We start from the raw sequence: 72,089 nt of genomic DNA on the forward strand, positions 1-72,089 counted from the left end.
TGCTAAAGCATCCCCAATTTCCAACTCATTGTAGCTGATAACATGTGAAGGATCCAACACGTACCTCCTCAACATGGATACGTAAAACACATCATGGACCCTTGAAAGTGCTGGAGGTAATGCAATTCTGTAGGCTACTGGACCCACTCACTCAAGTACCTCGAATGATCCGATATACCTCGGGCTCAACTTGCCTTTCCTCCCAAATATCATCACCCCTTTCATCGGAGCGATACACATAAATACCTTACCCCCCACTTCGAACTCTAACTTATGGCGGCAAACATCTGCATAACTCTTCTGCCGACTCTAAGCTGATCTAATCCTCTCCTGGATCAAACCCACCTTCTCGGATGCCTGCTGCACAAGTTCAGGTCCTAACACCTGACGTTCACCAACCTCATTCCAACACAAAGGAGATCGACACCTCTGACCATACAAAGCTTTGAACGGTGCCATCTCGATACTAGAATGGAAGCTGTTATTATAAGCCGAACTCCACAAGTGACATAAACTGTATCCAACTACCACCGAAGTCTAACACACAAGCTCGCAACATATCTTCCAATTTCTATATCGTCCTCTCCGACTGTCCATCAGTCTGGGAATGGAACGCTGTACTGAAAGTAAGCTTCGTTCCTAGTGCCTCCTGTAAACTCGTCCAGAATCGAGAAGTAAACCTCAGATCTCGATCTAACACAATGGACACTGGCACCCCGTGCATTCTCACAATCTCATGCACATACAACTCCGCCAGCCTACTTAAAGGATAGCTAATTTTCATCGGTATGAAATGAGCAGATTTCGTCAATTTATCCATGATCACCCATATAGCATTCTACCCGTGAAGCGTTGGTGGCAATCTGGTCACAAAATCTATGAAAATATGCTCCTATTTCCACACCAGAATAGGCAAAAGCTGCAATGACCCTGCTGACCTTTGATGTTCAGCTTTCACTTGCTGACACATCAGACACTACCCCACAAACTGAGCAATCTGTCTCTTCATACCAGATCACCAGAAGGTCTCGCGCAAGTCCCAATAAATCTTCGTACTACCAGGATGTACCGTATACATAGAATGATGCGCTTCCTCTAAAATAATCCTCCTAATCTCATCATCGTTCGAAACACATATCCTGGTCCCAAACCTCAGCACACCTCCATCAGAGATGTTAAACTCTATAGCCAATTCCTGCTGTACCTTTTCCCTAACCTCTACCAACTCTGCATCACTAGCCTGCGCGGCCTTTATACGCTCAAACAAGGTCGATTGGACCACCAAACTAGCAAGATAAGCCTGATGATCACCACCCACCAACTCTATACCTGAGCTCTCCAAATCCCGTTTAATGTGACACTGAGTTACAATCGCAGATACAGCCGTAGGTCCTAACTTCCGACTTAACGCATCAGCCATGACATTAGCCTTCCCCGGGTGATAACTGATCGTGCAATCGTAGTCCTTAATCAACTCAAGCCACCGCCTCTGCCTCATGTTCAACTCCTTCTATGTAAAGAAATACCTGAGGCTCTTATGGTCAGTGAAGATCTCATACTGCACCCCGTACAGATAGTGTCGCCAGATCTTCAGTGCATATACCACAACAGCCAATTCCAAATCATACGCAGGGTAATTCTTCTCGTACTCTTTCAATTGCCGAGACGCATATGCCACTACCTTACCTCGCTGTATAAGCACACATCCCAGGCCCTTTAGAGACGCGTCGCTATAAATCACAAACCCACCATCCCCCGAAGAAATGGTTAACACTGGAGTAGTAACTAGTCGGTGCTTCAACTCCTGAAAGCACTGCTCACAATCACTGGTTCACTCAAACTGGACTCCCTTCCTGGTCAATCGAGTCAGAGGTCCAGACAATTTAGAGAAACCCTCTACAAACCGACGATAGTAACCCGCCAGTCCCAGAAAACTCCGAACCTCCTGCACATTCTTCGGCCTTACCCAGTCGACCACAACTTCAATCTTACTAGGATCAACTGATATACCATCCCCAGTAACCACATGGCCTAAGAATGCAATCTGACTCAACTAGAACTCACACTTCTTCAGCTTAGCATACAACTTCTTCTCCTACAGAATTTGTAACACTAACCTCAAATGTTCCACGTGCTCTTCCGTACTCCTCGAGTATACCAGAATGTTGTTAATGAATACCACCACGAATTGATCTAGGTACTCATGAAAAACCCTGTTCATCATATCCATGAACACCACTGGAGCATTTGTCAATCCAAACGGCATGACTAAGAACTCGTAGTGGCTATATCTGGTTCGGAAAGCAGTCTTCGCTACATCCTCCGCTCTAACCCTCACCTGATGATATCCTGACCGCAAATCGATCTTTGAAAATAATCGCGTGCCCTGTAACTAGTCAAAGAGATCATCTATACGAGGTAAAGGATAGCAATTCTTCACAGTCACCTTGTTAATCTCATGGTAATCAATGCACATCCGCATCGACTCGTCCTTCTTCTTCACAAACAATATTAGAGCTCCCCAGGGTGAAACACTAGGTCGAATGAATCCGCTGTCCAATAATTCTTGTAGCTACTCCTTCAACTCTCGAAGTTCTGTTGGAGCCATCTAGTACGGAGCTTTAGAGATTGGTGCCTTACCAGGCAGCAACTCTATCGCAAACTCCACCTCACGATCTAGAGGTAAACCAGGTAGGTCATCTGGAAACACATCCGAGAACTCGCTGACTACCCGAATATCCTCGAGTCTCAACTCATCCCATGGCGGTTCCTTCATACAAGCTAGGTACCCCTAACATCCATCCAAGAGTAGCCTCCTCGCCTGTAGTACCGACAGAATCTGTGGCGTTAGACGCACACACGATCCCACGAATTTGTACTCTTGCTCCTCAGGAGATTTGAAAACTACCACCTTCCTACGACAGTCGATCAAAACATAACTGGAGAACAACCAATCCATCCCCAAAATGATATCGAACCCCGACATGTCGTATACCATATTCGCCGGTAGCAGCTTCTCCTGAATTTCCACTGGACAGTTTACCAACATTTTCCTACAGAAAAATACACTCCCAAATGGCGTAGTAACAGATAACACCTCATTCATATCTCAGGTCTCAACCCCACACTATCCCACAAAATTCACAGACACAAAGGAATGGGTTGCACCCGAATCAAACAAGATAGAAGCTTTATTCGAAAGCAATAATAAGGTACCTGTCACCATGTTACCTGCATGCATAACGTCCGCTGGAGTAAGAGAGTATACTCTGGCCGGAGCTGTATTCGCCTGAGCCGTTCCCCGAGGTATCTGATTGCTCCCTCGGTTCCCACTGAATGTAGGCACATCTCGCCTCGGTGCTCGACAATAACGAGCCATGTGACCTAGTTGGCCACAGTTGTAGCAGTTACCCTCAAATAACCGACACTCACCCTCGTGCCGCCTGTGGCACCTGGTACAACGTCCACTAGTTTGACTCCCCTGAGAATCCTGGCGCTCGGTATTCTGACAGTAGCCCGAGCCCTTGTTCCTTTTCTTCCACAATCCCTGACGAGATCCTGTCTGAGAACCAGAAGGTACCGTCCTCTTCCTCGATTCTTGATCCACCTCATCCTCTCGAATACCGGTCTCAATCACCATGACTTTATCCACCAACACTGAGAACTCACGGATCTCAAGCATACCCACCAGTCTGTGGATATCCTTCCTCAAACTCTTCTCAAACCTCTGAGTCTTCTTATAATCGCTCGAGATCATACATGGTGCAAAGCGGGATAGCTCTATGTACTGAGCCGTATACCCCTGCACCATCATACTCCCCTGAGTCAATGCAGAAAACTCATCTGCCTTCGCATCACGTACAGAAGTCGAAAAGTAGTTGTCGAAGAATACTTCCTTGAAACGGCTCCACATCATTTCCTCTAAACCGGCTTTCTGCTTTCCAGCAAACTCACTGCAGTCCACCATCGACCCGCCTCCCCAGATAGCTGGAAAGTAGCATAGAGGACTCGCTGCCTATCCGTGCAGTGCAAAACTTCCAGAATCCTCTTAGTCTTCTCCATCCAGTCCTCTACTGTCGTCGGGTCAGGTCCTCCAGAGAACGTCGGAGGATGCATGCGTGTGAACCTCTCAATTGTGCACCTCGCAACAGTAGAAGAGCGCTCGCGTCTCCTTACACTCCACTCGATATCCCGTAACACCTGCCTCGCAAACCTCGAGGCACAAAAGGAGACTCATTGCTCGCAGTCTCCTCGGAGTCACTTCCCAGGTTATTATCCTTGAGCTTCATTCTGCACACAATAGAAATCTATCAGTATCCCTATACTACATACAGTTAACACAATGATCTACACTAATCGTGTTAACTACTCCCTGCCAGGTCTAGGTCTGTCCTATCACACCGACACGAAAGTCATCAATGATCTACCCTGCTTTTACTGGAATTGTCATCCTAGGAAAAACACGAAATACCGTTGACAAATCCCGGTCTAGCAACCGAACAACCCTCAACCCACTCTACTCATATCCACATCCTATACTCTAGTATGTACTCATAGCTAAGCCTAACCAAGTCTACAAGATCTAGTAACTTGGTTAGCTCTGATACCAAGCTGTCATGCCCCGAACCCCGAAATGGGACTTAGGGGTGAAAATGTAACCTAACTTGTCCATGTATCATACAAATCATCACAGATACAGTACAAAGGATGAGGGTCCGACCCCGTGGGGTTCCTAGGCACCCTAAACACATCCAAACACAATCATATACGCAGCAGAAAACCATACATACATATGCAGTACCATACAAGAGTCTATACAAGAGCAGACACAATGCTCTATCAAAATGTACAAACGGGTGCCCATCACATCCCAAAATGGCAACCCACCAAAATTACATTCCTAGCACTTACCTAGCGCTAAACGCTAGTTCCGGTTACCCGAAGGACCTATAAAAATGTACGTACAGCAGAGGTGAGACACCTCTCAGTAAGGAAGAACACATGTTATATGGGTGTGTGACATTTGAGTGTTATCATGATACAACATACACGCGGTTGAATGCAATCCAGTACTAATTTACACAGTGCATACACGCACACACAACACATGATCAGCAATCCCGATGTCATCACACCCTTCAGCCCGAAACCGATCCACGACAATCTGGCGTTGGCCTGGCCAACCCACGAAGCATGGCGCCACCGACACATGGCTAGTCCCCGACTCCTATGACATCGTACCGGCGCTAATTGGTGGATCCACACCCTTCGGCCTGATCTGCCGGTATAGGCTCACGCTTTCTGATATAGAGCCGGACACTCTTGCCTATGTGGCAGGCGATAACCACACGCCCTCGGATATAGAGCTGGACACTCTTAGTACCTGGAACAATTCGGAACCCCGTTCCTACTAGCATTTCAACATATCACACACGCATACATGCTCATATAACCAAACAAACCACACCCATTTGGTAATCTAAATCATGGTTTTCCAAACAAATACAATTTAAACAAAGTCAAGGCATGACCATCCCAATAACAAAGTATAAATCAACATATACATAGGTTTTCATCAAAACCAGGGATTCAGCCCGTCGCCCCCTTTTTCCCAAAACTGTAATAATGAAAAACCTATAGTTTTCCTCATTAGATCCCCTTAAATGAGTAGCCAAAACACACACAGGACCGTGAACCACAATTTCACCAAGTCCGATTTAAAAAATAACCAATATAAATATAGTTTCCCTTACCTTTTCCCCGAATACCAAACCCTGAACTCCAAGGCTCCTAAACAATGAACCGAGTTCCAAAACCTACAAATCACAGTACAGAATATACTCACAAAACAGTTTCCTACAAAACTACCAGATCAGAATTGAAAATCGAGCCTTACCTCAATTTTTCGCCAAAACCCAAAAATCTCCGAAATGAGATTTTGATCTGTAGAAACTATAGAGAATCCTTCCACAATCCTCATGGTAACTTTAGATTTTCGATTCCATCAACGATCGATAAAGAAATCTAGAGAGAGAGAGAGAGTAGGGAGAGGTTTAGAGAGAGAGAGAGAGATATATCTTTGAAGTTTCTTAGGTTGGAAGTAAAGAATATTCTATTTATAGCCCTTATGACTCGAGCAATTTCGTCGACGAAATGGTACTTTTGTCAACGAATCTTTCACTAATTTCGTCGACAAATTGGTGGCCTTATCGACGAATCTGGGATCTCTGGTTTTTCCAAGACTCCTCGGTTTCTCCTCGTCGACAAGTCTAAATTTTGTCGATGAGAAATTCATGGCCTTCGTCGACGAAATCTGGTTTCGTTGATGAAATTTGCCAAATTCCCAATTTGTCCCTCTCTTATTTATTTAACCCATTTATCACGATTCGGGTTCTTACACGGACAGATTGGAAAATCGCCTGGTTCAGCCAACTGAACCTTGACTCGGGCACCCGAACTTTGAAAATCACCTTTTTCCGTTGAGTCTGTTCGGGCAACCAAACCATGGTTTAGCCACCTGAAACTCTCGGGTTGACAAATTTTTAACCAAGGTAATTTGGGGTTAAATGGGCTTAATTTTATTAAGCCTAATTAAAATAAAATTTAAAATTACCCTTGAGTCCCCAACTGTCATAATTTGCCACTTCTCTATATATATGCCTTCATTTGCACAAATTAGTGAAAATTACCCAATAGGATTAAGCCAAAACTCTTTCAAATTTTCAAATCCTATTTTGTTCATACTACTCTCATACACCTATTTCTTTGATCATCCAAGCCTTGTGAGAGTGCCTTGAGTATTTATACTCCACCTCATTTTGCTTAATACTTTCATTTGTATTGTTTGTTGATTGATTTTGATATTGAGAGTTAAGCATAAGTTTTCTCACTGATTTAATTTAATAAATCTTGTGTAGGGAAAACTTTGAGACTTGTGGTATAACACCCCAACCCCGAAGGGTCTGGGATATTTACTTTTTACTATTGATTTACAGTGGAAGTAAATAAACTCAATTATTATTAAACCAGAGCGCTAATTATTTATATTAAAATCATTTATTTCAAAAGAAGAAAAATTACACAAACATAAATATCTAAAATCATACTAATATTTCTAATCAATCTTTATTTTTCTAATCCCTACCCGCATGCTTGCTAAGCCTGATTTCCGACATGACCTTCAGAGTTATCTGAAATAAAAATATGATTCGAGTGAGACGATGCTCAGTAAGCAAATAAGATTATTATTAGTGTGTGGCCAAAATGAGCTTTAAAAAAATTTTGTAAAAAACTTCAAAACTGCTTTTAGAATAAATATAAATTTAAAAAATTTTACTACATTAAACTTTTACCATCAATTACAACAGTAAAATTTTATAATCATATACTATAATTGTTAAATTAAACTTTTAACTTTAAAACTGTAAAAGTATTTAATGATAAACATACATATACTTTTCTTTATACGTTTTCCTCAGATCGTCATTTAAGCACCACAATGATCATTTTCATGTAAACTTACACTTTTCCTTCAATTCATCAGTAACTTTGTACACGTAATTAAATATGTATAAACATATATTGTAAAAACCATCCTTAGGCCTATTTGCCGTAAGTCATGTTTACCCCCATGACTAGGTTGTGTGGTCCGAAGACTGGACTTAATTGGCTGGCCGACCAAACTAAATCAACGTATGTAAACTTTAAGTAAGATTTTCCTTATTAAATCCTGGTCTGGAACCAGGTGTGCACTCAGGAGAAATCCACTAACATAAATAACCACTCTGTAAATAGTGTGGGTGCACTTTGATCCGTTTAAACTTTAAACTCCGGTACCGAGCATCTGTAACCTTGAACTTACTTTGCCATAAGGGGTTTTAAACCATCTTATTATAATTTATGCAATTTAAAATAATCTCGTGAAAATCTCATCTTTACTCATATTTTCATGAATAATGCAACGTAGAAATAAACTCATGCCACACAATTTTTGTGTTAAAAATATATATAATTTTTTTTTAAATAGAAAGAAATGCTGAAAATTTACCCGAGGGGATTAGAACATTTCTTAACCTAAAAATAAATGCAAGTATATTAAAGATAGAACTGGTATAATTAAATATACGTAAAAATAAACTCATGTAAATTTTATGGAACTAAGTAACATAATTGAAATTTACTTACAAAATAAACTCAGGTATGAATTTTAAATAAAAAAGAAACTAACATAATCAAATTTACTTACAAATAAACTCGGGTATAAATCTTAAATGAAAATCTAACATAATCTAATTTACTTACTTTATTCTTTTACCTTGTGCTACGAACATAATAACTATCTCTAAGAAAGAGTCGGTGAGTGAGAACTTACTCAAAAATTCTCTCTCCACCACAAATTCTTTCACTCACTAATCCTTCTCTTATTTAGAAAATTGTTGTGAAAAATGAATGTTGAGAGCTCCCTATTTATAGGAAAATTTTGGGGAAGAAATGAAATTTGTAAAAGTGTGGGGAGAGGGGTGAAATTATAATTTTTTTTTAAATTAAAGAGTGGGCGAGGGATGGGATAGGGATGGAGGCCATGTGGGAGTGCTTGCCACCATTCCCATTAAATAAATTTTTAATTAATTACTTACCTAATTAATTAATCAATTAGTTAATTAATTATTTTATCATTTTATTATTTTTCTTAATCATTATTATCATTATTATTATCATTGTTATTACTTTTAAACTATTTTTAGTATTTATTTATTTTATTATTTATTTTTGAATAAGAATTAAATTTGAATTTTGAAAACTCATGTAGGCCCTGCACAATTTCGAGACTCAAATGGATCCTATGTAACTCCAATAATCCTCATACGATTTTATGAGCCCTACACAGCTTCGAGACTCGTGTAAACCTCCACACGACTTCGGGACTCACATGGGCCCCACACAGTCTTGTGGGCCCCGCATAGGATATCTATATTATTATTATTATTATTATTATTATTATTATTATTATTATTATTATTATTTTATCATATATTTCTGTAAATTATGTCAATCAAAACATTATTTTATGTACTTATTTACGTGTACAAATAGTGTCTATCCTGTTTATCTTATAAAATTTCATTTTGACCAGGCCGACCTCCAGGAAGTGACTGAGCCGCAATGGTCTCTGAGTACTCGCTAAGACAAGGTCTTTCTTAGGTATCAAATATGGAATCAAGGATCCTACAGAAAAACACTTCTGTATTGATATTAACTTAATGACCATTTTTATTATTTTATTATTATTATGCTTTAATCGTATATATATTTTTGGGTCATCACATGTGGGGTTTTGCATTCATATTACAAGACACATAAGGCTTTTATTTTGTGGTGCAAAAATATTTTTTTCAAACATCTCTTGTGCTAAGTATTTTGAGAAAATATTTTTGAGATTGTTTGATTACTCTTGCTAACATCTTTGAAACCCTAAGTTGATATTGAGATATATTATTTATACAAAGTTTCAAAGAAAAGCTTGTTGATACACTTTTGTGCATGATTGAATATAGAAATTATATTAAGTGTAGATTGCACATATACACCACTGAACTTATCGTTTTTACATGTTTGGTGTGCATTGATTTGTGATTGTGCTTAGTGGTACATATCAGCTTGGGTAAGAAGCATTTCAGTGTACGCAAAATTTTATATTTGTTGTATTCCAGGTGTGTGACTGAAAAGGGAGACTAGTTTAGTGGAATAGTCCCGGATTGGCTTAGACCCGGTTAGGAAAGTTAGGTGTACCATCCTGGTAAGGTGTGGTTAGGTTGAGGTCAGCCCTTCTAATTGACCTGGTTGTAACTAGTGCCGCTTCACTCGTTAAGTGAGCTTATAGTGGAATCCTTGTACTGGTAAGCCAAAGCGGGGATGTAGGCAGCATTGGCCGAACCCCAATAACATATCGTGTGTGCGATTTATATTTTCGCAATTTATTTACCGCATGGGTATATTTTATTGTGAATGATTGAGTTTATGATTGCATAGACAAACCCTAGGTAGTGTAATACTGTTACTAGTTGATCGACTTAGGAGATCAATTTTTAAATATCCAATTCACCCCCCTTTTGGGAATATACCAAAGCTTAAAAATATCTCATAACCGTCAACAACTACTCTAAAATGATGTTTTTATATAAATTAATTGTTTTTTTAATTAATTTCATATATTAATATAAAAATATATTATTTTCTAAAAAATTAATAGTTTTTATTAATTTCATATATTTATATAAAAATACATTATTTTTAAAATTATTTGTGTATTATTTTATTTTATTACATTATATTTATAGATAATAAACAATTATTACTCAAAAGTTGCGGAGTATGCGCATCTTGCTTGTACGCGGCTAATGTTATAACTAAAAAAATAATTATGAGACTTGGGATATTTTGGAATAATGAGGAAAAGTGTAAATAAAAGTTATATATCTCTTCTTCCCTAAATTAACAATAAATAAGAAATATCTTAAAAAAAAAAGAATATAAAACCATACAAATTGTCTCATATTACATCTATGTAGTGTTTGGACTCATGAATTTTAGAAATTGAATTTTGATTTATATAGTGTTGACCTTTTGAGTCTAATCCCTATTTTGATACTAACAAAGTACTTGTATCTTATGTGTGTATTTAGTGAATGAGCAGATTTATATTTTAGTATACACATAAGATTAAGGGGAAAGAGAAGCCAAGAGGAACTTGAAGCTCATACATACTTGGCGTATTCCATGGAAAAGTGAAGAGCTTTGGAAAAGAAGACATATGCTTTTACTTATAATGCATTCAATTTAGATTTTAATTTGTAATAATGCATATCTTGCATGATGTGGACGAATGCTCACAATATTGACCATAGACTGACCTTAGGGAACCTCAAATTTTCATGGAAAACCCTCTACTCATGTTGACCCTATGGGTTATTCCCAGTTTTGATAATGACAAATACTTTGGTATTTGATGACTTTCAAGTTTGTGTGCAGAATTATACTAAGTTGAATCACATTGATAGCATGCGGTAACTTTAAGAAAAGGAAGACCCCAACATATTTATTTGTTGTAATTTCTATTTGGGTTTGTAATCTTAGTTAAGAAAAGGTCTGTAATAATCTGCATATCATGCATGTAGGACTATAAACTCAAGACCTTAGAAAGACCTTAGGGATCACCCTTCGGTTGATCGACACTGGATTTTTTCAGTGTCCTCAAAAGACCTTAAAAAGACCCTAGGTCCCAACATTAGCACATAAGATGTCCCCAAAATCACTTAACATATCAGGGGAGTTAACTGGAGCAAAATTGGACTTAAATGAAAAATTTTATGAGTGGTCGGGCGACCAAACTTGGCAGTTCAAATTGCCTCATTCGACCGAATCGTGGACGGGTCAACAAGTTGACCTATGTTTGGCAGACCGAACCAAAATGTACACATCTTTCTCGGTCGACTGAACCAAAATGTACACATCTTTCTCGGTCGACCGAACCTGTGTCAGGTTACTTTTCACCAACTCGGGTGCTTGAACCTTAGCGTTCAAAATAGCCTCGGGCGATCGAACTTGTGAGTTCGGTCAATCGAATGTTGGACCGGGCACTCGAACCGTGGTGTTTTTGAGGAATCACTCGGTTTAGCAAACCAAACTACTTTTCAGGCGACCGAACCTCAAAAACACACTTTTGTGTTGTGTTTGTTCGGACACTTAAACCTTGGACTGGGCACCCAAAAACTCTTGGGTTGTTTATTTTTTTTACTGAGGTTAAAGTGGTTAAATGGGGTTATTTTCTTTAAACAGGTTTCAAACTTTTTTAATAATGCCCAATGAGTCCCCAACGGTCATAATTTTGCCTATGCCTATATATACAAGCTCGTTTGCAAAATTAAGGGTGAATTAGTAAAATAATTAAGCCAAAATTCTTTCAAAATTTCCAAAACCTATTTGACTCATACTACTCCCATTCACTCTCATACACTTATTCTTTGATTATCCAAGTATTGTGAGAGTTTCTAGATTGCTTGTCCTCCATTCTAAAAAGCCCACAACTCTCATTTGAAGTTTGTATTGTTTGATTTTTACCTTGAGAGTTAGGCTAGAGTTGTTCCCATTGATTTTAATAAATAAATCTTGTGTGGGAAAACTCAGTAGCTTAAGGGTCTTTGCATTGATATTGCAAGATTCCTTAGGCTTATATTTTGTGTGCAAAAATATTTTACAAGCTCGTTTTCAAACAACTTTTGTGCTTGCTACTTGAAGAAAATATTTTTGAATTTGTTTGAATATTATTGCTGGTCTCTTTGAAAAATTGATCTGACATTGGTATAATTGGTTTTCAAAGAATAGTCTATTTAAACACTCTAGTGCTTGCTTAAGAATAATCATTAGATTGAGTGTTGATTGCACACGTAGAGCACCGAGCTTATAGTTCTTACATCATTGATGTGCATTGATTATACTGTGCAGTATTGTAGTACATAGTTTGCTTAGTTGAGAAACATATTTTCGTGTACGTAAATTTACATTTGTTGTATTCTAGGACTGGGCCTGAAAAGGGAGACTAACCCTGTTGAATAGTCCCGGATTGGCTTAAACTCAGTTAGGAAAGTTAGGTGCACCATTCTGGTAAGGTGTAGGTTGAGGTCAGCCCCGCTAATTAACCTAGTTGTAATCGGTGCCGTTCCACTCATTAAGTGAGCATTAGTGGAATCCTCTAGCTTGCAAGCTAGAGTTGGGGACGTAGGCACAGTTGGACGAACCCCGATAACACATCTGGTGTTGATTTTATTTTTCGCAATTTACTTTTTGCACCTGTATGTTTATGTTTATCGTTAAATATTTGATTTGGATTGTGATTACATAGAAAGACCCTAGGCTTGTGAAATACTGCCTACCGGATTAGTTGAACCTAGGAGGAAATTTTTTTAATCTCCAATTCACCCCCCCCTTTTAGGAATACACCAAAGCTAACAACTTATAATTTTAATCTCATACACATGGGGTTGAAAGGTTTTAGGTCAAAAATAGGGCTAAACTTAAGAGTTTTATTGACATAGTCGATTGACCCTTGAACTTTATAAAATTGTTGAATTTTTTAGTCCGATCCCTGTTTTGATGCTAACAAAACACTTGTATCTTATGTGTGCAAACAGTATGTGAACATATTTATAATTCATCACACACATAAGGTAGAAGGAAAATGGAAGCCAGAAGAGACGTACAACACATATCCTCTGGCGTATTCCATGAAGATTTCAAAAACAAAGAAGTGAATACAATGTTTTATTTCAATTGTAATGCATTTAGTTGTATTTGTAATTGCATGCCTCACATGATATGTTTGAAAGCTAAAAAATGACCTTAGATTGACCATAGGACTCATATTTTTTCATTGAAAATTCATACACACTTGTCCTAGGTTGGATTAGCAATTTATAAGACTAATAGGGCTGAAAAACGGGGGACTCATCGACTAGTGCCCTGGCCTCGTCGACAAGTATTTACCGAGGCTTAACATTTCTCAAAACAGCCCACTCTTCAACTAGTGTTTTGGTCTCTTTGGCGAGTAAATGAAGGTCACTCGTCGACTAGTGTGTGTCCTCGTTGACGAGAGAATACCAAGACCTTAATATTCTTAGTCAGGTGACTTATCGACTAATCCCCTAATCTCGTCGATGAGTGAATGAAGGCCACTCGTCCGCGAGTCCAACGAGCAGTGATGACGCTCTAGCGCCCCAACGACCATAAAATTTGAAAATAATAAATTTTTAATGCCCCAACGACTATAAAACGACTATATGCCAAAAATCCCTATATATATCATGCTTAAAAGTCATTTTACATCTTTGGCCAATATTCTCTCACACTCAAACATTTTTAGGCATTTCTCTACTCTCATTTTCAAGATCTAAGAGCATTCACTCACATCTATTGCAAAGCTTCTTTGGTCTTGAGGCAAATAAACAAGCTTTCATTTTTTGGGCATTCAATCTTTATCTTCAAAGTTTATCTTTTCTCGTTCTCTTTTATTTAAAATTTTATTGAGAGGAAGAACCTTAGTTTTCCATACACTCTTTGTTTGAAAAATATTTTTTGGAAAAAGTTCTTACTAGGGCTTGAATCTTTAAAGCATTCACTTTCATATTTTTTACTTAAAGATTTTCTATCCTCTTATTTTTGCAAAAGCTATTTAAGAGCAAACCCTAGGTTCTCCAACACATATTCTTGAGAAATCATTTTCTAGAGAACTATTTCATAGGGTTTAGATCTTTGGAGCAACTCATTATATATATTTTTTACGCAAAGATCATATACTTACTTATTGCAAAAATTTTATTGAGAAAAACACATTTACTCTATTGAACTTCAAGTTATATCTTGTGAGAGTGTTTTCATTGCACTCATAAGCTTGTTAAGAAGCATTTGAGTGTACACAAAATTTTTTATATCTTTTGTATTTGTGGTTTGGTGTGTGAACCGTGGTGAGGTAGCTATGCCTCGTGTGGAAGCAACGGATTGTAAGAGGTAGCTTCACCTCGGGTGGAAGAAACGGATTGCAACAGGAAGCTCTGCCCAGTGTTAAGGAGTGAAATGGTGGAATCCTTGGGTGGTTTGCTAAAGGCGAGGACGTAGGCCGGGTTTGGCCGAACCTCGTAAAATCTTGCATTTGCTTCTCTTTCCCTGATCTCTTTTTATTTCCGATTTTGCATATTTATTTCTTATTTGTTATTGTGTATGTCTTACATATTTATTGCACTTGAATAAAACTGGGGTAATACTAATTGTTTGAGAAATTCATTGCTTAAGTTTGCTTGATTGTGAAATACTGAAATCTATATACCTCCTAACTTGTGCTTATGTGGTTGTACCTTTCAAAATTAAGACTAAAAGACCTAAAATTTTAAAAATACCCAATTCACTCCCCTCTTGAATTTCACCTAAAATCACATTAAACGTCCTAGTTGACCGACCCTTTACATTTGGTTTGTTTAGAAAGCCTCAGCCGACCGACCATAATGCTTGGCCATTTCGCATGCCCCAGTTGACCAGCCATTTTCAATGTATATATCCCCAGCCAACCGACCTCTTGGTTCGACAGATCGAACTTGAGCCCCAACCGACCGAACCAATGAAGGTTTGGAAATCTCCTATGGCCAGCTGACCGGTGCCTTCCATGATCAACCGAGCCTCTTAGAAAATTTGAATTTTAACAAAGGACAGCCGATCGACGCCTTCGCCAGTCGACCGGACCTCTCGGGTTGGTCAAATTAATAGCGTTAAACGGTCATTATTTTTGGGTTAAACAAATTAATTAATTCCCATCGTGTCCCTTAACAGTTAAATTTTTGGGAATTCTATATATAGCCCATTCATAAGCATAATTAGGATCTTTAATTATCTGAAATTCTCTCTAAAAATATTTGAGCTTCATTTCTTATTCTTTCTTTCTTTTATTCTTTTGAAAAATCCTTTTGAAAGAGAGCATTGATTATATTTCACTTCTTTCATTAGCATACTGATTGCTTTTGAAGGTTATTGAAGATATATTTATTTGAGCTTTAATTTTTATCAAAGATCATTACTTTCTCCTACTTGTTTATTTGAAAACTCTTCTTGGGAGAAAATCGTTTTTGGGTTATTGTTTACAAAATCTTGAGCATATATAAACTCATATACATTGCTTGGGAGATTTTGTATTACACATCAAATTTCTCCTCTCCATTTTTCATTTCAAAAATCATTTTGGGGAAATTTTATAAGTTATTGAAAAGACTTGAGCACACATTTATATTCATATCTATTGTACTTGAAAAGTCTTTTTGCATTTGGGCTTTCATAGATAAATCTTATTATTGCAAAAATCATTAGAAAGAAAAATCCTAGGTTCTCCAACATTTTTATTGGAAAATATTTTTGGAGAAATATTTATTGGGGTAAAATCTTTGAAGTACTCATCCTATACATTTTACTAAAAGATTGAAAAAGTTTTATTGTGAAAATTACCACACTCTACCAGGCATTATTTCATATGATATAAGAGTGCATTTATGAGCTTCATATCTGTACATCTCTGCTTTTTGAGAAGCATTTATATTGTACGAAAAATATTATCTGTTATAACTGATTTGGCTCAGTCCGATTGATTGAGTTAAGGAGACTCCGCCCTGTAAGGAGAAACTAGTTTGGCTCAGTCTGGTTGATTGAGCTAGGGAGACTCCGCCCTGTAAGGAGAAATTAGTTTGGCTTAGTCTGGTAAATTGAGTTAAGGAGACTCCGCCCTGCAAGGAGAACTGGTTTGACTCAGCTCGGTGATTGAGCTAAGGAGACTCCGCCCTATAAGGAAAACTGGTTTGGCTCAACCCGGTGATTGAGTTGGGGAGACTCCACCCCGTAAGAAGAATTGGTTTGACTCTGCCTAGTAAGTGAGTTAGGGAGACTCCGTCCTATAAAGAGTATTGTAAACGGCATTGCTTCGCCCGATTAAGTGAGAATATAGTGGAATCCTCAAGTGGTTTGGCTTGAGGCGGGAACGTAAGCAGGATTGGCTGAATCTTGATAAAAATACTGTGTCTCTCTCTTTCTCTTAGCTATTTATCTTTTTTACACATATATGTTTGTATTTGACTTATTGTGAGTGATGTGCATGATTTAAATATTTCAATATATTGACATTTGAATTGGTAATTGTTTAGAGAGACCCTAGGTTGCGTTATACTGCTTGTGGATCTTAAATTAGAGATAAATTGACTTAGAAAATTTTAAATACCCAATTCACCCCCTCTTGGGAATATACCATTCTTGTCATATAAATTTGGACAAAATATAATACAAAATTATATTAATTTCTTTCAAATTTATGCAAATCTAAATTCAAACTTTAAAATCAACACTACCAAATATAGGTTTAATAAATTTATTCAAAAAACATGTATCAATGAATTAATAATTAATAATTAGAAGATATATTTTTCTTTAATAAGGTACATTCATCAATAAATATTTATTTAAATATTAAAATGCATTGACAGTAATTAAAAAATTATATGCCAATTTTTTTTTTAAAAAAACTTGTAATTATTTTTATTACTGTATATTATTTTTATTTTTCAAAAGAAATGACGAGTAACTCATAAAAAAAATATTTTTTATAAAATTTTATCATTATATTATCTTAATTTATAAAAAAAAGCAACTATAAAAGTATTTTAAAAAAGTAACAAAACAAGACCATCTATAACCCTTAAAACAAGAATCCTTTTGCAGCAACATAAAAATAAGGGTAAAATCCAACAACAATCCCTAAGTTTTCTGAAAATGATATTCCACCCCCTGTGTTTTTAAAAATTACTAAAAAACTTCCTGAGGTTTAAATTTAGTGATAAGATAAACCTTCCGTCAGTTAACCGTTAGTCAATCATTAGGTATATATGAAAAAAAGAATAAAATAATAATTTTGTTATTTTTTATTCACTTGTGATTAGACATCTTAAAAAAATGATATTATCGTAATAAATAAAATCAAAACAATTATTCATTTAACCACCCGATTGGTTCAAGTCAATCAGGTGACATAAGTATGACAGTATAATTAAATTATTATTTTTAAAAATAGAATATTTGTAAAATAAATAATTTAATAGTTTAGAAAAAATACTTATAAAAATTTTATTGTTCCAAAAATTGTTATATACTTTTTATATGCGAATTAAATGACTAAATATGTAAGAACCCGAAATATGAAAAATGGGTTTAAATATTAAGAGAGGGGCAAAATTGAAAATTTCTCGGGTCAAAGGGCTATAAAAGGAAATTCTCATTTCTTCCAAGTTAAGCAAACTTAGATTTTTATCTCTCTCTCTCTCTCTAAACCTCTCCCTACTCCTTCTCTCTAGAATTCTTTGCCGATCGTTGACGAAATCGGAAAACGGAAGCTACCACGAGGATCGTGGAAGGATTCTCTACAACTTCTACGGATCGAAATCTCGTTTCAGAGATTTTCAGGTTTCGGCGTAAAATCGAGGTAAGACTCGGTTTTCAATTCTGATTCGGTAGATTTGTAGGTAACTGTCTTGTGAACATATTCTGTACTGTGATTTGTAGGTTTTGGAACTCGGTTCACTGTTTAAGGACCTTGGAGTTCGGGATTTGCTTACGGGGTTAAGGTAAGGGGAATTATGTTTATATTGGTTATTTTTGAAATCGAATTCGGTGGAACTGTGGTTCACGGTCCTGTGTGTGTTTTGGCTACTCATTTGGGGGGATCTAACCAGAAAAACTATGGGTTTTTCATTATTACAGTTTTGGGAAAAAGGGGGTGACAGGCTGAATCCTAGGTTTTGTTGAAAATCGAGTATATGTGTGATTTATACTATGATATTGGGATGACCATGCCTTGACTTTGTTTAAACTGTATTTGTTTGAAAAACCATGATTTAGATTACCAAATGAGTGTGGTTTATTTGGTTATATGAGCATACATTTGTGTGTGATATGTTGAAATGCTAGTAGGAACGCGGTTCTGAAATGATTCCAGGTACTGAGAGTGTTCGGCTCTATATCCGAGGGCGTGAGCCTATTCCAGCAGATCAGGCCGAAAGGGTGTGGATCCACCAGTTTAGCACTGGTACGATGCCATGGGAGTCGGGGACTAGCCATGTGCCGGTGGCGCCATGTTCGCGGGTTGGCTACGGGCCAACGCCGTATGTCATGGGCCGGCTTCGGGCTGAAGAGTGTGATGACACTGAGGATTACTGATCATGTGTATGTATTGTGACGGGACTACGTATAAATGGCCGCCGTATGTGTGCGTGTATGCACTGTGTAAATTAGTACTGGAATGCATTTAACTGCGTGTATGTTATATCATGATAACACTCAAATGCCACACACCGATATAACATGTGTTCTTCCTTACTGAGAGGTGTCTCACCCCTACTGTATGTACATTTTTATAAGTCCTTCGGGTAACCGGAACTAGCGTCCTGGTGTAGGGAGCGTAGTGGTCGGTGTACTGCGTTAGCGCTTGGGTAAGTGTTAGGACTGTAGTTTTGTTGGGTTGCCATTTTGAGTTGTATTTGGGCACTCAGTTTGTACGTTTTGTTAGAGCCATGTTCTGCTCTTGTATAGACTCTAGTATGGTACTGCATATGTTGATATAGAATGACTTTTTCCGCTACGTAAATGATTATGATTGGATGTATTTAGGATGCCTAGGAATCCCAAGGGGTCAGACCCTCATCCTTTGTACTGTATTTGTGATGATTTGTATGATACAGGGACATGTTAGATTATATTTTCACCATCGGGTCCCATTTCCGGGTTCGGGCCGTGACAAAATATGACTTTAAAATTAAAATATAGTTTAAAAATAGACTCGTATCAACCCGTTTGGTCAAATTGTCACTCGTTTTCTGAATCTAGTTGAATTCATATTTAATAACATAAGAATTTGTTTAAAATTTAAAATGATTGAAGAATTAGTTAGATCAAAGGTTAACTAATTAATATAAAGTTAGGCGTTCGTTGTCTATTTAACACTCATATTTTACACAAGAAATAACTAACATTCAACTTTATAATTTTAATTTACGAAGTTTGAATTTTGAAATTTTAGTTTGTGTTTTTTTTAGCATTATGCTTGATAAGTTACTTGAATTTAAAAATATTACATTATGTTTTATTTATTTTATGATGTGTTCAATCATTAAATTTTTATAAAATTCCATCTAATAAGCATTTTGTAATAGTATAATTACTAGACATTTTTATGATTTATTAGTAATTTTTTTCTATATTTTAAAAAATTTAAAATAATAATAAAATTATTTTATCATACTTATGTCAATTGATTGATTTAAATGGATTAGCTGACAAACTGTTCAATTCAAGGATCGATTAGATTTGTCAATTCATTTATTTAGTTTTTAAAACATTACATTGACAAATTTTTTTAATTTAATTTATTTAGTTCGATATCATTTTTTTTTAATTTTTTATATATTTTTTAAAATTTATAAAATAATAATAAAATTATGTCAATTAATTGATTCGAAATAATTGGACTGGTAAATCATTCAATTCGAGAATAAGTTAAGTCATTTATTTAGTTTTTAAGACATTATGTTGACTAATTTTTTTAATTTAATTTATTTAAGTTAATATCATTTTAAAATATTATTTTATTAAAAATAAAAATTTATTTTTTTACATGTATTTAATGGTCAACTCGCGGAAGACTTACATTGTCAACTCCGCAATGTATGTGGTCAATAAGTTTAAATCTTGGACTATTTTTTTGATAGTTTTCAATTTAAAAAATTTCATGTGTATTGTTGGATTTTACTCTAAAAATAAAAATAAAAATTGTTGTTTGGAAAATGAGAAGGAGGCTCCGGCCATTAATAACCCTACCAGCGCAGCAATTATGAATGTAATCAGCCAGCGAAAAACAGAGAAACATACGCAACGCAGGTTCTGCGGAGCCGCGTATATTTAAAGAAAATACACTGTCATTTAAAGAAACCATCAGAGTCTAGGGCACCAGCCGCCAGCCGCCCGCCTATTTGGTCTTCAAGATGCGCGCCCAATGGCATTTACAGTTCTTCGCAGAAATTTGAATCGGCGCGCTTCGGGTGTGGAAGTCTTTGGTAAATCTTAAGGTTTGATAAATCCGTATCACCAGCTATTATCGGAACAAACTAGTAATCCAAGGGCAAAGATCATATTCTTATCTTTTGGATAACTATGAAGAGGTTGAAGAATTCGAACCGTGTTTCCTGGCCTTCAGAGGTTGATCTTTGTCAGGTATAGTCACAATATCTTCATCGAAGCCTTTGATTTATTTGGAAGTGATTTCCTTTTTCTAATGTCTCTCTTATTTTGCTTTGTTCGTCGAGAGGTATGTTTTGGCTTTCGTCGTTTCCACAGAGGTTTCCTGACTTCATCCCGTTCATGTCTCCTTCTGCGTCCTCCTCTTTCTTTTATCTTTTATTTTATTTTTATTTTTGGTATTTTAGCGTTTAGTTAGAGTTTTTTTTTTCTTCGAAAATATTGATCTAATCTCCAGGATTTCTTGTCATCTAAACGTTTTTCATATATATATATATATATATATATATATGTGTGTATATATATATATATATATTAATTTTATTTTTTTTATTTTTTAATCTTCATTCGAGGCCATGAAGGCATTCCACGGAAATCGAATGGCTTCGCTGCGATTTGCAAGAATCTGAATTTGATTAGAGAACTGTGATTTGAATGGGGCTGAGGAAGAAGTCTTGTTGCCAGTGGAGAAAAGGATGGTCATTACCCTAACTATTGATGGCTTTTTTGTGTTTTCTCAAGAGAAATTAAAATCTACAGTGAATATGCTGCCTTACTCCAGTTTTCCAAATTTTAATAGTAGTATACAACATTATGGATTTATAATTTTAAATTCAACGCAGAACAATTAGTATTGCGCTGTGGCTTTATTTTTAAATCTCAAGGATTTTTTTTAGCAAAATGAAAAAGTAGAATTTTTTTTGAGAAGTTCCATGAATAATTTGTAATGAATCATACTTGCTCCATTAATTTTTCAAAAGGATAATGTATATTGAATATTGTCTTGTGATTGGACCCCAAAAATACTAAGAAAAAAAATATTCCTTTAAAGCTGTTGTGGTGTATGCTCTATGCACCCTGGAAAGTACCAAATATTCAACATGGTTTGTGGCCAACGGTGAGAGCATGGTGCTCAAGGATTATATTTACCTGTGTTTGTGGGTCATTGATTGCAGTTAGGGTTGTTATGCACCTATCTGTGTTTCCCAGTATACATTCTTTGAAAATCTGGTGTTTGATGTTCATCATCCACAATCCCGTTAAATGATTGCCAAGAAATGTAATTCCTTAATTTCTTGTCAACTGCCAATTTTTGAATCTCAACAGAGGCTAATAACCTGATGCTTACCTATTTTTTAATTTAATTGAATTGCAATAGGCAATATGATAAAAATGCTCTGTATTCTTTAATTTTGAAGATTTAAACTTTATTATAGATTCCTAAGATATCTGAAGAATGGTGAAGGAATAAAAGTCTAATTACAACTCCACAACACTTGCAGTGGTTTCCTGAATAAATCATATTCATCTAATTTTTAAATTATGTACAATCCCCTCAAGATGTATCACATGTCCAGATGTTATAATTACAGGGATTCTTATAATTGTAGAGCTTATACCATATTCAGCCGTTTTTCTATTAGGTCATTAGTCTGTAAATGCAAATTTACCATAATTATTAAAAAAATTTCATTTTATTTGGAAATCTCAAAATGAATTCTTGCTGGAAACTAGTTGTAGCCTCATTTAATAATCTAAAATGAAAATATTGTTCGAATAATAAGGAAATAAAAGATCTAGAGCCCTTGCAAGGCATATATGTTAAGCACCCGAATAGGTGAGATGAAATTTCCCCAAACATGGCTCAACCAAACATGGCTCAGAGTACGCATACTAGTATTGCTTTACCCCTAGATGTCCAGTCAACTATTGCGCCTCGATGCATTTCGGGGAGAACCAGCTAGCTCTGGGTTCGAGTGGCATTTCACCCCTAGCCACAACTCAACTGCTGATTCTTCAACATCAGTCAGTTCAGACCTCCACTTAGTTTCACCCAAGCTTCATCCTGGTCATGGATAGACCACCCAGGTTCGGGTCCATAAGCAGTGACAATTGTCCTATGAAGACTCGCTTTTGCTACGGCTCTCAACCAAACATGGCTTAGAGTATGCATACTAGTATTTATTACGTGCAAGAAACCTTAATCAAAATTGAAATGATTTGAAGGAATTGCTTGTCTTCAAATAACTTCCAGAGCTTCAAGATGAAGAAAAATTATTCAGGAAATATTTTCAAGACAAATAAATTTCTATTTGTATATGACCTCAATAGTACATCTTTTGAGGGCTTTGATAAACCAGACATTAAATTGGGTATAAGCTTGATTCACCTATACAAAATATGCAATTTTGTGTTGTTTATTAATGATTCTTTAATGCGACGCTCAGTAGGAAAACCTTTTAAAGGATATGTCTTTAGGGCAATAAATTGGTTCAAACCCTGATTTTTTTGTAACTTTGTTTTGTTTTGTGCTCTATGGTTTTGAACTTTTGATCAGGATAGTCATATTGTTAAAGCTATAATGTAGGCTTCATGGATTATATACTTATTGTTTCCTGAATGTAAAGTAGAAATTGGAAGCAGCTAGGGAGGTGGAACTTGGAAATAGTGTTAAAAGAATACAAGTTGAATGTGAGGCAGGAATTGGTCAGAATTGATTACCAAACTTACAGGAATATGTTGGGAAATTTTTGATGAGGCAATGCCAACAATATAAATTTGGTTAAGAAATAAAATAGCATATCCAAGAAATAATTGAGAAGGCCTTTAAAGCATTGTTTTCATTCTGAGAAACAAGCTTGAGAGACATAGTGGGAAGGTTTCCAAGTATTTGATTTTCAAAAGGTTCCAAGAGGTTTATTAAATGTTTTTGAAAAGTTTTGCCCTAGTTTTTGTTCATTTTTTGAGTTTTTCTGTGAACTTATATTTCTTTAAGTCCGTGTGTCGTAGTAGGTTGAAATGCTAGTGCCCTCTTGGTATCGTTTTTAAAACCTACTTTTGCAAATATTTTTCTTGTCTGGAAGTTGGAAATAGGAAATGCAGAAGAAAAATTTCTGAGAATGTGAAAAAGAAAATGCAGTCAGAAACATTGTCCTTTTCTGGATGTTTCTTGTTGTTAATGGATCCTGTGTTTTGAAATTTCAGAGAGAACATTTTTTCCCCTTCGTGATAGTTCATTTTTAAGAACATTTGTGAAAGTAGCTTTCAAAAAAAGCCTGATCAGATTTGTTATTGGCATTGTTTTCATTTTTTCTTCAAAAACACAGATTTGAAAATAATGTCAATCAGGCTGTAAATGTTTAAGTGAAAGTTCTAAATAAATAATTTAAGCATATAATAAAATGCTAACCTTCTAAATGTGTATAGTACTAGAAAAATGGTTTAGTAGTTGTTTCAAAGGTTGCAGTTACACTTAAAATGTAGTGGTTAAAAGACTATTTTGGTACCCTGATATTAATGCTTTTAATTAGCTCCTTTCCACATGGTGCGGACAGCTTTACAATTTTATGTTAGAATGTTTTCATATGTGCATAATATGTGTGCACCCTGATATTAGTGCTTTTAGTGAGCTCCTTTCCTCATGGTGCGGACAGCTTACAATTTCATGTTATTGTTTTTTCAAATATGCATAATATATGTACGCATGTGCCCCCTCCCACACACCACCATACACACGCTGAAATAGCATGCCTAGTAATTTATGAGATAAATGGGAATTACATGCATTTATGCAAAAATTATATATCATCGTAAAAAAAAAAAAGCATTTTTGCACAAGTTATGTCTCTTTCGTACTTCGATAGGAATTTTTTTTTTCTTATGGCATAAATGTGTCTTTAAATTGTTCAGACCAAATCAAGTATCTTTGTGTTAAAAGAGTCATAAATAAATGGATTTTGTAGGTATGTGATAATTTTTCAGGGCATAGTTGTATGATCTTTAGAGGGATTGGAGTTTGGAGTGGGGACTTTATTGTAACAGTTTTATGTTTGTTTGTTGGAGGATTCTTATCCTCAGTTCTTTATAATTCTCACTCTTTTCTGTTAATGAATTTCTTTTTCTAATCAAAAGAAAACTCGACAATACACCACATTTTACAGGTCAAATGAAGTTTGTTGCCAATAGTTGTAGGTAATGCAATCGTTGTTGTTGTTATTATTGTTATTATTATTTAGCTGGTATTTTAATATTTAAAGTGCCTACCCCACTTATTAGGACTTAAAAGACTTGGTTCGTTGTTGTTATTTTAATAGTTAAAATTATTGCGTTAATATTCTTTCTTTACTTGTTTTTGCCTCTTGTATAAAAATACAAATATTTTTTTTATAGTTCCCATCTAATACAATTTATATGTGCATCTTCCTTATTAAATGCCTCTTTTCTTACCAACTTGGGATTTAAAATCTGTAGATTTTAAAATTTTAGTATGAATGAATGTATATCTCATATAATGTGATTTATTTTCTTTAATGCTACATAATTTAAATTATGCGTTCAGTTGATATATTTTCTTTTCAAATTGATATTTTAGAATTGTAGTTAACCTTTTTTTGTTTGAGGGAGAGGGGGGGGGGGGTGTCGGTCCTCAGAGGTAGAAAAAGAAAAAAGATACTACCTCAAGGATGCTCATCTAGCATTGTAAAAAATAATCCTCATAAGATTGCTTTGCTAATTAAAATTCACTTTTTTCCCCTGGTGAGAATTGGAATCTATTTTTGTTTTCTCAAAATTATGTGTTCTATATTAACTAAAAATCAGCAGCTTTGTTGTCCTCTTTTGCAAAAATATGTTGCTGTCACACTGGCATTCCTTCTTGCGTAATAATATTTCTACGGTTCAAAACTAGATTTTTAGACTCAAAAGAGTGGTTCTATTCTGATTTAATTATTAATTACTACCAGAGAATCACCTTCAATGTGAACTTTCTTGGGGCTCTGATATGATTGGGGAAAAAAAAAAACTTTAAATTGGCACTTGGTATTATGCTCAATTTGAATATTTGACAACTGTTTATATGAAAGTAATTAATTGAGAAAGGGCAAGAAAAATTCAGAATAAGTCAACGGACTATTGCATGCTGAATTGAGGGTGGTAGTGTGGTACCTGCTAGCAAAGTAATGGTGATGACTGGGAATGATAAGCAATCAGCATGGACCCTTTCATGTATTATTGGAAAACTTCTTTTTTTTTTTTTTTGGTCATAGTGCTGTTGAAGTCATTAGAAGTTTCAGTTGTCACTGGCTGTGTTTTTGATTTGTGATTCAAATTTTGATTGTTGATTTCCAGAGTTGTATATAGGATTATTAAAAAACATTAGATGCGCCCATACTGTATCTTCTTTTTTGGTGATTTTCTTTTCTTTACCAATAAGATACTAGTGCTGAAGTTTGCTGAACATGTTCAGGTTATGCCTTGCATTCTTCTAGAGTGTTCCTTTTATGGAGTGGTTGTTAGTTTCTTTAGTGATTTGATGGCAGTATGGTTTTTTGGACGGGGCATAACCAGTTTTAATTTACAAGGCCTCGTGATTTTACCTTTTGTAAATCAAGATTGATTATTGGGTATTGAAACACAATGACGCTTGCAGGCCTCAAGGGATTGTGAATTTGGACCTTCTCTAAGTGGAAGCCTGCAATATGCATATTTTGATTATTTTCCCTTTTAGAATTTCTTTGGCATCTATATCTAGATAGTGGCAGTGTGGCATGACAGATGGCATATCTTATCAGCCATATTATACCCCTGTATTTTGCTTTTGACTTGTGTTATATCATCCTTGTTTATTTTATTGGGTAGTTCTCATCCCTGGAGTTTTAAGTGATGTAGTTAATATATGGTTATCAAGAAATGATTAAGTACCAGGTGTAACAGACTATGCCATGGCTTTGAACAGGTAAGGCTGTTTCTGTCAGATGATTGTCCATCACAAGTTGGCCTAGAAGCTCAAGATCATCTTCAAGAAAAGTCATCATGGATATTGCATTCAAACTCCATGGACTCTGATGACCTTCCCCCTGGCTTTGAAGTGTCCCATCATGCGAATCAGTTGAAGGGGATGTTTTCTTTCATTCCTCAGATGAAATGGAAATGCCCTCCCAAAGTATGTTATTTTACTTATTTAATTACTTACGCATTGTGGAATAATTGATGCTTATTTGCTGGGAAAGATTTTTATGCCTCCTTTCTGATTGTTCTGTTTCAACTTTTCCTCATAATTATGGTATAAAATTTATTTAGGGTTTTAAATTTGATTGCTTGTTTTTTCCTTCCTTGTAAAATAGTTTGTTTTGAGTCAAAATTGGCAAGTGGCAGCCGGTGAAGAAAGTAAGGAAGTTGGAGATCAGAGACTGAGGGAATTGACAGTGCTTGAAGCTATTTATCCCCGACTTTCGTCGATTCCTTCCAGGTAATACATTTTATCTTAACCCCAAAATCTCTTTGGGGCTCTTTTGCTCTTGGATTGAACTTTGTACAATTTTCTTGGTATATAGCCCTTCAGTTTCATTGGATATAGAAGAGTGCCAGCTGGACGATAGATACACACCTGTTATCCCCATCACTCCCATTGAAGAAGATGACCCAAAACATCTACAACCTGATTTTGCAGTACCAGTCAGCACTTCCATAACCTTGCCACCCCCGATATTAACCCAAAGCTCGTTGGCATCTTCAACTCCCCTTGCTTCACAATCTAACATTCCTGCCTTAAATCCACTAGCCAATGAAAAACCTGCACTTGAGAAATTACCTCATTCAGAGGCTGATATTACTGCTGCTGCTGCTGCCGCGGCCTTTACTGCAATCATGAAAAGCAATGAGCAGGGAAGCTTGATTGACACCAACTTGCTTATTAAAATCCTCAGCAGCCCAGAAGTGATCGAGAAATTGATGGACAGTTGTGGAACACCTGCCAACCCTGAAGCAGTCACGGTGCCTGCATCAAAGCCCCCAAATCCATCATCCTGTTTGTCCAGACCAGAACCTTTGTCCAGACCAAAACCCTCTTCAACTACGATGGTTCCCGAAGAAGCACCTGCCTATACGGGGACAGCATCCATGCCTCGATCAAAGCCAGATATAGCATTGCCAAGCCTAAAACCCGAAAAGGTTTCCTCTCTGCCACCAGCAAAGATGCTTCCTCGGCTACAAGTACCTACCAGTACAGAAGCAAGTCCCATATCCCGATCAAAGCAGGTACATTTGCTAGACCCCTTGCCCAGCTCTGGTCCTGGTGTGGCTTTTGCACCAGGATTGGCAAATGGAAATGTTAACCCCATCCCACAAGGGATGAGCTCTGGTTCATATCCAATGCTTTCCCTGCAAAATATGGGTAAAAAAATTAGCTCGGTGGCCACGAAACCATCAATCATGAAAGATGCCAACTACTATAAGAACCTGGTTAAGTTACATGGGGGAGAAAGGCAAGAGACCCCAGATCCTATTCCTTCACAATACAGTAGTTTGCATGATCACTATCACGACCCAAAACCAGTACAGGATTTTAGACAAGTAGATTTGAAATACCAGAAACCTTGCATCTACTTCAACAGCTCATTGGGGTGCAAGAATGGATCCAGTTGCCTATACCAGCATGTGACGCCATTTAAATGGCATGCTGACAGCGTTTGGGAGGGTCATGGTGCGAAGAGAATGAGACTGGGAAATGAAATTGCCGGGGGAAGGTAAGGTAGGAAGGTACATATCTTGCAGCCATTACTTTAATTTTTATCCCCACAGTGAAGAGGCCTTCATTCTATTTCTACTTTTTTACCACCGTCTTCACTCCACGGAAAACACAAATTTCCTTCTACACAAAACACAAATTTCTTAAACACAACTCTTTCCATTTCGTTTTTTTTTCAAAAGGCCAAGGAATAGTTTGCATGGGTTGCATTTTGGACATTTTTTGGGACTTATGCATTTGGGAATTTGGTATTCTAACTTCGAATTTTGATTTTTTAGACTTGACAAGAATTTCTTACAACTTCACACAAATTTAGATCCACACCTAGAAGTTCATATTTTAGCAATTTAAATATTTTGATTCCAAGCACATGATGATGATGATGATGATGATGATGAGGACAACGACGAAGACAATGGAGGGGGAGAAAAAAAAAATACGGGAAAAAGAATCAAAATTTAAGAATAATCCTCCTAAATGAACTTCTATAAATAACACAATTTAAGTAAGATTAAAAACAACTTTACGGCTATACTGATCGAACTCAAAAGTTCCCTACTCTTGTGGAATCAAAGCATTGTTTTTAGATTTACAGCATACATGTTCTCTCTTAAAATGGATAAATGCGGCTAGCTATCAATAATAATAATAATAATAATAATCATCATCATCATCTGGCGTAACACATCAAGATGCAATTGATTGATAGTTGTGAGAGTTCAGATCAGCCCATGGCACAATTTCAACTTATGTTTCCACGAGCCTTTGTGGGTTCTAGTCTAAAATAGTAAAACGAAGTGGCTTTAGATCCCACGTGGCCATTAAAGACAAAATAGTTTAGTTTGACAATTTTGAAAATACCAATTTTGAAATTTAATTGAAATATTATAAGCTTTAACAAATGTTAATATATAAGTATAGATAACTTTAATTAAATTCAGAGCTTTAAATATTAAAAAAATCTTAAAAAAATATTAAAATTTTAAAGCGTATTACAAATCTACGTGCATAGGAACTTCATTTAAAAATTCTTAACCTATAATGGAAATTTAGTATGTGAAGGGCGTGCAGACATGGGGAAGATTTGCTTGGACGTGCATCCAACATGGGTTGCAAAATGACTACGTGCAGTGGAGTTGTGATAAATAAGGTTACTCACTCGAGCTATGGCATGCGAAAGAGAACTTTCATTCTTTTTTAATCGACTTAAAATTATAAAACAAGACATAATCTGATTCATAATATCAATCAATTTTCTTATAACACGCTCAATAAAAATTTGTAATCTGATTGTAATATTTCATGCTTCAATCTTCAATCGTTGGCCCATAAATTGTGTAAAATTTGTATGAATCTCAAGAACGTAATGGACTCAAGTCAAACCTTGCTTTTCCAGAAATTTCCCTTCTTGAATCCAAAATCAAAATGCTATATGGAATTCTTTTGTTTCGCACAAGTCTTTAAATAGCCCTTTATTATATCACATGCATTTAACAAGCAAAGTTCTCATTAAAAATTTATTGTCCATTTGACCTTTTTGACGTACTAATAGTTTGGGGTTTATGGTATTATAATAGTAAATTTAGATTTTAATTCCATGTCTTAGAGATAAAAAAGATTTATTTTGTGATTGGGCCTTCAAATAAGTTTATGTAAATTAAAATTTATAATTTTTAAATCATATACTAAAGGTAAATTAATTTACATATACACGGAGATGAACCCCCTCAAAATAAAGTAGTAAACTGTTGTTCTTTATGATATTTGTGGTTTGAAGTTCAATACATGCTACTGATGCAACGGAAGAGATTGAAGTTCAATAGGAAACTGCGTGAGTTCTGTTTTTTTGGTTGGCGCATTTCGTACGTGTCTTATATATTTATTTTTTTAAAAATTTTATTTCAAATTATTATTAACTTAAGAGCATAAAATTTGAAGTAACGAACATAGATTTTAGATTTTGGATATGGTTGTGTGTGTTTGGGGAAATCATAGTATGAGTTTTGTTTTAATTTGAAGTTTGAAATTTAGACTCTTAAATTCTTTCTGATTTGGATAAAATGTGTATTGAATTTTTTTTTTTTTATAAATTTATATAAATCTAAATTTTATACTCTCAAATAATATTTAATAATATTTAATATTTCTTTGTGTAATAACATATAAATTAAATATAAAATTTTATTCATTTTTAAACAGTAAAAAATGTTAAGCGTGCATAAAAATTATTTAGAAGCTAGTTTGAAAAGTAATGTTCTATTTGATTCATGAAATGAAATAAGGTAAAAATGAAATATTTATCGTGTACAAGAACATACTTTACAAAATAAGGTAAATTTTATTTTAAGTCTAATAAATATGTGAAAGTCAATGCCATGCAAACTAAGAGTGAAATGTCTTTTTGGTTATTTTATATTAGAATAAAATGACTGTTTGTATAGTTATCTGTTTTAAACTAAAAATAATTTTTTTTTTTTTTAAAAAAATTATTTGGTTTCCATCTTATTCTATTTCACGAATCAAAGTATAGAAAGTTGGTGACAGGTGATTGGGCCTTGAAATAAGTTCATGTAAATTTGACATATGTCAAATTTTGTGATTGGGCTTGTGTTTTTGAATTAAAAAAAAAATTATTATTCTAAGCAAATGGGAATGTCATTTTCAAACATTCTAAGTAAATTTTTTAATTCCCACAAAATTTGACATATTTAATTAAACGTGCAAAGATAATTGACAATTATTAATTCATGATATTTGGTGTTGTACAAACTCTGAGTTGAAAAGCATTACTCTTATCTTTTTCCAAGAAAGTGTTATATATGAATATATATATATTCTTAAAAAAACACAATAATTTCAGCCATGTGTGATTGACAATTGCACTGTCCAAGGATACTTTAAGCCCTATTATCCAAGTGACCTAAAATAGAGTAGAATTTCAGCAGCCAAATGTTCTTGAAATATTAGGATAGGATAAAATCATTAAGATAATGGGGATTAAGTAGAGTTGCAAAAAAAGAAAAGAAAAGAAGAAGATGATTTTTATCTTTAATAACTTTTTTTGGAAAAAGGGGGGGTGTAAAAGAAGGCAAATTGGAGAGAGTTTTTTGCAAAGAAAACGACTTATACATGGTGGGATGGCTAATTAGAATAGTTAGCTAGCAAATAAAGAAGTATGTGAGAGTATGAACTTTAAACAAATAGTTGATGGGGGGGGGGGGGGGGGGGGGGGAGGGGAAAAAATAGGTTATAATTTGCATTTTAGTTGATCTTTGGCAAAAGCGAAGTAGTAAGTACTTGAAGAAGATGGAGACCACATGAAAATGTCAATGTTATGAGACGAGATTTTAAAACTCAGACCGTTGACCAACATAATGAAGCCATTGAGTTGGTTAGGCCAATGGGTTGAACCAGTGGTCGAATCAGTAATATTGGTATGATATATAATAAAAGAGAGGGGTGCTTATGGACCCAACATTGAATTTTCCCTAAAAGTCTTTCTAGATAAGTGCATGTTAGCTTCTTTGCAATAAGAGGTACGCCAACATATACTTAATGTGGAGCATTCTTACACATCCAAAACTTACAAATACTATGCTTACTATGAAAGAATATGGCAAAGTATAACATTTATGATTTAGTTGGATTGGACCTCAGGCTAAAGAGCAAGTAGAAAAGAGAAATTAGCAAATCATTAAAAAAAAAGAAAAGATATTAGCTAGTTTAGGTTGCAATTTTTTGGTGATATGTTAGGCCTTGTTCAATTGCATCTCTTTTAGTGATTCTTAAAAGCACTTTCATAACTATAACAAAGAGGTAAGTGGATGTGTAGCTTTCCCTCCTTTAGAATACCTTTTAAAAGACATAGCAAGAGAAAATTAAGGATAGGTAAAGTATTCCTTATACTAACTTCTAAAAGTAGGAGGGTTGTTTATTTAATCCAAAATCTTCATAGAAAACCTAGGTCAATAGAGCCAAAAGCTTTCCTCGAATCAACCTAGAGAGAACCTTGGGGATCCTATATTTGCATGATAGTTATGAAGTAACTTTTGGGTCATTAGAATATATTTTGAGTATGTCGTCCTTAGTAAAATCTATTTGGTTATTGCCAATAAAGGAAAGAAGGTAGTGCTTAAGCTTATTAGCAAGAATTTTTGTAACACACTTGTAAAGAATGCTTCAATAGGCTATATGCCTTTATTTGATGGAGTAACAGGTTTTAAAATTTTGGAACTAAAATAAGCATCGTAACATTCACTTATGGATTGTTCAATGAATTATTAGGGGTGTGTTAATGGGCAGACGACAACATTTCCACCTTTGTGGGTTTGGTGCTACACCAAGGGGTCCAAAGCACTTGTCGGAGTTCCCATGTTATAGAAATAAAAATAAAAATGGATCAACAATGTTTGTATAGGTAAGCATTAAAACCATTAAGGCTAGGGATTTGCCACCTAAGAAGGAGAAGATGACTCTCTCTTAATTTCTTACTTGTCCATTTTTTTTTAAGTTTTATTTTATCATCCTTAGACCAAAAATATAAATAAATAAATATATAAATAAAAGCTCAGAAGATCCTTTTGAATTTTGGATTAAAATCAATAACCTCCTTGTTATTTACATTGAGGAAATTTTTCTAAAAAGCAACCAACTTACATTTTAATGTTACATGGGGAATGTAGTTTGTTCCCATTTGAAATGTATAAAGATCTATTTTAAGTCTTAATTCTTTTGTCCCTTATAGCTAAAGAGAACTGTGTTGAAGTTGAATGATTCTAAATTATTGTTTCGAAATAACCTCCTTATCTCTAACCAAAATTTGATAATGCTTTGCTTTTTCATAGCCAAGGTGATGGTATCATTGCTTGGACAAATAAGAGTTCTAGGTTAAGCTTGCCACATAGCCCATTTTGCCTTGAGTAATCTGTTAAAGATATTTCGGTGGAGACATTTGTAGAAGTCACTTATTTAGCCTTTTCAGCTTTTGGTAGAAAACAAACATTGGAGTACTAGAGATGGAAGCATTCCAAGATTGCTTATGAACGTCCAAGAAATTTGGATGCTTAATCCAACAATTCAGGAACTTTAAGGAAGATCTTGAGTTGGTGAAAATAGAAGTAGAATTAAGCTAGGGCATGATAGGGCAATGATCTGAAGCACCAGGGAAGAGGAACTCCAAAAAAATCTTGGGAAAAGCTTGATAGAATCCTTGAGGATATAACTTTGTCAAGATTTATTGAAATGAAGTCAGTGCCCCTTTTATTGACTAGGTAAACAAAACACCATTGGAAGCAAAATCATTTAAGCAAGATTCAAAGAGAAAGTTCTTGAAATGTTCCATTCAAGTTAAATTGGAAGTTGACAGAAGGCAATCACATTGAAAAGAATCTTTGACTATATTAAAGTCCCTCATGATCATCCAAGGAAGTTGGCCAATCCTTTTATTAAAAGAGAAGATTATGCCATAAAGTATTCATTTCTTGCATATAGTTTGAAGCATAAACTAAAGTAAGCAAAGGGCAATTAGGAGCCTAAGCCTAATCTATAGTCTACCAAGAAGAGTGACACTATTATAGTTATGGAGGAAGTTCCAATCCTTTTGAAACATTGGAGAATGGTTGACAAGTTTGGAGATTTAGCTTTAGTTTCATCGAAAGCCAATATGATGAGTTTGCAATCCTTAGGGTTGTAATAATTTTAATGCAATTTGATTTTGTCCAAAACCATTGATCGAACTAAGGTGATTGGTTTTTAAAATTAAGGATTGAAACTAAATAAAAACCAATGGCTTTACTGAAACCAACTTATTCGGTTAGGCGTATATATATCACACAGAGTCGGGAGCCCCTTGATCTAGGCTTCAAACCAAATGGCAAACCCTGACATCCCCTTAATAATCCACCACAAGGATTCCAAGACGGGGAACTGGGGTTATCAGCCAAAAGATTTAAGATCAATGGGGACCGTACAATCTTTTTGATGTGCAGGATCCTCCTTAGAGGCAAGCACATAGCATACTTGAAGCCATGAGATGATCATCAGAGGAGCCCATTACAGTTTCGTTAAACCTGAGCTCAAGCCTCAAAGGCTAGGTTATGGGTAACCACTATAAAGTTATCCCTTATGATACCATAAAAGTTTAATATTTATCAAGCATTGGGCCTAACTAATCCATGTAAAATTGGAAGCCCAAAGGTTGATTATCAAGTATTGGGCCAAAGTGAAGGCTTTATATCATTTGAATGCAAATAGGCATGTATTAATGTAGTACAACCAAACAAGTATTGTCTAGAGGCCCTATGAGTATGGGTGGGTGGGGGTGGGTTTTTATATAAGGAGGAAGACTAGAGGAGCCTCTCCTTCTCTATAGAAACCCCACTTGAAAAATATATAAAAAATATGTTTTTAGGTTCAACTTTCTTATGAAATTGAAATGGAGATAGAAAACCATTTTTTTTTTCTTTTAGTAATATGGAAAAACCAAAATCAAAATTAGAATTGGGAAAATGAATTGAAATGTTCAACGATCGTTTGGTTTGGTTTTCAATTCTTTTTGCACACCCCATCCTTAGTATGGTTCTTAGTTTCTTTTTTCTTACAAGTGTCAAGCCCTTCTATACTCCATCATCCAATCCTTGTCATCATTTTCCAATAATACCTAAATTTAACTTGGGATTTTGGGGTTTGCCCTTTTTAGCCTGGTGAGCATTTGTGCTGGTGGACATTCTTAGAATAGTAATATAAGTATCAACAAATATAGAAATACCTACATCATTATCATAGGGAGGAGTAATAGTATGGAATTTTCATAGTTGTGGTAGAAATGCCATTTGATCTCACTTTTAAGGGGCCTCCCTAGCTTCTTAATGAGCATTTAACTCAACTAGATGGACCTTGGCTCTTTGCCTTTGAATAGGCTATTTCCACAAACAATTCAATTACTTATGCTTTCTGTTAAAAAAATATGTTTTTATTTATTTATTGTGGCTTTTATCATAGTTATTGGATCATCTCTAAATCCAACGATTGTGTGGTGTCATATATATGTTTGTAAGCCATGAGAAAAAGAGAATATTACTTGTCATTTTGTGCAAGGAGAGTTAGAGGGGGCTTTCTCTCTAGGAACATTTTTTCTTCACTGGTTTGACAGGTGAAGGGGTGTACAGGGGATCTGGGATCAGGGCTTTCTCTTTAGGAGGATTTTTTCTTCATTGGTTTGATAGGTAAAGGGATGTACAGGGGATCTGGGATCGGGGAAAGTCTGATCAGATCTTGTACTGCCATCGTTTCATAGTGGATTTTTTCTTCAAGTGCACGCTCTGTGGACGTAAACAATTTTGTTGAACCACGTAAAAACTCTCGTCTACATTTTTTCTATGAATGTTCTTTGTGTTATTTATTTTGTTGATTAGAAGATTAAAATCGTTGCACGTCAACAAGTGGTATTAGAACACGGTTTTGGTTGGGTGTAGGTATGATAGATCAGATCAGATCGAAAGAAATTTTTTGGATAGTTTTTTCGCGGGAGTGCTCAAGATCAGAGCGGTTTGTTCAGATCGGATTGAGGTATGCGGATTCAGATCAGGTGCCGGAAAATTATTCCGGAATTTTTTCAATTGAAGGAGGATCATTTTTCAATTGAAGGTGTGAAAAAAAAAAAATTTGGAAGGAAAATTTTTTTTTTTTCGTGAATGAAGAACATGATGAATAATGCCATAATTGGGTGATAGACTCGTATTCAGATCTGGTTGGGTATGGAATGCAACAGGTTGATACGTGGGTCAAGAGGCTGGGTTGCAAGTCGGATCCAAGCGGAACTCATCGGGTCAAGGCGCGGGTCAGCATCCGAGTCGACTAGGATATGTGCGGGTCGCATGTGCAGTGGACCAGGGATCCAGGTCGAGGCGCGAATCCTACCCGTGGAGCGTTGACATCACGCTGATGTCACGTTGACAGGTTTTGACGTCAGAGGAGAGAGAAAATAAAAATGGAGAAATTTTTTTTTTTAAATGGCGAGTACTTCGACGGCCAAGTTCGAGATGGAGCCTTTTAATGAAAAAAATAATTTCAATTTGTGGCAGAGTATTGTGAAGGATGTGTTGGTCCAACAAGGACTGATTAAAGCATTGTATGAGAAAGATAAGAAGCTAGAGACCATGTCAGATGATTAATGGGAGGAGCTGGAAATGAAAGCGGTAAGTACCATTCACTTAAGTTTAGCTCCAGAAATTAAATATAGTGTGTTGAATGAAACATTACCAGCTGAGCTTTGGAAAAAAATAGAGAATATTTATATGTCCAAGTCCTTAGTTAATAGACTGTATTTGAAGAAATAGTTGTATTAGTTGAGGATTATTGAGGGCATAGAAGTCAGAGACCACCTCAATTATTTCAATAAGATAATCACACAGTTGCTGTGTATTGAGGTAAAAATTGAGAAGGAAGATAAAACACTGATTCTGTTGTATTCACTTCCCAATTCACTTGATACTTTGAAAACCACACTACTGCTAGGTAAGGAGACTCTTACAGTTGATGAGGTGACTACTGCAATTTTACTTCTTTCCCAAAAAAGAAAAAAATGAGCTATTAAAGATAAAAAACCATCAATTTTTTTTTTTTAAACTCTACTAAATCCATTCTCTCAATGATTTTATACAATATTAATGTTTCAAGAACATTTTGTAGCTGAGATTCTAGTCTATTATAGGTAACTTCCTTGGACAGTAGAGCTTAAAGTATCCTTGGACAACTTAGGATGCAATTATCAATCACATTTGACATGGTAGAAATTGTTGTGTTTTTGGAATTTGTAGTTTGACCGCTTATCCTATACTAAAGTCTATTTTGTGTATGACTTGTGCAAGAATCTAACATATAAAAATGTGACTTGTGCAAGAATCTGCATGGAGGTTAATACTAATGATGATTTACCTTATTTTGTTAACACCTAAAAGGGAAATTGTTTCTATTGACATAAAGCATGCATGGGGACCTCTTAAATACACATCTTGCCTTAACCCATGCCAATGTGAATTACAAGACCAAGAAACAATGGGATAAAAGGATATAATTAAGAAAAAGCAAGAAAATGTGTATGGTAAATGCATTCTTTATTTTTTAAGATTTTGAAGATGATCCCGCTATCATAGCTACTTTAAATGATGAAAGGAAAGTGTTGACGCGCAGAAATTTTAATCTTCCGATCAACAAAATAAATAGCACAAAGAACATTCACATAAAAAATGTATATGAGAGATTTTACGTGGTTCGACAAGATTGCCTACGTCTACGGAGCGTGCACCTGGAGAAAAAATCCACTATGAAACGATGGCACTACAAGGTATGATCAGGCTCTCCCCGATCCCAGATCCCGTGTACACCCCTTCACCTATCAAACCAATGAAGTAAAAATCTTCCTAGAGAGAAAACCCCCTCTAGCTCTCCTTGCACAAAATGACAAGCAATACTCTTTTTTTCCCATGGCTTACAAACATATATATGATACCACACAACCATTGGATTTAGAGACGATCCAACGGCTGTGATAAAAGCCACAATAATTAAATAAATAAAAACATATTTTTTTAACAATCTCCACCTTGGCTTTTAATCACAACCAAGCACAACATTTCATCCCCGCGCTCTGGGATGTTCTGTCAACAATCAACAAGAGACTACATTAACTAAGTCCAGACGGCGCTTAAACTTAGCTAATGTAACAGGCTTCGTGAGCATATCTGCAGCATTTTCATCTGTGTGGATCTTCAATAACTAGAACTTTCCTCTTTCAACCCAACCTCTAACTGCATGGTACCGCACGTCAATATGCTTTGTGCGAGAGTGGTAGACCTGATTCCTTGCCAAGTGGATCACTCTCTGACTATCACAGAATACGTGTAACCTATCCTGCATGACACCAAGTTCCTGAATCAGTCTAGTTAACCATAAAGTCTCCTTACCTGCCTCTACCAAAGCTATGTATTCAGTTTCTATAGTAGACAAAACTGTAGTAGGTTGCAACATAGCCTTCCAACTAATGGAACCACCAGCCATGGTAAAAATAAAGCCAGAAGTAGACCTCCTCTTATCCAAATCACCTACATAATCAGAGTCCACATAACCCTGAACATTACAATCATCAGTACTTTCAAACAAGATACCATAATCAGAAGTGCCACGCAAATATATGAAAATTCATTTCACCACATTCCAATGCATTCTACCTGGATTAGCCATATATTTGCTTACCAAACTAACTGCATATGACAAGTCTAGTCTATTACATACCATAGCATACATCAGACTCCTTACTGCACTCGCATAAGGCACACTAGCCATATCCAACTTATCCTCATCAGTAGAATGACACAACTTAGCAAACAACTGAAAATGAGCAACTAGAGGTGTACTTACTGGTTTAGCCTTATCCATATTAAACCTTTCCAACACCTTCTCAATATACTTACCCTGTGACAACCACAGCTTTTTCTGTTGTCTTTCCCTCCTGATTCCATGCCAAGGATCTTTTTAACTACACCAAGATCCTTCATCTCAAACTCATCTTATAACCTAGCTTTCAACACATTCAACTGATCAGTACTGTTACAGGCAATCAACATGTCATCCACATATAACATAAGGATCACATACACACCACTGTTAAGCAATCTGAAGTAAACACAACTGTTATAATTGCTTCTGACATACCAAATCCTCAACATATAAGAATCAAACCTCTTATACCATTGCCTAGGGGATTGCTTTAAACCATAAAGAGACCTATTCAACTTACATACCAGGTGTTCTTAAGAGCTGCACCTGAGTGAGTGTGGTTTGTAAGAGCTGCACAAGCGGAACTTACTGGGAGGTAATTCTTATTGTAAGCTTAAGTTCTGTAAATACTGTTTGTTTGGTAAACAGCGCAGGGTGAATTTTAGAACAGGAAAGCATACGAGCAAAATGGTGCTGGAGTACATTCATTCAGATGTATGTGGTCTAGTACAGGTACAGTGTCACAGTGGTGCTATTTATTTTGTCTTATTTATTGATGACTTTTTCAGGAAAGTGTGGGTGCATTTTCTAAAGCATAGGAGTGAGGTATTCAGTAAGTTCAGGGAATGGAAAACTCAGGTAGAGAAATAAACAGGAAAACAGGTGAAGTTTCTGAGATCTGACAATGGACTGGAGTACAAAAATAGTTAGTTAATTGACTTCTGTAAGGAAGAGGGGATCACTAGGCACTATACAGTTCCATATCAGCCACAACAGAACGGGGTGGCTGAAAGGATGAACAGAACATTACTAAAGAAGACAAGATGTATGAGGATTCAGGCTAATTTGCCTAAGTCATTCTGGGCAGAAGCAGTGAGTATGACATGCTACTTGGTAAACATGTCTCCTTCTGCAGCTCTAGACGCAAAGATTCCTGAGGAGGTACGGACAGGTAAGCTAGTAGATTACTCTGTGTTGAGAATATTTGGTTATTCATCGTATGTGCATGTACAGGAACATGATAGATCAAAGTTGGACTCTTAAGTCCAAACCGTGCGTATTTCTTGGTTTTAAAGGAGGGAAGGGATACCGGTTGTGGGACCCTATAGCACGAAAGGTGGTCATTAGTAGGGATATGGTCTTCGAAGAGGAAGCCATGTTGAAGGAGAATGCTGATAAGAAGATGAAATCTGATTCAGCGAGAGTACCTATTCAGGTGGAGCTGGACAGTATTCAGAATTCAGGTATGGGTAATACTCAGACTACTGTTATTGATTCTATTGCACAGGATACAGTGAGACATGCTACAATTCCTAAGGAAATTCCTCAGACAGGTGATAAACATGAGCCTATAGGGCTAACCACTGGCAGAGAAATGAGGAATGTTAAGCCTCCGGTCAAGTATAGGTTTGAGGACTTAGTTGCATTTGCTCTGATTACTAGTAGTGGAGATCCTTTTGATTTTTAGGAAGCAGTTCAGAGTTCTGAACGAGATAGTTGACTTGGAGCCATGGTTGAGGAGATGGAGTCTCTTCTTAAGAATAACACTTGGGTGTTGATTAAGAAGCCCAAGGATAGGAAGCTGATTGGTTGTAAGTGAGTTTTTAGAAAGAAAGAACCTACTTCAGAATCAGAAGGGATAAAATATAAGGCTAGGTTAGTAGCAAAAGCATACAAACAGGAAGATGGTATAGATTATAATGAAATCTTTTCTCCTGTTGTTAAGCATGCTTCTATTGGATCATTGTTAGCATTGGTTGCCATGCATGATTTAGATTTGGAACAGATGAATGTAAAGACAGTTTTCCTTCATGGTGAGTTGGAGGAAGATATCTTTATGGAGAAAACGGAGGGATTTGTGGAACAAGGTTAAGAACACCTGGTATGTAAGTTGAATAGGTCTTTTTATGGTTTAAAGCAATCCCCTAGGCAATGGTATAAGAGGTTTGATTCTTATATGTTGAGGATTTGGTATGTCAGAAGTAGTTATGACAGTTGTGTTTACTTTAGATTGCTTAACAGTGGTGTGTATGTGATCCTTATGTTATATGTGGATGACATGTTGATTGCCTGTAACAGTACTGATCAGTTGAATGTGTTGAAAGCTAGGTTATAAGATGAGTTTGAGATGAAGGATCTTGGTGTAGTTAAAAAGATCCTTGGCATGGAATCAGGAGGGAAAGACAACAGAAAAAGCTGTGGTTGTCACAGGGTAAGTATATTGAGAAGGTGTTGGAAAGGTTTAATATGGATAAGGCTAAACCAGTAAGTACACCTCTAGTTGCTCATTTTCAGTTGTTTGCTAAGTTGTGTCATTCTACTGATGAGGATAAGTTGGATATGGCTAGTGTGCCTTATGCGAGTGCAGTAAGGAGTCTGATGTATGCTATGGTATGTAATAGACTAGACTTGTCATATGCAGTTAGTTTGGTAAGCAAATATATGGCTAATCCAGGTAGAATGCATTGGAATGTGGTGAAATGAATTTTCATATATTTGCGTGGCACTTCTGATTATGGTATCTTGTTTGAAAGTACTGATGATTGTAATGTTCAGGGTTATGTGGACTCTGATTATGTAGGTGATTTGGATAAGAGGAGGTCTACTTCTGGCTTTATTTTTACCATGGCTGGTGGTTCCATTAGTTGGAAGGCTATGTTGCAACCTACTACAGTTTTGTCTACTACAGAAATTGAATACATAGCTTTGGTAGAGGCAGGTAAGGAGACTTTACGGTTAATTAGACTGATTCAGGAATTTGGTGTCATGCAGGATAGGTTACACGTATTCTGTGATAGTCAGAGTGTGATCCACTTGGCAAGGAATCAGGTCTACCACTCTCGCACGAAGCATATTGACGTGTGGTACCATGCAGTTAGAGGTTGGGTTGAAAGGGGAAAGTTCTAGTTATTGAAGATCCACACAGATGAAAATGCTGCAGATATGCTCACGAAGCCTGTTACATTAGCTAAGTTCAGGCGCCGTCTGGACTTAGTTAATGTAGTCTCTTGTTGATTGTTGACAGAACATCCCAGAGCGCGGGGATGAAATGTTGTGCTTGGCTGTGATTAAAAGCCAAGGTGGAGATTGTTAAAAAAATATGTTTTTATTTATTTAATTATTGTGGCTTTTATCACAGCCGTTGGATCGTCTCTAAATCCAATGGTTGTGTGGTGTCATATATATGTTTGTAAGCCATGGGAAAAAGAGAGTATTGCTTGTCATTTTGTGCAAGGAGAGCTAGAGGGGGTTTTCTCTCTAGGAAGATTTTTACTTCACTGGTTTGATAGGTGAAGGGGTGTACACGGGATCTGGGATCGGGGAGAGCTTGATCATACCTTGTAGTGCCATCGTTTCATAGTGGATTTTTTCTCCAGGTGCACGCTCCGTGGACGTAGGCAATCTTGTCGAACCACGTAAAATCTCTCGTCTACATTTTTTATGTGAATGTTCTTTGTGCTATTTATTTTGTTGATCGGAAGATTAAAATTTCTGCGCGTCAACACTTTCCTTTCATCATTTAAAGTAGCTATGATAGCGGGATCATCTTCAAAATCTTAAAAAATAAAGAATGCATTTACCATACACATTTTCTTGCTTTTTCTTAATTATATCCTTTTATCCCATTGTTTCTTGGTCTTGTAATTCACATGGTTAAGGCAAGATGTGTATTTAAGAGGTCCCCATGCATGCTTTATGTCAATAGAAACAATTTCCCTTTTAGGTGTTAACAAAATAAGGTAAATCATCATTAGTATTAACCTCCATGCAGATTCTTGCACAAGTCACATTTTTATATGTTAGATTCTTGCACAAGTCATACACAAAATAGACTTTAGTATAGGATAAGCGGTCAAACTACAAATTCCAAAAACACAACAATTTCTACCATGTCAAATGTGATTGATAATTGCATCCTAAGTTGTCTAAGGATACTTTAAGCTCTACTGTCCAAGGAAGTTACCTATAATAGACTAGAATCTCAGCTACAAAATGTTCTTGAAACATTAATATTGTATAAAATCATTGAGAGAATGGATTTAGTAGAGTTTAAAAAAAAAAATTGATGGTTTTTTATCTTTAATCACTCATTTTTTTCTTTTTTGGGAAAGAAGTAAAATTGGAGATTGAGTTTTGTCGAAGAAAACTATTTATGCATGGTGGGAAGCCCATTTAGAATAGCCAACTATCAAATAAAGAAGTATCTAGGAATATGAACTTTAAACAATTAGGGGAGGGGGAACAGTTTTTGATTTGCATCTTAGGTGATCCCAAGAAAGAACAAAGTAGAAGGTACTTAGAGGAAGATGGAGACCACTTAATACTGTCAAAATTATTGGGCGTGGTTTTAAAACTTAGATAGTTGGCCAACATGGTGAAGGTATTGTGTTGGTTAGGCCAATGGGTCAAACTATAGGTTGAATCAATAATGTTAGGAGGACATAGTAAGAGAGAAGTGCTTATAGACCTAACATTGAATTTTTCTAGAAATTCTTTCAAGCCTCCTTGCAATAAGAGGTATGCCAAGGTATACCTAACGTGGAGCATTCTTGAACGCATTAAACTTGCAAATACTATGCTAGTATGAGAGAGAATTATAGAGCATAAGATGTACAATATAGTTGGATTGGACCTTAGGCTAGAGAGAAAACAGTAAAGAAAAATTAGTAAATCATAAGCAAAATATATGTTTGTAAGCTCAAGCTATAGCTTTTTGGTGATACTTTAGGCCTCGTTCAATAGCATCCCTTTTAATGATTCTTGAAAGCAATTTCATTACCATAATGAAGGGGTAAGGGAATAAGTGATCGCTTTATCTTGTAGCTTTCTCTCTTAAGAATACTTTTTAAGAGAATATTGATAGCAAGAAAAAAATTAAGAGCAAGTAATATATTTTGTAATTCAATTTATAAAATTAGGAAGGGTGTTGATGTGATCCAAATTATTGATACTGAAACCAGCTAAAGTGATTGGTTCTTAAATTTAAACATTGAAACCAAATAAAAACCATTGATTTTATTGAAACAAGCTTATGGTTTTATTGATTTGGTTTGGTTTATTTTTGATTTTTACTTTTTTTGTAGTTAAAGATTTGTTAAACATTGGGCCTAAGAGATCCACATAAAACTAAAAGCCCAAGGGTTGATTATCACGACTTGGGCCAAAATGAAGGCTTTAGATCATATTAATGTCACAACTCAACCAAACAAGTATTGGGCGAAGGCTATTTGGGTATGAGCAAGTGGGGTTAGGTTTTAATAATGAGGGAAGGGTCTTCCCTTCACACATGTAGTAATTCAATAGAATCAAACAAACATTGATTAGAGCCTATGTGAGTATGAATGGGTAGGGTTGAGTTTTCATAAGTGGAGGAAGGCTCTTTCCTTCTTCATCTTAGGCAATGTGGGACAACTTGTTCCCAATAGTAAATAGAAGCAATAAGCCATGCTACCACAACTGCTAGCTTTGCTATTGCAAACGACTTTCAATTGGGATCCTTTCTTTTCTATCAACTATGCTCTCTTTCTCTTTGTACCATACAAGTAGGTGTTGCAGTGGGTGTTTTTTATTGTGCCCTATTCCGCCAAATAGACCCACTGTAGGGAAGGGAGGAACTCTATACAACTTATGGGGGTGGTTAAACTAGTTGCCTATTTAAGGCAGATCATACCTTTTGCCCTATTGTCCTTACTTTAACTAAGAGGAATGACACTTTCTCCCTATTGACTGTATTCTTCTTATGGCAAGGACCTAGTGGAATTGGTTCGTCCCTTACTAGAATTGGTTTACTAACCTTTCCCCTTGATACTATCTAAGGTTTTCACCTTTTGGAATTCACAACCACTCTGTTCCAACTATTGCTTTAGTACCTAGGGCATTAGGTCTAATTTCCCTACCCTTAAACAATTGCTTCGTAGATTGATGAAGTAATCGATGCTTAATATGATTATTTTAGCATTGATATTCACAAGGGAATGAGCAACTCTCTTGTTCCAAACTTAGGTTAAGTGTTCTCTTGGCAGGGTAGAAGCTCTAGCTTTTAAAAGGGCTGCTTTGCTAGTTGAGTGAGGGGTTGCAAAGCATTTGCACACCTTTCCTTTACTACGATCGATGACCCATTGTTGGAAGAGACTACATGATTTACTAATCTAAAGAAAGCAAAGATTGACGATGAGGCTTCCTTCATAAGGTGGGCAGGGCTACTCCTTCCTATTTGCTCTTCAATAAATTTCAATTGATATTCTCATCAAGATTTATTTGGTCGCTAAGCTATTCTTTGCTTCTTGCAAACCATTACGTGTATTGTTTACTCTATTCCTTATGGAAGAGCCAACTTAACAAGATAAGGCTTCCACTAGGGGATATGAGGCTTTTTTTTAGTATAAAAGATTCATCAACAAAGAGGATAGGTATGGGCAGTTTAGGTAGGGAATCGTTAAAGAGGAAGGCATGTAGGTCGACCTTAAGGTAAGGAGATAACTTGTAGTGACTCGAAGAATAATGTTATTCAAATAATTAAGAGGGAGAGAAATGGAAGCTGTAATAGAAGGAGGCAGCAGAAGCGTTTGTCAACGACATTGCATTTTGGATATAATAACCCCAGAAATTTTCCAAGCACTCGTCGACGAACACAAGGGTTTCGTTGACGAGGACCCTTCTCGTTGACGAGAAGATACCGAGAAAGGATTATTAGGATGTCTGAAATTCATCGATGAGGGGGCAGGTTCGTCGACGAACTTTCTATAGGACTCGTTGACGAGGTGACGTGGCTTGTTGACAAATCCCGTAGTATAAATAGCTTTAAATTCAGTTCATCGCAGAAAAAAACGACGACAAACCTTCTCCTCTTTCTCTCCTACAGCCTCCCCTTCATCAGTTGCCGGATCGACGATCTAAGGCTACCACAACGCTTCTGGCGGAGTTCTCTTCAAGTTTGCTGGGGCGAATCGTCGGTGGGATTGAGTCGAGTTTCTCCCTAGAATCAGGGTAAGGTCTTTTATTCAGTTTTTGACCTTTTGGCAGTTGTAGGAAATGATGTAGGCCAGGAAATATTGATATTTGATTCTGACAAATGTGGTTTTCAGGGTGTGGAATAGGAAGTCCTGTGGGTGTAGGACAAGTATATGATAGGGGCTTTTCGACAGTTTGGTAAGGGAAACATGCTATGCTAGGAAAACCTAGTATGATTTTAGTATGAAGTTTATGTTTTACCAGATTATTATTCAGAGCAAAAATTTATGCAATTTACTATTGACGTTAAAATATTTTAAATTATGGTGTGGCATGAGAGTATGAAAATAGTATAGAAACATATTTTTACAGTATTTTCAGGAATATGTTTTACAGAATATACAGACAGTGAAATGCGTTTACAGTATCTTTCAAAATACCATGATTTTATAGTTTTACAGCACCATAACAGGTAGATTTACAGTTTATCTTAGAGAAATACAGTTGATATAGTTATAGAATATTACAGCATCATGGTTTATACAGTTATTACAGAATCATGGTAAAACAGTTAGTGTATATAGAAACGTATTATATGGTATCAGACCCTGATGGATCAGACAACAGAGCACGGTACCGTAGTTACAAATATACAAATATTCAGTTCAGAGTGCAACCACTTAACTCAGATATCAAGTGGTATGAGGTCGATCGTGCCTAGTTGTGGACAAACTCCTCATCAGATATGGGTTGAGGAGGGCTGATCTGACCGAGGAGTAGAGTGGTTTACCTTGGTCAGCCAGCCAGGATAGATCCAGCCTTCGAGCCGCACAACCTTGTCATGAGGGGTTAAATCATGACATACAGCCATCTAGGGAAATATTCTCAGATATTATGGTATTATCAGATTTTTCGAAATAGTATTATTATTATGAAAAGTAATTTCATAAAATTTGACATGTTAAATTATGTAACTAAAGGTTTTATAATATGTTATGTAGTATCAGCATTTTCAGTTTTAGTTATTTGTACTACTCTTAACTTGGATTAATTTTTACAGATCCACATCTTAGTAGCCACACACTAGTGATATCATGTTTCGTCTTACTGAGCTTTGGCTCATCCCAGTGTTGAATTATTTTTCAGGTGAGTCAGTTGGGCGAGAGGAGCAGGCTCGCAGATAGAGGAGCTATTAGTCTGCTCTTTTTGAGGGTGAGTGTTTTTGGGATTCAATTTTGTTAGTCCTGATAGTAGTAAGAGTAGTTCTTAAGAGTACAGTGAAATATGTAATATTTGTGGAATATTTCTCTGGTATTGTATAATTATATGTGGTTATGTTTATTTGACTTCCGCTACTCGCTGTTTAGGTTGATGGTTGGGAAAAAAAAAAAAAATCAAGTTAAATAGCAGGTTGTTACATAACTTCTCGAGGTGAATAATTCCATCCAGGAAACTATTTTAGAAGAAGTTTAAATCCATTTCGCTTAGATTTTGATCGGTTTTGCTTTGACATGGTTTACACATTACTGGTTCCCAGAAGAGTTCATATCTCTATTAGCTAAACCTTTTCTTACCCTGCCTTTGGGCACTTGTTTTTTCCCCTCCTCTGCCCTATAGAGAAAATGAGCAAGATAAGAGGAGCCTCTCCTTCTCCATAAAACCCTTGCTATCCCTTTTTTCCATGTTACTACTCCAACTCCACATAAAAATGTGAGAATTAAATTCTATGACAATAAATGGATATATATATATATATATATATGTATGTATGTATATAGATATGAATATAAGATTTAGTTTTTATGCTTAATATTCGTGTAAAAAAATTGAAATGGAAACAGAAAATATTTTTTTCGTAATATTGAAAACCAATTAACAATTAGTTTGGTATGGTTTCGAATTCTTTTTGCACACCCCAAGTAATCCTTGATCAGATTCTTAGCTTATTTTTGTTTACGAGGGTCAAACACTTCTATATTCCATAAGCCAATTTTCAATATTACGATTTTTGTTTCCACCCCATTTAACTTGGGATTTTGTGGGGAGGGTATATGCCCTTCTTAGCTAAAGAATGGCGAGCATTTGTACCAGTGGACACATTCTTAGTAACAATAGAAAATATCAACAAATATATTAGTACTAGTACCTACATCATAATCCTAAGAAGAAGTAATGTATGGGATTTTCATAGTTGTAGTAGAAATTCCATTTGCTCTCACTTTTAAGGTGCATCCCTAGCTTCTCGATAACATATGACTCAACTAGATCAACCATGGCTGTTTGCCTTTGAATAGGCTATTTCCATAGGCGATTGAGTTATTCATGCTTTCCCTTCATATTTTATAGTAACTATGATAGTGAGATCATCTTCAAACTCTTCAAAAACAAAGAATAAGTTTACCACTGGCACTTCCTTGCTCTTTTTAGTTTATATCCCTTTAACCCTTTGTTTCTTGGTCTTGTAATTCTCATACGCATGGGCTACGGTAGGGCACATTGTACATTTAAGAGGCCTTCATGCACACTCTATGTCAGTAGAAGCACATTCCCTTTTAAGTTTTAACACCACAAAATAAGGTAAATCAACATTAATATCAATCTCAATGTAGATTCTTGTATAAGTCATATTTTTTTATATGTTTGTGTGTGAGTCAAAGTGCAATGAAGAAAGTCAATAAACTAGGAATGTAGCTAAGTTGAAAGAGGTCTAGAATATGAAGGAATACAATAAAATTTGATCCAAGATTCTTGAATCCCAAATTAAAAGAAAAATCAGGGAGTTGCCTATAAATTGTGAGCCATTTTCTAAAATTTGGTTCTTGTTTGCAACATAACCAAATTTAAAGATAAAAGAGCCATTAGTTAGGTAGAAGATTTAAATATTGTATACTTTCTTCTGACGATATTTCCCACATAAAAGTAGGGAGGGGTTTAGTCCAAAAATTGACCTATTAAAAGCAACTTTTTTTAGCTAACTGATTTTGCTAAAAAGGGAGTATTGAGTGTCAAATCAAGAATGAAAAGATTCTTCAAAGGAAAATTTTATCACTGAGAGAGCTAGGAAGGCTAGCATAAAAATTCAGGAGTTCCTCATTGATTTTATTAAAATAAGTCAATTCATTCCCTTACCATTGAGAAGAGATATTATTTGGATTCCTATTATTTATTGACAAAGAAAAAAATTTATTGTTGTGGTCACCAATTGAAGCTAACATACATTGCATATTGGATCTGGCTTCACTAAAGTATTCAACAAGTAGAAGCATCTTCTTTATCTTCCTTGTCTTTAATGCCTTCATAATTGTAGGGAAACAATGAACCATAATAGCTCAATAGGCTTTTTAAGGGAATAATTCATACCCGGATCATATTGGTAAAGAAGATAAATTTTTTTTGGTGTTGTTGGTTACACCTACTTGAAAATAAAATTTAAAATTTTTGGGTGTTGTTGGTTACACCTACTTGAAAATAAAATTTCAAATTTAATTAGAATGCTTGGAATATATAAGGTCTTAATAGATTTAAGGTGAGAGTGGTTTGAATGAAAAATCGAAACGATATTCCATGGATTTGGTTAATATAAAGGGACATTTTGGGCCAAGAGGGGTATCATAACCTTATCCCATTGCTCATTGTGGGGATAATGGTTTGAGTGGACTTCCTTGAAAGGATTTCCATTGATTTATTGTTCATTTAAAAAAGAGAAAGTGATAATATGAAAGGTTGAATCATAAAATATGCATTATATTCCATGATGTCTTTATCAGTTATCACATGTGCACATAAGAATTGATTCTTTCCCTATTATGGCATCTTCATTTGTTCCTCACGCCTAAGGTTTTCAAAAATTTATATGTGCATGTGTGTGCGAAATGCCCACACTGTTTTTTCAAAACAATTAGGAATTTAAGGATTTCCATGAAGGATATTTTAAGCTTATGTAGCATATTTTTTTTCCTAATATTTTGCAGGCAATGAAAGTAAGGAAGAAAAAGAAGATGCTCCACTTGTTGAATATATTTTTGCCAAGCCAAATGTTGATGTGTGATACATGTAATAGTTGGATGAATTGATAATTTTTTAAGGAGAAAATATCTTTTTAAGGAGAAAATATCTTTGAGTCATGTTTATGTTTCGGACCCAATGGGATGTATGTGGTGCGAGAATCAGTTAGGTTTTCATGCAAGTACTTCAACAAGTGTAAAAATATTAATGATGCTTATTATGTTGGTTTTTAAATTTTTTTGTAAATTAAGAATTAGAGTTAAGTTTTTATTTTTGGACCTAGGCGTTTTGGGGAAAAAACAATCACATTTGTGCTTCAATATAGTATTAACGGAGAGAAGTATTAAGAATTCACCTAAACCCTAAAGGAGTTTATTTTCAAAAAGGATCATATGTCATAGATGAGTACTTTTAGTCAAGGTATAATTAGTTGCTATTTCGACTATGGGTTTTGTCAAAATTAGATTTCGTTTGGGAAGGCACGACGAGAAATGAAAAGGAGGAAAAGACAAAAAAATGTAGTCACCATTTTATGTTTTGGAGAGGAAAAAATAAAGAAAATTATAAGATGATCTACAAATAGAGAAATGGGTTTGGGAGTTAGATTATGTGCAAAGAAGGTGTCAAGCACTTCACATACCTGTTTGAAGAATGGCTGTCGTCATTGATAGTGTGCTTGTCTTAAAAGAAATGAAAAAGAAAGGGAAGAATGCAAATGAAAAGACCCTTTCTTTCCTCCGATAACCTATTATCAAAGAGTGCTCAATTGTGGCCTTGCGAAGCTTAGAGCTATTGAGATTACTCTTTATAAGAGGAGATGGCCTCAACACTTGAAAAGAAGAAGAAGAGGAAGAAGAAGATGAAGTGGATGAAAAGAATTAATTTTTCAAAAATATTAAGTTTGTGAGCTTGAAAAAATATACATTTCGAGAAAGTAAAACAAATGTCAGGGCAATGCTTTTGCAAAAGGACACTGTTGTGATATGGTTCAGATATATAGGATGCATAGCAGAATAAAAACAACAAGCAAATGAAAAACACAACTAGAAAATGATAAACAATAAGAACAAAAACAAGATTTACGTGGTTCAACAAAGCCTACATCTACGGAAGCAATGACATAAGAATTTTATGAAGGAAATATCAAAGTACACAATACACTTCTCAATGATCTCTCTCTCTAGTCACAATACACTCAGATAAGCATAAATAGACTTTCCTTCAGAGGTTTCCCCCCAAAAACCAACATAACGTCCAACTTCAAAATTTGAATTTCTATCTCGCAATCCAGAAAGGAAACCGTCGACAGTTTTCCTGAGATTTTCTGAAACCATCGACAGTTTGAGATACCGAGAACATGTCTGAGATTTTCAATGAAAAGATCGATGGTTTTAGAAAGGCCACAACAAACCATCGACGGTTTTCTCCCAAACTGTTATACTATGTCCTTATCCTTTGTGTAAGTTTGTCATCTTAAGAAATGAGCCACCATCCACAACAATCTCCACCTTGGCGAATTTCTGCCCCTTAGGAGAAAACACAAAAAACACAGCTCGACACTCCACCTCGAACTTGAAATGCTTGGTTAAGTTTGTCTCCCTTCTATAAATTGGATACATAAAGTAATTCCTAGCAATGCTTGAACTTTTCAGAAGTAACTGATGTCATCAACATATCAACTGCATTTTTCAGAATTGTGAACCTTCTCCAAAACAAGTTCACCTAAAGTAATTAGCTCTCGAACCCTGTGGAACCTCACATCAATATGTTTAGTTCTAGCATGGTATATTTGATTTTTCGCCAAGTAAATGACACTCTGACTATCACAATGTAGCACCACTCCATCTTGCTGTAATTCCAACTCTTTAGTAAGCCATAAGGCTTCCTTTGTAGCTTCGGCAACTGCCTTATACTCCTCCTCAATCGTGGACAATGCTACCAGAGATTGAACCATGGATCTCCAACATACGGGTCCTCCTACAAGGGTAAAAACATAACCTATTGTAGACCTTCTGTCATACATATCCCCTACATAATCAACATTTACATACCCCATAACTAAAGGACAACCCTATTGCTTGGTGAACATGATGCCATATCCCGATGTATGCCATAAGTATCTGAATATCCATTTGATGGCTTCACAATGCCGTCTTTCTGGATTAGAGAGAAACTTACTTACTACACTTACAGCATGTGCCAAATCTGGCCTTGTACATACCGTGGCATACATCAAACTCCCCACAGCGCTAGCATAAGGGACCTTTGGCATGTCTTGGATTTCCTTATCCGTACTTGGGCAATCTACAGTAGACAACTTAAAATGATTTGTTAGAGGTGTACACACTAGTCTTGCATCAGTCATGCTAAACCTTTCCAACACCTTATGTACATAATTGCCCTAAGATAGCCATAATCTTCCTGAGTTTTGTCTTAGCGAATCTCCATCCCAAGTATTTTCTTGGCCAAACCAAGATCCTTTATGTGAAATTCCTTATACAACAAGTCCTTTAATTGATTCACCCCTTTAAATCTTTTGTAGCTATCAGTATATCATCGACATATAATAATAAGAAAAATGAGGGAGCCATCATCAAGTTTGTTCACATATATGCAGTAGTCACATTCACACCTTTTGTAGCCAATCTTGATCATGTAGAAAAAAATCTTTTATACCATTACCTTGGAGACTGTGTCAACTCGTAAAGAGATTTCTTCAACTTGTAAACTAAATTTTCTTCCCTCTGACTGTACATATAAATCTGCTTCTCCAAGTCATAGTGAGGAAACATCGTCTTCATATCCATTTATTCTAAATGAAGATCATAATGAGCTACTAGCCCCAACACAATCCTGATCGAAGTATGTCGGATCACTGGTGAAAAGATCTCATCATAATCTATTCCCTTCTTTTGTAAGTATCCTTTGCTACCAACCTTGCCTTGAATTTCTCTCATTCCTTTTCTGAAATTGCCTCCTTCTTCCTATATGCCCATTTGCAACCTATTGGTCTTTTCCTATCTGGAAGCTCCACCAATTCCCAAGTTTGGTTCTTATGAAGTGATTCCATATTTTCAATTATTGCTCCCATCCACCTACTTTTCTCTTAGTCGTGCACTACCTCTTGAAATGTGGTTGGATTGTTGCAACTAGTAAGAAATGCATAAGACACAAACTCTTCAAACCCATACCTTGGCAGAGGCCTAATAGTACGTTTGGGTATCTGTATAGGAAGATCGTCAACTTGCTGGTTTTCCAAGCTAGAGCTCCATGCAACCATAGGACCATGATCATTTCCGTTGCCTTGAGCTTCCAACTCCACCTACACAACATGTTCATCACTGCCTCAGCTTTCTAGCTCCTGTTTCTATTCATCAAAATCTTAAGTACACTTCACCATAATCTTTTCATCAAACACTAAATCCCTACTGATCACCACCTTGTTTGCCACTAGGTCCCACAACTTGTACCCCTTTACACCCTTTGGATATCCCAAAAAGATGCAACAACGAGACTTTGGGTCAAGCTTAGACCTCAACTCACTAGATACATAAGCATAGGCTGGACACCCGAATACCTTCAATCCGGAGTAGTATACTACATTTCTTGTCCAAACCTCTTCTACCACTCTACCCTCTAGTGACGCCTTTGGTGATCGATTTATCAGAAAACAAGTCATACTCACCGCCTCGCCCTAGAAGTTCTTAGGTAGCCCTGCATTTAATCGGAGACATCGAGCCCTTTCAGTAAGAGTTCGGTTCATCTGTTCTGTCACACCATTTTGTTGAGGTCTCCGAAAAACTATAAAGTGTCTCTTGATGCCTTAATCCGCATAAAACTCCATAAAACTAGAATCAGTGTACTCGGTCCCATTATCCGACCTTAAGTATTTGATTCTCCTCCCTGTCTAGTTTTTTCACTCTAGCCCTCTAAATCTTAAACCTGGAAAACATATATGATTTGTGACGCATGAAGTAAACTCAGACCTTCCAAGAGTAATCATCTATAAAACTCACATAATACACATGTCCACCCTTTGATGCAACTCTGATTGGGCCCCATCTGAATGCACATAGTCAAGAATACCCTTTGTCTTGTGTATAGCTGATTTGAACTTTGCCCTGTTCTGTTTTCCAAGAACACAAATCCTACAAAATTCCAGCTAACATGATTTCAAGCCCTTTAACAATTTTTTCTTATGAAGTTCTTTCATGCCGTGTTCTCTCATATGCCCAAGATGCATATGCCACAAGATGGTCTCATCTGATTCAACATCTACGGCTACAGCTTCACCTACAACGGTAGTTCCCTGCAATGTGTAGATATTCTCATCCAATTTCTGCCCTTTCATTATAGTCAGATTACCTTTCCATACCATTAGAACTCCACCTTTGGACTTGTAATTAAAGCCATTACAATCCAAAGTACCGAGTGATATCAAACTCTTCCTCAACTCTGGTATATGTCTTACATTACACAAAGTTCTCATAGCACTATCAAACATTTTTATCTTTACAATTCCTATGCCAATGATCTTTCAAGAAGCATCATTACCCATAACAATTGATCCAGAATTCACTAATCTGTAAGTGCTGAATCACTCCTTGTTTGGAGTCATGTGATAAGAACATGCCGAGTCAAGTATCCAAGAGTCAACTAGATTATCTGACCTCGCTGAAACTGATAGAACAACACCATCACTACACACCGAATCTCCTTCTTGAATAACATTCATAGATTTTGAAGTACCCTCATGTTTCTCAGATTTTCCCTTCTTCCAATCCAGACAGTCTGGTTTCATATGTCCTTTTTTACCACATTTATAACACTGAATTTCTTTCTTCTTCTTGGATTGATTGCGGGAATTCTGACTTGAACCACTTTTGAACTTTCCTTTGCCATGCTTATTGTTTCCTTTCACCATAAGTCCTTCTCCTTCATCACATATTTTTAGCCTTTGATGAAAATTCAGTAAGACACTTGTTACCTTTTCTAGATCAAGAGTCTTTTTTCCCCACGTAAGTGTGGTCACAAGATTTTCATAGGTATGAGTCGATGGCAAAGAGTTCAGTAACATCAAAGCTTTGTCATCCTTATCAAACTTAACACTAACTCTCATCAAATCACTAATGATTTGATTGAAGACATTAATATATTGCTCTAAGTTTGATCCTTCAACCATCTTTAGCCACTACAAACGTTGCTTAAGAAAAAATTTATTATTGAGAGATTTGGACATGTACCGGCTCTCTAACTTTCACCATATAACCACTGGAGAATCCTCCTCCATCACCCGATAGAGTACTTGGTCGGCCAAACACAAGCGTATTGTAGAAGCAGCCTTTACTTGTAATTCTCCTTATGTTGCCTCATCCATTCCATCCGGTTGAATGCCAAGTAAAGCCTTTCCAATTCATTGTTGTACAAAAATGTCTTTCACTCTCCTCTACCATAAACCAAAGTTCCTGGTTTCATCAAATTTGATGATGTCAAATCTTGCAGAAGATGATCCCGATGCCATAACAATAATTGCTATGATACCAATTTTTTGTAATATGGTTCAGATATATAGGATGCACAGCGGAATAGACACCACAAGCAAATGAAAAACACAACCAGAAAATGATAAACAACAAGAACAACAATAAGATTTACGTGGTTCGGCAAAGCCTACATCCACGGAAGCAATGACACAAGAATTTCACCAAGGAAATATCAAAGTACACAATACACTTCTCAATGATCTCTCTCTCTAGTCACAATACACTCAGATAAGCATAAATAGATTTTCCTTTAGAGGTTTCCCCCCAAAAACCAACCAACATAACGTCCAAATTCAAAATTTGAATTTTTGTCTTGCAGCCCAGAAAAGAAACCGTTGAAGGTTTTCTTGAGATTTCCTGAAACCGTTGACAGTTTGAGATACTGAGAGCATGTTTGAGATTTTCAGTGAAACAGTCGATGGTTTCAGAAAGGGCACAACAAACTGTCAATAATTTTCTCCCAGACTGTTATACTATGTCCTTCTCCTTTGTGTAAGTTTGTCATGATAAAAATGAGCCACCATCCACAACAGACACAAATACGTTTTTTTTATAAAACAAAAGATGCAATTAAGAGAGATCCCTTTTCCTTTTAAAGCAAAAGGGGAATTGGGTTTGAACATGTTTGAGGAATGCTTGATTTTAAATGAAAAGGTAGAGTTCATCATTGGCTAAAAAAAACTAATGGTTTTGTTGACATTATATTTCATTTGGGAAGGCATGACGCGAAATGAAAATGAGGAAAATAACAAAAAATGCAGTCACCATTTCATCTTTTAGAGAGAAAAAATTAAAGAAAATCATAAGATGATCTACAAATAGAGAAATCAGTTTGGTAGTTTGATTATATACAAGGAAGGTGTCAAGCACTTTACACATCCATTCGAAGAATGGTTGTCGTCATTGATGGTGTGCCCGTCTTAAAATAAATGAAAAAGAAAGGAAAGAATGCAAATGAAAAATACCTTCAGTCCTCTGATAAGGTTAATATCATCAAAGAGTGCTCAAGTTTGCCTTTGGGAGCTTGGAGCCCTTGAGATTACTCTTTATAAGAGGAGTTTGCCTCAGTACTATATATATATATAAAAGAAGATGAAGTGGATGAAAAGAATTAATTTTTCGAAAATATTAAGTTTGTGAATAACTTGAAAAAAATATACATTGAAATGGTGTGCTTGGATAATGTTAGGTTTGTATTACTGATTGAAGAAAGAAAAACAAATGTTAGGCAAAATTTATGGAAAAGGACACTAATTTTTATATTTTGGAGATAAAAAATTAAAGAAAATCATAAGATGGTCTACAAAAAGAGAAATTGGTTTGGGATTTTGATTATATGCAAGGAAGATGTCAAGCACTTTACACATCTATACAAAGAATGGTTGTCATCATTGATAGTGTGCTGAAAAATAAAGGAAATAATGCAAATGGAAAGACCCCTCTGGTCCTCTGATAAGGTTATTATCATAAAAGAGTGCTCAAGTGTGCATTTGGGAGCTTGGAACCCTTAAGATTAATCTTTATAAGAGGAGTTGGCCTCAGTACTACATAAAAAAAAAAAAAAAAATTGTTAATTGTCTGAGCCCGGGAGTGTATAGTCCAAAGGGGGGGGGGGTGAATGGACTCTTTTCGTGGAATTCATATTTCTACAAAACAAAACTCTTGGTAAGATTGGAAGCAATTATATCACAATATATATAATGTAAATCAAGCACAAGAGAAATAAAATAAAGAGTGAAGGGAGAGAAAACTTAACACTGATATTTTAACGTGGTTTGGCACCAAGTCTACGTCCACACCTTAGCACCAAGCCAAGGATTCCACAACCACTAAGGATACTCCTTCACTAGTGGAGAAGTGTTATAACTCAGGAACAAATCCTTATCTGCTCATAAAGAGCCTTTGGTAAACAAAGAACCTTCACAAATAAGTGTTCACAAAGAACCTTTGACAACGAGATGGATATACAACACAATGTTCCTAAAATGAGCTAATATCAATTACAAAACAAATCTCATACTATTCTCTCAAGGATTGAATCAAACAAGATGAATGAGCAAGAGAGAATGGGCACTTGTGATGAATGAACTAAGATGCAAAGTTTTAAGTGCTTAGATTTTTGTATTCAAAGATATATTTCACTAAAATGATTAAGTACCATACTAAACAAGTATATGGCCTTGTATTTTAGCCAAAACACCCAACTAGCCGTTATTGGACCGTTATGGCAATTCCCAAACAAAACTAACCATTTTCTAGCCGTTGGGACGTTGTTCACGAGACCACTGGTCAACTAGTCACATTACTGGTCGACTAGTCACTGGCAGAAAGATATGTTTTAGCTACTGGCTATCACTAGTCGACTAGTCCCCTACTCTGGTCGACCATACCCCTGAATAATAAAAAGTTATCAACATAAAAGTTGTGGGATTTTTTCTTAACTTTCCAGAAACACCAAGATTGTACTATTTGGAATTTTCTAGCAAAAGTTATGGCCCAAATACTGAAAGGTGTTTAGGAAATTTGATAGGTGCATAACTAAGGTTTTAAACCCAACCAAAAAGCCTTTTAATCACTTAAAACATTCTTGGAAAAAAGTATATTAAGGATATTAATTCTAATAAACTTTAGTACTTGTCCAAATGAGTTTCCACTTAAATATATGATATCTTGATTTATGAAAACATCTTTGAAAGATCATTTGATATCTTATATGCTTAGAATGTCCTTTATAAAAAGTATTTGACTCCTTTGAAGCTTTAGGACATTAACCATGCTTTGATAAGACCGGGACCACGTATGAAAATGATTATGAAATCAAGATGTTGAAAACTTGTCCCTTTGGAAAACAAAATTGAGTTTACGAATGTTTTGACAAACTCTTTGAATTAACTTTGAAAACCATGAAAGATGAGTTTGTGACTTTAGGTTAAATCCATGTAAACTCAAGTGTTCTAGAATACATGCATTTGCTCAACTCTTACTTAGAAATCGTGAATGAAATAAAACGCAAGAGTTACAGGAATTACTACCTCAACCACAATCCTTATTACATATAATTTCTAAATTATGCTTCCATGGATGTGCTTGAGTTCTTTCCGAGTGAGTGTCCTTTTGATCTTTCCTGCTTGATGTCTACTCAGTCCAATCTTTGCCTTCAATCCAGTACTTCATGAATTTGTCACTGGAACCTGTACTAAACATGATCTGCAAAGATAGGAAAACACTAAGAACAACAAATAGGTTAATATCATCAAAACACATTAAACAATGATAGTGTAGCCACCAAGGCTAACATTCTCCCCCTTTTTGATGATGTCTAACCTATTAAGAATTTGCTTAATCTTTTCAATTGAATTTACACTTACCTTAGTTTAGTATGCAAACATAAGTTTACCTAAAACCACTAATGAGTTGTTATCATCAAAACATGACAATTAAGCTCATGTAGCCTGTAAGGCTAACAATCTCCCCCTTTTTGATGATGACAAACCATTGGTGTTCTCTATAGGGTATAATTTAACGCTCCCCCTTAATTTATGCATATTCTTAAATATGCTCCCCTTTACTATATGCATATCTACAATTTGCTCCCCCTTACTTTATGCATATAAGTCATAAAATATTTAACAATATTTTTCATATTCATTAGAGCTTTAAACATGCATATTATAAAATAGAAAGTTCATTTAAGATAAGACAATAAGTAAATTGAACTTTCATTTTGTTTTTATATTACCATATGCATTCTACCCCACATACATTTCCACATACATTTCTCCCCCACATTCACAACACCCTAAAACTTCTCCCCCTTTGATCATCATCAAAAAGAGAGGTGCTATTCATTTAGCTAAAATATTTTTCTCCCCCTTAAGATTAGTTTCCATGGTGGTGAGGCGAGTATGTGCTAAACACATAAGCCAAAAGTTGGTGCTAAACCATAATATCTAAAAAGCCTAGATTGGCTTCCTTACTTACTCATGAATGATGATTTTTAAGGTTTATTACCATCTATTGTTGGATTAATCATTCAATGTTAATTCTCCAAATGTTGTTATGATTAGCTCTACTAAAACTCAATTTTAAGAATGTGATATGTTATGCTATGCTTAGACATTTTACAATGTATCAAAACAAGAGCATATATCATCAAAACAAATCATAGCATGCTTTTGAATAAAAATTCAAAACCTTAGTAATTCATATGAGAAAAAAAAGGTCTTTCCATTTAACAATCTTGGAGCACATGCTATTTATCCCATAAATAATAGCCAACATTTTCAAAAATAAACCAATTGATAATGACATATACAATTAAAGCGTCACATTAATTTTATAATTTGAACTCATCAATATTGGTATGATTCTAAAAAATTTCCAACAAAATGATTTCAACAACTTAGAAAGCAAAGTCTGGAATTTTCACAATGACAATTCACTTGGTCAACACTTTCATTTCTCCTAGGTTTCTACCTAAATCCTATTTTCTAATCCTAGGTTCTAAGGAAGCACAATTCAAAGAATTCATGTGATTCGTTTTGGTACCCATTTCTCCTTGGATGCTAAGGGGTTTTTCTTCACTACCCATTCAAGCTTCCTTACTTTGCTTCTAGTTCCTCTATAAGGGCAAGAGTACCAAATATGGCCCTTCCTTTCACAATATAAACAAACTTTGTTTGTGTGTAAGGGTTTTGCATTGTTTGTACTCTTTTTGCTTGTGGAGACATAACCATGAGATTTACAAGAGTTTTTCAAATTCTTTTTGGAAAAGTTATTTCTTTAAACTTCTAAGAATTTGTTTGAGTTTTCTTTCCCTTTGTGGCTTTACCATGATCTTCATTTTTCTCTTTCAAGATAGTATTTTCTTTTAAAAAATTTGCAATTTGATTTTTTAAATTTCCTACTTTTACTTGAAAAGATACATGGTCTTTTTGAGCTTTTTCCAAAAGCTCATCTTTTTCCCTTTTTAAAGAGCAATTTTCCTCTTTCAAGCTGGAGCAAAGACAAGTCTCCTTTACTTTGCATTTGGACAATTTGTTTTCCAAATCTTTGATTTTGACAAAAAAAGATTCATTTTATTCTTTCAAAGGGGATTCCTTTAGTTTTGACAATGCAAGCACTTTCTAAAAATTTTTGTTCTTCCTTTTTGTTGAAACTAATTCATCAAGCAATTTTGCACAATGTTCAACTATTTCATCATATGAAGGAAGATATTCATCATCTTCCGAACAAGATTCTTCTTGTTCATTGGCCATGAAGCAAGAATGTGCTTCACCTAAAGTGTCTTGGTGAGTAGAGCTAGGTGAATCTAAACGAGGACCAATTTCTTTCCTAGACTCTTCGTAGGTGATTTGAAGCAAATCCCACATTTCTTTTGCTGTTTGACACTTGCAAACAAGATTGTATTCAACTTTATTTAAAGCACAAAAAATGAAATGCCTTGCTTTAAAATTCATTTCAACTAACCTCTTTTCACTTTTTGAAAGCTCCTTTATTTCTTTCGGTTTCTCTTTTTTTTTTTTTTTTGATCAGATGGGTAAATATACTGATCAAAATCGTATGTACAACTATACTGGGCATCCCCAGGCCAACTGGAACATAGTTCCACACATCCCATCCAATCCATTGTTTGCATCAAAACCAAGGCTTTCCCAAGGGCTAAATATAGCCATTCTAGTACAATTCAAAATTTCCTAACATGACTAGCTCTCAATGCCATTAATCATCATTACATTTAGTCTATGGAGTACATATTAAATTTATCAAACACAGCTGTGTAAGTATGTCTTTGGATCACTTTTACCATCTCACCCGAGGCGATAGTATGATTTTCAAACCTTCCCTTGTTTCTAAAGTGCCAAAGGAAATACAGCGTAGCAGCCAACCTAATCCTTTTCCTCGCAGAGTGGATACTATTTCCTTTTACTTCCTTATGTAGCCATTTAACTGCAGCTTTGATCGTGGACATCTCTCTTCTTAATCCCAACCATCATCTAATACCATTCCATACCTCCTTTGAAAAGTTGCACCTGAAGAGCAAGTGATCTAATGTCTCGGGTTCTGATTTGCAGTACGCACATTTCAGGTCCATCCCTTCTGCTATAACTTTATCACATGTGGGAAGTCTCCCCTTCACTCCCAGCCAGAGACACACTGCTTGTTTGGGAAGAATTCCATTGTACCATACTTCCTTTGCCCATGGAACTTCATGTTTCTTTACCCTCCAGAATTCATAGCATCGGTGAGACTCATTCTCCCACTCTTTTAGCATTTCAGTGGCATTTCCCACACCACCACACTTCTCCATCAGTTGGTCCCTAACTTCCAGTAGTTTTTTAAATAGATTGGAGTCGTCCGTCTTTGTTTCAACTTCCCAGATGGTAGCATTACTTAAGTAAATTTGGTGAATCCACTTTGACAATAGTGTATCCTTCTTCGAGTGTAAATTCCATAGTCTTTGTCATCAGTGCCTTATTCCATGAGCTTAAGTCAAATACCCCCAGCCCCTCTTCATATTTTGGAGCATAGACTTCCTGCCATGCCACCAGTGGCTTTCTTCTGCTTCCCCACAAGAAAACTCTACAAAGTTTAACTATCTGATTTAGTACATTTAAGGGGATAGGAAATATGGCCAACCAAAAGCATTCTAGCCCCTGGATGATTAAATTTAGAACCTCCAATTTCCTTACATATGATAATGTCTTACCAGGCCATTCCTTAAGCAGATTTGATATTCGATTCACCAATGGGCCATAATGTGCTGCATTCAACCTTGATGACATCAGAGGAATCCCCAAGTATCTAAAGGGAAATTCCCCTAATTTGAATCCAGTTATACTCATTATCCTCTCCAGTTCCTGCTCCTTAATCCTAGCTTAGTACATATTTGATTTTAAACTGTTTGCTGCAAGCCCAGAGCAGTTGGTAAATTTCTCCAGCCATTCTATTAGGTACCCAATTGAGACTGAATCACCCCTTGAGAATAGCATTAGGTCGTCAGCAAACACCAGGTGATTAATCCTTAATTCCTCACATTTCGGATGAAATTTAAAATAAAATTTTCCTTCTAGTGATTTCAATTCACTTGATAGAAATACCGTGCATATGACAAAGAGGAGGGGTGACAATGGATCTCCTTGTCTCAGCCCCTTCTTTCCTTTAAAGTATCCAAATTATCTCCCATTTATTGAGATAGAGAAAGAAGTTGAAGTCGCACACTCCATGATCCACCCTATCATTTCATGAGGAAACTTGAGGTGCCCCAGCATTTCAGAAAGGAAGGACCAAGACACAGAATCATAAGCCTTCCTTAAGTCTATTTTTAGTAAACACTTGGGGGAAACTCTCTTTCTTGCATACCCTCTAATCAGCTCCTGCATTAGATATATATTTTCAACCATACTTCTTTTTTTTAACAAAAGCAGCTTGGGCTGGGTTGATCAACTCCTCTAGACAGGGTTTAATTCTAGTTGTTAGTATCTTTGAGATGATCTTATATACCACTTTGCAGCATGAAATTGGTCTGTAATCATTTACAGTGTTCGCATGACTTGATTTGGGTATTAAAGCAATAATGGTGTGGTTGAACTGCTTTAATAATTTGCCATTGGTGAAGAACTCTTTAACTGCTTGAGTAACCTCCATTCCCACAATATTCCAAGCCTTTTTAAAGAACCCAGCAGAGTAGTCATCTGGTCCGGGGGATTTCCCATCATCTATGCTAAACAAAGCATCCCTTACTTCCTCATCTGAGACAGGAACAAGCATTTATTGCCTCCTTTCCTCACTCAACACATGTCCTTTTATTATAACCTGTTCATCTACCTTAGCACATTCCTGCTCCACCCCCAGCAGCTGTTTGTAGAATTCCACAAATTCATTAGCAACCTGATCATATGATTCTGTGACTTCTCCATTTTGTTTTGTAATTGAAGCAATGTAATTTCTGATTCTGTTCCTTTTCAATAGTGCATCAAAATAGGATGACCCTTTGTCACTATTATTTAAGTATTTACACTTAGCCACTTGTGCCAGGAAAAGTCTATTAGCCTCCTCTAGCTTTAGTGCTTCACTCCTTTTGGAAGCCAATTCCTTATACAACTCATTACAAGACGAGGAGTTGTGTAACTTTTCCTGGATCTCTAAGAGTTCAGCACTGGCTCTTTTAGTTTGGGTTGAAATATGGGAGAAGTGAAGGTTATTAGATACCTTCAAAGGTTTCTTTAGAGCCTGGAGCTTCTTTACCAAGCAGAACTGTCTATTGCCCTCAAAATGTCTCATCAACACTTCCTCTATAGTCTTCTGAAAATCAGCATGATTACCCCACATATTAAAGAATTTAAATGGAATCCTTCCCATATCTTGACCTGTAAATAGATTCACTTGGCATACAGAGTGACCAGACAACACACCTGGGAATTGGAATTCTGCCTAGGCACTCCAGCTTTGCATTAGCCACCCTTGATTCACCGTCACACGATCTAATTTACACCATACTCTTCCATTAGACCATGTGTGTAAGTTTCCAGAAGAATTTAGGTCAGTCAATCCAGCTTCATTGAAGCATTCTCTGATATCCTTTAGCTCATAAACTGAGGGAGGAACTCCATTCCTCTTCTCATCTGTACTGGGAACACAATTAAAGTCCCCCATCAACAGCCAAGGTAATGAGTTAGAGTTTCCTACCTAGATAATGTTACTCCACATTTCTCTTCTCCTCACCAGTGAATTAAACTCATAAATGAAACTCACCATAAATTCATTTGAAGTAACAGAACACTTTACTCTACAGTGGATAGCCTGGGGGTTTTTCTGATATATCTGAATCTGGACCTTCTAAGGGTTCCAAATAACTACTATTCTTCCACCCCTGAGAGTCTCAAAATTATTTACTTGCTCCCATTTTTTAACTTTCCTTTCCATTATCACTTCCAATTTATCAACTGATAGTTTGGTTTCCAGGATTCCCATCATATCTAACTTATTTTTCGTAATGAGATTTGTAATCCCATTTTGCTTCAGGGGCCTTTTCAAGCCCTTGATATTCCACGTGGCTATCTTCATTGGGCAGAATGGGGGCCAAGACCCCCTTTCCTGTTTGGTTGAACTGTAGCCCCCCCTCTCTTTGCTGCTTTCCTATTCCTTACAATAATAAATCCATCATTACTATCCTTACAAGCTTGATTTTTTTTTTTTTGAATGGAGTACCCCTTTTGGAGCACCAATTGCTTGTAAGGCACACACAATCTCTAGGTTTTCATATTGGCCTTTCCCCATTGCTTGCCTCTCATATTGCACTATTGGATCCTCCAAAGAACAACAGTCTCTCTGAACATTTCCTACACCTTCATCCCTTGCCATCTTCTTCCTTATCCCCTTAAGGTCTACAACAGCCACTCTTGGAGCGGCTGAAATATCTTTATTAACAACATTTACTTCCATCTGACCGTTAACCCGAGGCATTGGAGAGCAGTTCCCATAGTTAGCTTTTGGGAACAACACACTGTCTATGCCTCCCTGTCCATTATTTGGATCCTTTCTCCTATCAACTTGGGGATCCCCCACCAAAATACTACCAACTCCATGACAGTCACCAGTAGCCACATCTCCACTATTGCAAGCCCCTGACTTCTCCATCCCTATACCTCCCTTGTCTTCTTCCATACTTCTTATCATAGGAATATCTGAATCCGAAGCAGGATTAGCACTCTCAGGGTTAGTCCCTTTTGAGCCTTCAGAACATGCATTCACTAGTCCCTTCTCTTTTTTCCATTTCTACTAGGCCACCAGATTGCTTACCCGACTTCAAGTCTTTAGTTACATTCATTTTCGAACTACCAGCCCCACCTCTTTGTTTTTTAATCCCACACATATTCTCTAAGTGTCCTACATATTTACAAAAATGTACAGAACCTAGGGAGGTTCTCATACACAACTTTTTGATTGAGTACTTCATCATCCGGCAGAAATATTCTGACCAAACGATTAACTTCTTTTGCTACATCCACTTTCACAAGAACCCTTGCGAAGGACACCCTAGCTTGCATCATTGTTAACTTGTTTGCGCACATAGGCTTGCCCACTTCAGAGCAGATTCTCCCCAGAGCTGAGGGAGTCCACATTTCCACTGGAAGATTTCTTAGCTAAACCCACACTGGCAGAGATGTTCTATGTTTAGGTCCAAAGTGAAAATTCTTAGGCATTCTTTTCATGAATAGAGTCCTGCCATGGATAGTGTATGGGGATTTCTGCATCACCATGTCCATCTCCTCTTCATTTTGAAATTTAAATACAATCCAACCTTCCACATGTCTGATACAGGTAATCTTGGCTTTCCATGAGTTCACAATTGCGCTCAAGGCTGCTTTCCCAGGGAATTTACTGACAAAATACCCTCTCAAACATTTCATGTACGAATCCTCAGGCCTTGACAAATCCGATAGCTTCAATCTAGCTCCTTGACCATTTGAATGGAATGTAGGGATGGGAGTGCATGATTCTGAGTTTCTATTGTTAGCAAAAAGCTCAGACCACGGTACCTTTTTATTATTCCTGGTTATCATTCTTTCTTTTCGATCCCCCTTCACCTCTTGAACAGACTGAGGTTCCTCTGGAGTTAGGTTTTCAGGGCTCGATTGCTCCTCATCCCCCCAAAGCCTCTTCCTTTCATGAGCTTTCACATGCCCATTTTTGTAGTATGGTTAGTAGCCTCTTCTAATAAGCCCAAAGCTTCCATGATCTTTTCATTGAGCACCATTGGAGTCGACCCCCCAAGGTTTGCCATGGAGTCACCCCCCTCCGAGCCTACAGACCCACATGTAGTGAGCCCCTGACGATTTTGGATAAGATCCATGAAACTATCCGAAGAGAGATTAACTTTGGCCCGTTGCATCTTCAACTTCACTTCCTTTAACAGCCTCGCATGTTCCTCTAGTACTTCCTGTTCCTCCCTTAGTGCCCAAACTTCCTTATCTCCTCCCCTTAACTCAATAAATCTCAAAGCATTCTCAAGCTTCTCATTCATTTCGAACTATTTTCGGTTGACATCAGATGCCCTATTCGTTACATCTTCTTCCTCCGAGCACCCTGAACAACTCATCCTTTTTCAAATCCTACATGGGCGGGAAAACTTTCGAGGCTTCAAACTCACGCACAAAGACTGAGGACCAGACCAAATCTGATTTAGCATCAACCAATCCCCGAAATCATATTTGAAGATTTAGTCTCCTTTATGATGACTTTCCACATTTGAAGATGTTGTCTCCTTTATGGTGACTTTCCACATTTGAAGGCCATGTGATTGGATGAAGATAGTCATCTGATTTTTCCAAACTAGAAAGTTTGAGCCTTCGAACATCGGTGGTTGATCAAAAGAACCTCCATGGGAAGAGGTGCTCATCGAATACTTCATTTGATCTTTATACTCTGGATTTTACTCTGATAAATGCAAGCTGTAAGAACCCGAACCGTGACTCCAAGGGGGGGGGGTGAATGGAATTTTTTCGCTGAGTTCGTATTTTTCAACAAAATAAAACTCTTGTCAAGATTGCAAGCAATTATATCACAATATATATAATGTAAATCAAGTACAAGACAAATAAAATAAAGAGTGAAGGGAGAGAAAGATTAACATCAGTATTTTAGCGTGGTTCGGCACCAAACCTACATCCACGCATTAACACCAAGCCAAGGATTCCACAATCCACTATAGACACTTCTTCACCAGCAGAGAAGCCTTACAACTCAGGGACAAATCCCTACACTCGAGAACAAATCCTTACCCGCTCACAAAGAGCCTTCGGTTGACAAAGAACCTTCACCAACAATGGTTCACAAAGAACCTTTTACAATGAGATAGATATACAATACAATGCTCCTCAAATGAGCTAATATCAATTACAAAACAAACCCCACACTATTCTCTCAAGGATTGAATCAAACAAGATGAATGAGCAAGAGAGAATGAGCACTTGTGATGAATGAACTAAGATGCAAAGTGTAAGTGCTTAGATTTTGGTATTCAAAGATATATTTCACTAAAATGATCAAGAACCATACTAAACAAGTCTATGGACTTGTATTTATAGCTAAAACACCCAACTAGACATTATTGGATCTTTGGGAGCAATTCCCAAACAAAACTAGCTATTTTCTAGCCGTTGGGACATTGTTCATGAGACCACTGGTCGACCAGTCACCCTACTGGTTGACTCGTCACCCCACTGGTCGACTAGTCCCCTGCACTAGTCGACTAGTCACTAGCAGAAAGATATTTTTTAGCTAGTAGCTATCACTAGTTGATTAGTCCCTTGCTCTGGTCGACCATACCCCTGAATCAAAAAATGTCATTAACATAAAGGTTGTGGGATTTTTTCTTAGCTTTCCATAGACACCAAGATCGTGCTTATTGGACTTTTATAGAAAATGTTATGTTCCAAGTACCAAAGGGTGTTTAGGAAATCTGATAGTTGCATAACTGAGGTTTTAAACCCAACCAAAAAGCCTTTTAATCACTTAAAGTATTCTTGGACAAAAGTAAATTAAGGATATTAATTATAATAAAGTTTAATACTTGTCCAAATGAGTTTCAATTTAAGTATAATACATCTTGATTTATGAAAACATCTTTGAAAGATCATTTGATATCTTATATACTTAGAATGTCCTTTATAAAAAGTATTTGACTCCTTTGAAGTTTTAGGACATTAACCATGCTTTGATAAGACCGGGACCAAGTATGAAAATGATTATGAAATCAAGATGTTGAAAACTTGTCCCTTTGGAAAACATAGTTGAGTTTATGAATATTTTTGACAAACTTTTTGAATTAACTTTGAAAAACATGAAAGATGAGTTTGTGACTTTAGGTTAAATCCATATAAACTCAAGTTTCCTAGTATGCATGCATTTGCTCAACTCTTGCTTAGAAATCATGTATGAAATAAAATGCAAGAGTTACATAAATTACTACCTCAACCACAATCCCTGTTACATATAATTTCTACATTATGCTTCCATGGATGCGCTTGAGTTCTTTCCAAGTGAGTGTCTTTTTGATATTTCCTACTTGATGTCTACTCAGTCCAATCTTTGCCTTCGATCCAGTACTTCATGAATTCCTCACTAGAACCTGTACTAAACATGATCTGCAAAGATAGGAAAACACTAGGAACAACAAATAGGTTAATATCATCAAAACACATTAAACAATGATAGTGTAGCCACCAAGGCTAACATTCTCCCCCTTTTTGATGATGTCTAACCTATTAAGAATTTACTTAATTTTTGCAATTGAATTTATACTTACCATAGTTTAGTATGTAAAGATAAGTTTACCTAAAACCAATAATGGGTTGTTATCATCAAAACATGACAATTAAGCTCATGTAGCCTCTAAGGCTTACAAAGTTGATGAAGTGGATGAAAAGAATTAATTTTTCAAAAACGTTAAGTTTGTGAATACTTGAAAAAATATGCATTGAAATGGCGTGCTTGGATAATGTTAGGTTTGTGTTACCGGTTGAAGAAATAAAAACAAATGTTAGGGCAATGTTTTGGGAAAGGACACTACTTTTTATTTAATCAAATAATGCAATCAAGTTAAATATATATATATATATATATATGTATGTATGTATCTATATATATATATATGTGTGTGTGTGTGTGTGTGTGTATGTATGTATATATATATTGAAGAAAATGGGGAATTGGGTTTGAACATGTTTGAAGAATGAATGATTTAAATGAAAAAGTGAAAAGTTAGAGTTCATCATTGGCCAATAAAAATTGAGAAAAAATTTATATTAATAAAAAAATCTTGATTTATAGGGATGAAAAAAATGTGATGAGTTTGGCATGAGGAGAGTTGGTTTAATCATCCCTCTAGGATCCCCTATATAGAATGAAACAAGGAGAGACGAAAAAGTTCAAATCTCCAAAGCCTCCTCGCACAACTTAATTCTAAAGGAAATAGAAGAATTAACGCAAATGCAGAGGGTTAGAGGGTATTGCATAACCCTAGAGAGCTTTAAAAATGCTTACATGTTGCTAAAATAGGTTATCTTATTTTGGATTCTATCTCGGTAGTGGATAATGTAAGAACATGAAGTAGGCTTGCCTTCCAACTTGTGACGCATCCTCTGAGAGTGAACACATAGTTTGTAATGGATCTTCTCTTGTAGATTTTCCTAGCAAATTTAGACTCAACATAACATAACCAATAGCATTGGACCTATGTCTCCTCTAAAAAGCATCAGAATTTTCACTTATATATTTGAAGTATCAATTTTACTTCTTGCCAAAGCTCTTCACATGGACTAGCAATGTAGTTGCTCACATTACTAATCGCGTGTAGGATGTCTTGATGGGTACAAATCATAGCATATGTTAGACTCCAACTACAATAGAATAAGTAACATGTACATGTAGTCACTTTGTTTGCTTGATAGTGGAGAAAAAATAATTGAAAGTTTGAAATTAGAAACAAGTGGAGTGCTATTTGGCTTAGCATTTGTCATGCCAAAATGCTCCAAAACTTTTTAAACACATTTATTTTGTGTCAACTACAACAACCTTTCCTTTCAATTCCTGTGAATTTCCATGCCAAGAATCTTCTTTGCTGCTCCTAGGTTTTTCATTTCAAATTCCTCAACAACCTTGACCTTTAACTTATTAATCCTAGATTTGTCTTTAGAAGCAATAAAGATATCATCAACATATAATAGGAAGTAAATAAAAGAATCATCTTTATGTTTCTTAAAGTACACACAACTATCACACTTGCTCCTTGAATAATCATTGTCCAATATAAATGGGCTAGACCTTTTATACCATTGACAAGGAGATTGATTCAATCCCTATAATGATTTCTAATAAACAAACATGGTCTTCTTTACCATCAATTATAAAACCTTTAGGCAGACACATGAAAATTTTTTCCTCAAGTCTACCATTCCAGAAAACTATTTTAACTTCTAGTTGTTCCAATTCCAAATCATGCATAGTATTGAGAGATAATAATACATGTATAAAGGCATGCTTAACAATACGAGAGACAACATCATTGAAAACTGCTCTTTTTTCTTGAAGACTAATTTGCAACCTACAATCTTCTTTCCCTTAGGAATCTTTACTAATTCTCAAGTGTGATTCTTGTATAAAGACTCAATCTCCCTTGCATAGTCACTAATCACTTAGTGAAATCAACACAAGACATTGCTTCTAAATATGTTACTGATTCTCTAGTTTCATTGGTTTCTTATGCAACTATCAAAGCATAGCCAATAGGGTTACTGCACCAAATTACTTAAACTGACAAAGAATTGATCTCTTTTTAGGCTTATGTCTGGAAATGTTATAAGATTCTTAATGTGACATCTCTTCTAATTCACCAGTGTTCTTAACTAAGCCAATTTGACTAGAAGTAGTCTCTTGCAAAAGTGTAGTGTCATTTTCTATTTCTACTTTCTTGATGTCATTCTTGACTTGGTTAATTACTACAATGGAACTTTTCTCCTTCTTTGGGTTAAGCATTACCATATTTAAAATAATATCTTTGCTGATAATAAACTTGGTTGACTTGGAATTAGGAGACCAAAGTCTATAACCCTTCACCCTAATTGCATAACCGAGAAAAATACATTTTGTAGCTCTTGGCTCTAATTTCCTTTCACTAACATGTGTATAGGCACGACAACCAAAATTTTCATATTAGAATAATCAATAGATCTACCATTTATACCTCTTTTGGGTCTTGAACTCTAAAGTTGAGGTTGGAGAATGATTTATTAAATAGAAAGAAGTAAAAATAGCCTCTGCCTAAAAATCCCTTGATAAATTATCACTTGAGGGCATATAATGAGCTCTCTCCAAGAAGGATATGTTGATGCACGTCGTAGCTATGCCATTCTATTGTGGTGCATGCTTGACCATTTTATGTCTAACAATGCGTTCATTTTCGAAGGTGGGCAAAAAAAATCGAAAAATAGAACCAGACCGCAAAATTGAACTTAACTGAACTGAAAATTCAATTAACCATTTTCTTGGTTTGGTTCAAATTTTTTTTTTTTTTTCAGTTATTGATTCAATTTTAGTTCGTTCCATTTAATGAAGACAATTAATGAAGCAAACCTATATACTGTAAATATATTTAAAAATACATATTATATATATATATAAAATATTATATAAAATTTTAATAATTTAAATTTAATAAAATTTTATTGATCTAATATTCATGCCTAAATTTTTATTTTAAATATTTTAAATTTATATGTTGATTATTATGAAAGAAAAATATTATTTGTAGTGACTTTAAAATTTTAAACTATGCTTAACTGTTTGATTTGGTTAACCAATATATATTAGTCCAAAAATCAGTTAACTGACTTTCGGTTAACTGTTTTAAATGGTTCAGTTTTAGTTTGCATTTTCTAATGAACCGAAACATTGTTTTGTTTAATGGTTCGAAGGTAATGGTTCAATTAATCGAACCATGCTCACCATACTTAATTTTTACAAATTTTTTTTATAGTTAAGAAAAATTCCAATCCAATATTAGTTCTAAGTTGTTTGACCTTTTCAGTTTGTTTCTCTATCATTGCTTTCCATTGCCTGAAATATCTAAACACTTCATTCTTATTCTTCAAAAAGAATGCCTAGGTCTTTCTTAAGTGGTCATTGATGAAGGTAAACATGAATTGAGC

At 35.8% G+C, this 72,089-nt stretch overlaps 1 protein-coding gene across 4 annotated transcripts; it reads left to right on the forward strand.

Moving 5' to 3' along the window:
- The first annotated feature begins 20,462 nt into the window (after positions 1-20,462).
- Positions 20,463-50,071, forward strand: LOC131153082 (zinc finger CCCH domain-containing protein 6-like). Of its 4 annotated transcripts, none has more exons than XM_058106237.1 (5): positions 20,463-20,838; positions 26,597-26,803; positions 26,985-27,109; positions 27,195-28,385; positions 46,979-47,187. In XM_058106237.1, exons 1-5 carry the CDS (start codon positions 20,779-20,781, stop codon positions 46,980-46,982), a joined length of 1,587 nt encoding a protein of 528 aa, XP_057962220.1. In that variant the 5' UTR covers positions 20,463-20,778; the 3' UTR covers positions 46,983-47,187. The 4 variants fall into 4 exon arrangements, with proteins under 4 accessions (XP_057962220.1, XP_057961508.1, XP_057963517.1 ...); XM_058105525.1 differs by lacking the exon at positions 46,979-47,187 and adding an exon at positions 49,804-50,071 and having other exon boundaries at positions 20,464-20,838; XM_058107534.1 differs by lacking the exon at positions 46,979-47,187 and adding an exon at positions 49,804-50,071 and having other exon boundaries at positions 20,483-20,838; positions 27,195-28,398.
- Positions 50,072-72,089: the final 22,018 nt, after the last annotated feature.

Source organism: Malania oleifera, chromosome 1 (genome assembly GCF_029873635.1).
Source record: "Malania oleifera isolate guangnan ecotype guangnan chromosome 1, ASM2987363v1, whole genome shotgun sequence".
Lineage (NCBI taxonomy): Eukaryota > Viridiplantae > Streptophyta > Magnoliopsida > Santalales > Ximeniaceae > Malania > Malania oleifera.

Coding starts and splice junctions, on each gene's coding strand:
- LOC131153082 (XM_058105525.1), top strand. CDS start 20,779: ATGAAGAGGTTGAAGAATTCGAACCGTGTTTCCTGGCCTTCAGAGGTT. Junction 26,804..26,984: donor AATGGAAATGCCCTCCCAAA/GTATGTTATTTT, acceptor CTTGTAAAATAG/TTTGTTTTGAGTCAAAATTG. Junction 27,110..27,194: donor CTTTCGTCGATTCCTTCCAG/GTAATACATTTT, acceptor CTTGGTATATAG/CCCTTCAGTTTCATTGGATA.